Below are 71,004 nucleotides of genomic sequence, written 5' to 3' on the forward strand. Positions count from 1 at the left end.
AAGCAACCAAAAATGATATTTATAGAACCTTTGACCGAGTCAAATTTGTCGGTGAGGCGGCGCCTTTGTCGACGAACCAGCCACTCAGTTCATGGATGAAGCTCTATCTTTGTTGATGAATCCCATCCAAATATTTTCTTTGGTTCACTCGGTATTTCTTCGTCGACAATGCTCTGAATTTCGGCGACAAAGAACTGAATGGACTTCGTCAATGAATATACTGGCTTCATCGATGAGGCCTACTGAAATTCCTTTTTACCTTTTTCTTATTTATTTTCCTTATTTACGGGTTCGGGTCTCTACAATCTATCATCCTTATAAAAATTTCATCCTCAAAATTTGCTCATAGATACTACGCATATTCTACACTTACAGCTTAGTCCTACCGAAGAGTCGGTAGCCACCTACATAGCAGCTCCAACTCAAGTTTATTACATACCCTCTCATATGATGGAGGAATACCGTGGTTACAACATGATGTTTCAGGAGATTACATACACATGCAAATTCTTTCGAAGACCATACTATTTAATCTGAACCACCTATTTTACTATACATACTTACATACTATAAAATAACTGTGGGTACTCTTGGTGTATCTCTGACTTTAGTTCCCATGAAGCTTCCTCCTATGCATAGTTACGCCATAATACCTTCACTAATGGTATTTCTTTGGTCTGTAGCTGTTGAACTTTCTAATCTAATATCTATATTGGTACCTCCTCATATGATAAAGCCTCACTGATCTTTAGAGGTTCGTAACTCAACACGTGTGATGGATCTAACATGTACTTCCTTAGCACTGACACGTGAAACACATCATGGACTCTGGATAGTGTTGGGGGTAAAGCCACTTGATAAGCAATCGAACCTATCCTTTCCATGATCTCAAAAGGCCCAATATACCGAGGACTTAGCTTCCCCTTCTTTCCGAACCTCATCACCCCTTTCATCGGAGCGATCTTCAGAAACACCATATCTCCTACCTCAAATTCCAGCTCTTGTTGACGAGTATCAGCATAACTCTTCTGCCGACTTTGAGCTGCCTTAATTTTATCCCTGATCAACTTGACCTTTGCAGAGGGCTGCTGAATCAGTTCTGGACCCAATATTTGCCGCTCACCTACTTGATCCCAGTACAATGGAGATTGACACCGACGACCATATAATGTTTCGTAAGGTGCCATCTTTATGCTAGCATGGTAACTGTTGTTATACACGAACTCGACAAGCGGTAGATACCGTATCCAACTGCCACCAAAATCCAGTACACAAGCCCGCAACATATCTTCTAGTGTCTGTATAGTCCTCCCAGACTACCCATTCGTCTGTGGGTGGAAAGACGTACTGAACGTGAGCTGCGATCCTAAGAAATCATGTAGACTTTTCCAAAAACGAGACATAAAACATGGATCTTGATTTGAAACAATAGAAACAGGGACACCAGAGAGTCATACAATCTCCTACACATACAACTCTACTGGCCAATTCAGAGAATAGCTGACTTTGATTGGAATGAAATGTGCAGTCTTTGTCAGTCAATCAATTACATCCCATATAGTATTCTGCCCATGCACCGCCACAGGTAATCTCGTCACAAAGTCTATCGAGATGTGCTCCCACTTCCACTTGGGGATGTCAAGTGGCTAAAGTGGTCCTACTGACCTTTGGTGCTCTACTTTGACCTGCTGACATGTTAGGTACTGCTCTACGAAACGAGCGATCTCTGTTTTCATGTTAGACCACCAAAAAGATTCCTTTAGATTCTAGTACATCTTCATACTGCTAGGATGTATGGTGTAGAGTGTATGGTGTGCCTCCTCCAGAATGACCTTTTTAATCCCGACGTCATCTAGTACACATACCCTGACATGGAATCTCATAATCCCATCACCATATACTGAAATCTAGCTTTAACCCACTCTGGACTCCTTCTATAGCCTCAATCAGCTTTGGATCTTCCTTCTACGCTGCTCGGATCCTCTCCTGTAAGGTCGACTATACCACCAAGCTAGCAAGAATAGCTTGATGATTTCCTTCCACTACCTCCAAGCCTAACCTCTCTAGGTCCATACAGATCTGATGCTGAACTTCCAGTTGTGAGATTGACACATCAATTGACTTCCAACTTAAAGCACCAACTACTACATTTGCTTTTCCTAGATGATAGCTAATGGTATAGTCGTAGTCCTTTATCAACTCAAGCCATTTACGCTGCCTCATGTTCAGCTCTTTCTTAGTGAAAATGTACTTAAGAATTTTATGATCGGTAAAAATCTCGCACCTTTCACCATACAGGTAGTGCCTCCATATTTTCAATGCAAACACTACAGCTGCCAATTCCATATCATATGTCTGGTAGTTCTTCACATACTCTTTGAGTTGACAAGAAGCGTATACAACCACCCTGCCCTGCTACATTAGAACATAGCTGAGACCCTTCTTAGAGGCATCACTATAGATAACAAATCCACCATCCCCAAATGGAATGGTCAAAACTGGAGTAGTAACTAGTTGCTGTTTCAGCTCCTAAAAACTCAGCTTACACTCATCAGTCTAATCATACCTCACGTTCTTCTTCGTGAGTAGCGTCAATAGACCTACTAAACTAGAGAAGCCTTTTAAAAAACGACGGTAGTAACCTGCAAGACTTAGAAAACTTTTGACCTCCTGAAAATTCTTTGATTTTGCCCAGTCCACTATTGCCTCTATGTAATAACCCGAGAATTTGAATAATTAGAAAATATGATAAATGAAATGGATTAATGGACAATAAAGGAAAAAGGAAAGAAATTAGAAGGAAAAGTAGGCCTCGTCGATGAATGTCTGTATTCATCGACGAGTATCCTTCAAATCTCGTCGACGAAAAAATCCCGAGAGAGAATTTTGAAAACCCTGAATTTCGTCGACGAAGGTATCTTCTCGTCGATGAAGTCTCTATAGCGCCTCGTCAACGAATCGACGTGTCTCATCGATGAAGCCCTGTCTATAAATAGGCTCTTCCTTCATTTTCATCACAAGACCTTGGGAATTTTCTTCTTCTCTCTCTAGAATACGACTTTTCCTACCTTCTCTCTTCGATTTTGGGCCAATTTTGACTTGGTTTGATGATCTAGAACCACCAAGAGGTTCGTGGGATCATCCTCTTCAAGGCTGTAGGAGCTGATCGTTGGGTTGTGAAGTTTGGGAAACATCCCAAAATCAGGGTAAGTTAGTTATTTTGGGATTTTCTTAAGGAATGTTGTTATTTGGAGCCTAGGAAATAGTAAATAAGTATTTTCTTTAAGATTTAAGTTAATTGAAATTTATTTTAATTATTTAAGATTTTTGGATTCAGGGTCCAGGTGAACGCCGTGTGGGTATCAGTTCGGGGATCCTACAGGCGTAGTTGGAAGTCAGGTAAGGGTGAAATTTATATATTAAATAAGGTTTTTTTTTCATGAATTAAAATGAATTATGTGCTATTTATGTATATATGTTTATATGTGGGTTTAAAATGCCAACCATGAAATTATGTTTTATGAGCTTATGAATGTTTATATAGTTATGCATATATGAAAGTAAACGATTGGAAGTGGAAAGGAATTTTTCTAAGAAATTAAGTAAGAAATGAAATGTATTTTCAGTATATCAATGTTAACTATGGGTTGGCTTATTTTGTAAGAAATGTATATGAATTTTATTGCTAAAACTATGTGGCATGAGATTTTGTGCAAATATATGTTAGATATATGAGATGCATGTTAAGTAAGTAAAGCTTATGAATAAAATATAATATGGACAATATTGCTTGTGTATGTTAAATGCAACTTTATGTAAGACAGCTGAAAGACAACCATGTTAGCAGATCCTAGCGTATTTCTATGTGGACTAACTATAGCAGATTCTAACACATTTCTATGTGGAAACTAATTGATGATGGCTAAAGACCAGCTGCACTACGAAGGAATGAAATGAAAACGTTATGCAATGAAATGACAATGGAATGAAAAGAAAAGTGAAACGTGAACAATACGAATGGGAAAGAGTCACTTAAAGTGAAACGAAATGCAAAGTTAAGTTATGAACATGAATGAATGTGTATGAATGTGTAATGACAGAAAGGAATGATGTATTATGATAATAGAAGTATGTATGTACGTAAAATATGTTACGATTGGGCAAGGCGAACCCTTTGCCTGAGGGCTTGTTGAGAAAGGCGAGTGCACTAGTAGCTTCAGATGTGGCAATAGTTGCATCACGTACTAGGGTAGAGGGAACCTATTTGTATGGGCGGGTAGATTTCTCTATCCTTAAAGCCTTTGCCTGTAAATTATTGTTAAATGCGTGAGTACGAGATTAATCTAACGCTTGAAGGCTTACTGAGTAAGGTAAGTGCCATGATATGCTTTTATTGTGACCTTAGGGTTACTTATGTATAAGAGCAGAGGGGTGCTACTTATATGGGCGGATAATCACCCCTATCCTTAAGTAATCTCGTGGGTTAAATTTCTGCATGTGTTTGATTAGATTCAGAAAACTGTTTCAATGCTATGTAATGATATACAAATGTATTTTAAAATGATAACTATATACCTCATGTTAGCCACATGCTGTTTTAATATGTATGTTTCTTCCTTTACTGAGATATGTCTCACCTGAATATGAATGTTTCTTTTCAGGACATCCTCGAGGTCGGGGTTAGAAGCTCGACGGTATTTAGTGTTTTTGAGGACTAAAGAATCAGGGTATATGTTGATAATATTTTGGGGATGCATATGTTATGTTATAAGTCTTTATGTTTTAAGTCTGTGGAGAAAAGAATGTTTGTGGACATATTGGAATGTTCTGGAATTATGTATTTATGGAAATGCAGGTGATGAATGAGTATTATGGATTCTAGATAGGAAATAGAAAACTCTGGTATTTTACGGTTTTATGGTATTGTGTTATATGGAGATTATATTTATGTTTTCCGCTGCGTATGTATGTTATGGATTATGACTTATCAGGATATTATTAGGCATAACGCACCAGACCTGGGCTTAGGGGTTCAGGGTGTTACATTTTGGTATCAGAGCAATGATTTTGGGATTTTGAGGATTTAGGAAATGATTTATACCCGAGTATAGGAAATAGTTAGGATAAGGAATAGTAGATGAATAGGTTAGATATTGAGAAGTAGGTTTGGTGTAGGGAAGTATAGGGTCTTGTTTTGTGATTTAGAGGTGAAATTATGTCGATGATTTCCTGTGATTTTTCTGAAGTAGTCGACGGCCTCAGAAAAGCCACGGTAAACCTTAGATGTTTTTGTTTCTGAATTGTGAGACTGGTCCTTATATGGAGATTTTGGATTTTAATTTAATGATTATGTTATTTGGAGTTTTAATATGAAATTCTTATCTCTTCTCTGTCCTATTTTTTAGGATGGATTCTGGAGATGAGAATATAGAGGTTGAAGGAAGGGAGGATTCAGTGACCTCTAGCGAGGAAGGAATAGATACCTCTAAGGTATTGTGAGGTATCATCCGTCAAGTCAAAACAGAAATGAAGAAGGAACCCAAGGAACATAACTGTCCACATGCAAGACAAGGTTGCAATATAAAAGAGTTTATGAGGATGAACCCTCCAACTTTTATAGGGGGACCTGATCCCGTGGCAGCAAAGAATTGGGTACAGGAGATAGAGGAGATTATGGCTGTACTCGACTGCACGGATGAGCAAAAGGTCCGTTATGCCACCTTTAAGATGACTGAAGAAGCGAAGAGCTGGTGGCTTTTTGCAAAGCTGTTGGAGGATCAGAGGGTCGTAAAGATAGCTCTTACCTAAAAGAGGTTCAAGGAACTTTTCTTTGACAGGTATTTTTCCTCATCTTTCAGAGAGGAGAAGATTGAAGAGTTCACCAATCTGACCCAGGGAGACATGAAAGTTGCGAAATATGTGGCTAAATTTATAGAATTGTCGCGTTTTGCTCCATTCCTGGTCCCAAATGAAGCAAGGAATGCCAGGAAATTTGAGAAAGGTCTGAGGTGCAGAATCTACGAGCTGGTGGTCGGGTTTTAGGTTCAAAGCTTTTCAGAATTAGTTGATAAGGCCTCAGTGTTAGAAAAAAGTATCCAGGGCAGCATTAAACCTCTAGAGCAGAAGAAGAGACCTGCACCATCTGACTTTCATTCCGAGGCTAGTCAGGGATTAGGGTAGAAAGGGAAAGAAGCAATGGGCTTTGTATGCCCGAAGTGTGATAAGAGGCATAGGGGTGAATGTTGGTATGACACTCTGAATTGCTACAGGTGTAGTAAGCTAGGGCACCATAGGAAAGATTGTCGAGAACCCTTGCCTATGGTAGCTGCTCAGAATTAGGACAAGGGAAAGTAGCAGATGCCACTTGGAAGAGGTGGTCCGCCTCGATTGTACACACTCCGAGCTGAGGAGGATGCCACCAGAGAAGCAGGTATGGGATAATTTAATTTAATGAATGATGATTAAATTATTTATGTGATCACATGCATGTTAAGTTCTTATGATGGTAGTTAGCAAATGAATGTAAAGTAATGTGAAAGGATGATTGGTTGGTAAAATTTCGAGGACGAAATTTCTTAAGGAGGGGAGAATGTAATGACCCAAGAATTTAAATAATTAGAAAATATGATAAATGAAATGGATTAATGGACAATAAAGGAAAAAAAGGAAAGAAATTAGAAGTAAAAGCGGGCCTCGTCGACAAATGTATGTATTCTTTGACGAGTGTCCTTCAAATCTTGTCGATGAAGTCTGCTTCTCATCAGTGAAGAAATCCCGAGAGAGAATTTTGGAAACCCTGAATTTTGTCAACAAAGGTATCTTCTCGTCGACGAAGTCTCTACAGCATCTCGTCGATGAATCGACGTGTCTCGTCGACGAAGCCTTGTCTATAAATAGGCTCTTTCTTCATTTTCAGCGCAAGACCTTAGGAATTTTCTTCTTCTCTCTCTAAAATACAGTTTCCCCACCTTCTCTCCTCGATTTTGGGCCAATTTTGACTCGGTTTGACGATCCGGAACCGTCAGGAGGTTCGTGGGATCATTCTCTTCAGGGCTATAGGAGCTGATTGTTGGATTGTGAGGTTTGGGAAACATCCCAAAATCAGGGTAAGTTAGTTATTTTAGAATTTTCTTAAGGAATGTCGTTATTTGGAGCCTAGGAAATAGTAAATAAGTATTTTCTTTAAAATTTAAGTTAATTGGAATTTATTTTAATTATTTAAGATTTTTGGATTCAGGGTCTAGGTGAACGCCGTGTGGGTATCAGTTTGGGGATCCTACAGGTGTAGTTGCAAGTTAGGTAAGGGGGAAATTTATGTATTAAATTAGGTTTTTTTTTCATGATTTAAAATGAATTATGTGCTATTTATGTATATATATGTTTATATGTGGGTTTAAAATGCCAGCCATGAAATTATGTTTTCTGAGCCTAGGAATGTTTATATAGTTATGCATATGTGAAAGTAAACGATTGGAAGTGGAAAGAATTTTTCTAAGAAATTAAGTAAGAAATGAAATGTATTTTCAGTATATCAATGTTAACTATGGATTGACTTATTTTGTAAGAAATGTATATGAATTTTATTGCTAAAACTGTGTGGCATGAGATTCTGTGCAAATATATGTTAGATATATGAGATGCAAGTTAAGTAAGTAAAGCTTATAAATAAAATATAGTATGGACAATATTGCTTGTGTATGTTAAATGCAACCATGTAAATGTAAGACAGCTGAAAGATAGCCATGTTAGCAGATTCTAGCGCATTTTTATGTGGACTAACTGTAGCAGATTCTAGCGCATTTCTATGTGGAAACTAACTGATGATGGCTAAAGACCAGCTGCACTACGAAGGAATGAAATGAAAATGTTATGCAATGGAATGACAATGAAATGACAATGCAATGAAAAGAAAAGTGAAACATGAACGATACGAATGGGAAAAAGTCACTTAAAGTGAAACGAAATACAAAGTTAAGTTATGAACATGAATGAATGTGTATGAATGTGTAATGACAGAAATGAATGATGTTTTATGATAATAGAAGTATGTATGTACGTAGAACATGTTACGATTGGGCAAGACGAACTCTTTGCCTGAGGGCTTGTTGAGAAAGGCGAGTGCACTAGTAGTTTCAGATGTGGCAATAGCTGCACAACGTACTAGGGCAGAGGGAATCTATTTGTATGGGTGGGTAGATTTTCCTATCCTTAAGGCCTTTGTTGGTAAACTATTGTTGAATGCGTGAGTACGAGATTAATCTAACGTTTGAGGGCTTACTGAGTAAGGTAAGTGCCCTGATATGCTTTTGTTGCCTTAGGATTACCTATGTATCAGAGTAGAGGGCTGCTGCTTGTATGGGCGGGTAATCACCCCTATTCTTAAGTAATCTCATGAGTTAAATTTTTGCATGTGTTTGATTAGGTTCAGAAAACGGTTTCAATGCTATGTAATGATATACAAATGTATTTTAAAATGATATCTATGTACCTCATGTTAGCCACACGCTGTTTTAATATGTATGTTTCTTCCCTTATTGAAATGTGTCTCACCCGAATATGAATGTTTCTTTTTAGGACATCCTCGAGGTCGGGGTTAGGAGCTCAAGGGTATTTAGCATTTTTGAGGACTAAAGAATCAGGGTATATGTTGATAATATTTTGGGGATGCATATGTTATGTTATAAGTCTTTATGTTTTAAGTCTGTGGAGAAAAGAATGTTTGTGGACATACTGGAATGTTCTGGAATTATGTATTTATGGAAATGCAGGTGATGAATGAGTATTATGGATTCTAGATAGGAAATAGAAAACTCTGGTATATTACGGTTTTATGGTATTATGTTATATGGAGATTATATTTATGTTTTCCGCTGCGTATGTATGTTATGGGTTATGACTTATCAGGATATTATTAGGCATAACGCACTGGACCCGGGTTTAGGGGTTCAGGGTGTTACACTCTATCTTACTCGGATTCGCTGATACTCCTTCTTTGGACACTACGTGCCCTAGAAATGCATTCTGTTCTAGCTAGAACTCGCACTTCTTCAGTTTAGCAAATAACTTCTTCTCCCTTAGCATTTGCAGTACTAGTCTTAGATGAACTTCGTGTTTAGCAACACTCCTAGAATATACTAGTATGTCACCAATAAATACCACGACGAACTGGTCTAAGTATTCGTGAAAGACCCGGTTCATCAAATCCATAAATGCTGCAGGTGCATTTGTCAGATCGAATGACATAACCATGAATTCGTAATGGCCATACCGAGTTCGAAAAGATGCTTTCAAAACATCCTCCGTTTTCATTTTTAGCTGGTGATACCTAGACCGTAGATTGATCTTAGAAAAGATGTGCGTGCCCTGTAACTGGTCAAACAAATCATCGATCCTAGGTAACGAGTATTTGTTCTTTATCATTACCTTATTAAGTTCTCTATGGTCAATGCACATCCTCATCGACCCGTCCTTCTTCTTCACAAATAGCACTGGTGCTCCCCAAGGAGAAACACTTGGTCGAATGTACTTCTTATCTAGCAGCTCCTAAAGTTATTCTTTCAACTCTCTCAATTCAGTTAGAGCCATATGTTGGCCTTACAAGGCTTAACATCCTATTTTGATGCTAACAAACAAGTAGAACTTAACATGCTTTGTTTAGTAATGTCTTTTCAGGACTCAATGATGAATGCAAGGTTAAAGAATTTATGAAAGCTTATATTTCAAAGAAGGATGATCAATATAAAGCTTAAAGCATGGATTCAAAAGTAGATTCAAAGATAAAGCTTGAAGATCATGAGAGCATGAGGATTAAATAGAACTTGATGAAAGCTCAAAGAGAGATGAAGCAAGTATAAATACCTGAAGGAATTCAAGAATTGAAAATTTGAAAGAGTCTATAGGAAATTTCATGTAAGTATTTCAAATAATTTCAATATGGATGCATGAAACTCTTAGGTTAGTTTCTTGGAGCTAGATACCTTTTAACATACTTGGAAAATATTTTTATAAGGTAAAAAATTGTTTCAAAAAGGTGAGAATCATTTTTGGAATGAAAAACACCAAAAAGAGGATTTTCCAAATGCTGTTAATTTTTATATATCCGTATTGAGGTGCATTTTTCTCTATCAAAAACTCCTTATTTTAAAATGTGTTCAAAATGAAAGTTGTGGGATTTTCTCTTAGATTTCGTTTGAAACCAAGATCGTCAAATTTGGAGTTACACAGAAAAAGTTATGATAAAAAAACTGAAGGGTGCTCGAAATTGACAGCTTGACAGTCACCTGTCCATGTTCTACAAGTGACTGCTAGTGAAATTTGAGGCGTCTATTCGTGTTCAATTAGGTGACTGACATCCTACTGCCCCTTTAAATTAAATAGACAGACAACTACCCAAAAAGGGACAGTCAACTGTCACGCGACAGTTTTTAAATTTTTATAACGGATAAATTTTTTAAATGAGGTTGCTTGGGGCTCAAATTTTGTGAAAACTTGGGGAATACTCCAAGTCACTTGGGGATCAAGTTACATACTTTTTCAAGTCTATAAAAAAGCCTCAAAGATCATTGAATTAATTACCATGAATCAAATTCAGCTATCAAACTCTCTCAACTACTCTCATCATTGAAAGGCTCTCGTGCTTATATCTTGTGCACGAATTCAATTGAGTATTGCTGACTTTCAATCACCAATCTTGTGCTACAAATTCTTAATCTTTCAATCATTGAAATAATTAATCGGTGATATACTCCCTTTTGCTTCAAGTTAAATTTCATATTATTATTTACTTTGAAGTATATTATAGTGCTGAATTGTTGTACTAATAAGCTCTTTTAGGAGCAAACTCTTTGTACATCTATTTGATTTCTATCTTGTAGATATTGACGGTTCAAGGTTATTTGGATCGTTGGCTGAGCGAGGAGATATCGTTTAGAGAGGCGAGCTCTAGCCTAATTGAAGGAGTGATCGAATGAGGGTACATTGTTTGGAGAGGCGGACTCTAGCCTACTGAAGGAGTGTGTAAACAGTATTGTTCCATTCGGCAAAGGAACTGATTTTAGTAATCCTTTAGTGGTTTGCCAAAGGTGAGGACCTAAGCTGGGTATAAGCCAAACCTCATAAAAATATCGGTCTCATTCTCTCTTTCCCTTACTCTTTATTTTCAGCACATATAAATTGTGTGAATGATTTAAATTCTTAATCATTTATACTACGAAGTTTGGAAATTAAGTAAACTAAAGTATAAATTGTTTTTGGGCTTGCAGAAACCGAAAGGGAGTACGTTGGTTGATCAATACTTTGTGAAAACCACAAGGGAGTACGTTGTTTGGTTAACACCCCAAAGACTCTTTAACTAAAAGTTTATATAAAGTCTAGGCTTTTGGAAAGAGTGTTGGTTTTTTATATTGCACATCATATTGAAGAAGCAAATCCATTAATATAGGGTTTTATATTAGCAAGCATAAATTATCATTCACTACAGGGCTTGGTTCAAATTTATATCCATAGGGCTTATATAAACAAACAACCATCTTAAGTTCTTACATTACCCAAAGTGCTGTATATTTTAATCTTGGTATGGTTGTTTGCTTTCAAATTGTGGTTGATTGGTTTGGTTGATTGATTACTTAAATGATTGAATGTTTGTGTGGTTGTGGATTAAATAAAGAAATAAGTTTTTGTTGAAAGTTTGAAGAATCAACAATAAGTTAAGAATTCTTAAAAAGATTTAAAGGAAAAATTTTAAAACCCAATTCACCCTCCCTCTTGGAACTACACCTTTGTTTTCACCATACGATACGAAGCTTTTGATATCGGCACCGTACTTGGAGCTAACTCTATACCAGACTCCACCTCAAGATCTGGAGGTAATCCCAGCAAGTCCTCTGGGAACACATCTGGAAACTCGCACACAACAGGAATCTTGTCCAGTTCATGTTCCCCTGCCGGCGTATCTATCACAAATGCCATATACCCTTCGCATCCCTCCAAAAGTAATCTCCTAACCTACAAAGCTGAGAGGATTCGTGGTGTGAAGTGCACACACGACCCTAAGAATCTGTATTCTTACTTTCGTGGAGGTCTAAACACCACTTCTCTTCTGTGGCAATCGATACTGGCATAACTAACAGACAACCAGTCCATACCCGGAATGATATCGAAGTTCTGCATATCAAACATAAGACTAACTGGTAGTACTCTCTTCTAAATTTCTACTAGAAATTCATGGATTACCCTACTGCATACGACTACTGACCCTGAAGGCATAGCCACTACCAGTTTATAATCTAACTGTTGAGTCTTAATGCCACACAATTTAACAAATTCTCATGAGATAAAAGAAAATGTTGCCCTTGATTCGAATAGTATAACAACTTTATTGGAAAGCATGTAAATGGTACTTATGACAACATCTCCTACATTCTCTACGGGACTAGGAGTTAGGGAGTATCCTAGCCTGGGTTGAACCCCCCGGTTAACCACCCCGCTGTGCCTGAGCACCTCCTCCATATGGCTGTTGTGGAGCTCCGCTATTCATCGGCATGCGACAATCTTTCTTTTGATGTCCCATCCTACCACAACGAAAACAAGCTCCAGAACCCAACAAACACTTCCCTGAGTGAGGTATCCCACACTTGGAACAAACTAGAGTAGTTGCGGTACTCTGAGAAGTACCACCACTGTTCTTCTTCCAGTTGCCATGCTTTGCCCCTCCATAAGAATTGGAAGGCATAGGTCTCTTCTTTGGAAACTAAACCTCAAGGTCCTCCTACAAACTCTCCTCTACTACAGTGACTTTGTCAACTAGAGTAAAAAAGTCCTGCATCTGCCAAATTGCAGTCTGCTTCATGATCTCCTTCTTTAGGCCCCTCTAAAACTTCTAAGCCTTCTTTGCCTCGTTCAAAATCATGAATAGAGCAAAACGAGATAGCTTGTGGAATATGACAGCATGCTGTTGAACTGACAGCTACCCTTGTTCCAGACTCATGAATTCCTCTATCTTGGCATTTCTAACTGTGGCTGGAAAATACTGTTCAAAGAATAAATCTTTGAATCGAGTCCATGTCAGAACCATAGGAGTAGTTCGATGCTCGTCAAGCATCTTAACTGACTTCCACCACCTCTCTGCTTCGTCCGTCAGTTTGAACATCGCAAAGGCTACCTTCTGCTTCTTAGTGCAGTTTAGGACATTTAGAATCTTCTCAATCTCCCTGATCCAATTCTCAGCTCGAATCGGATCTGTACTCCCCACAAATACAGGAGGTTTCAATTGTGTAAATTGGACAATGGAGCATCCCAACTTAGCAAGGGGACAATCCTGACCCTTATTCATCCATACCACCTTAGCCATAAGTTGCTAAGCGAAGTACCGTAGCACACTAGTAGAGTCACTGCTAGCCTTATGGCCAGCACCCTCACTACTACTGCCTCCAACATTGGTAGTAATATCCCTAGATTCCATCTTGAAAAGAAATTGAAGAAATCAATTAGAAGCTTAACCAACTAATACTACAATACTATAACTCACTTCCCAGTACCAACATACTCTAATGACTCACGTTCTCATTCTAACTTGAGTTCCGCCCTTCCACTTAGAAACAAAAACCACCAATAGATTGCCGTGATTTTCTGAACCCTTTGAACAATCTAGAAAAACATGGAAGTCTGTCAATGGATTTCTGTCCCTAGGTATACTAAGATAAACTCGAAAATCATACTCACATCCTAAACTATGGTATAGTCTAATCTATAAAACCTAGCAACCTAAGCTCTAAGCATATCCATAACCAGGCAGTGCAATTCACATCACACTTTCGGCTAGCTATGGGCTCTGATATGAAACTGTAACGTCTCGAACTTTAATATGGCCCCAAAGTGTCACTATACATACATATCATGTACAAATCATAAGACTTACATAACTACCCGCCCAATACAGGGACATACGGGTATTTCATAATGATCTATACTCACATATATTGTGGAAAACATAAACATTCATATGGATTCTAATAGACATACCAGAGTATCTAAATATTCCTTACATATATTCAGCCATACGTAAAACATAAACTATATTACATTCCCAAAACAACTAGGCTAACAGCCCAGTACTCATACAAAATCTTACGCTAACTAACATGACCCTACGCTCCACAACCTCTCTAGAAGACTAGGACCGATTTCCTGTAACTTCTGAAAACAAGGTTATAAGATTGGGGTGAGACACTTCTCAGTAAGGAGGAAGATATTACATCAGCGTGTGACTGTACAGTTATATTCTTGTTTGAAAACAGTTACATAAATTGCACATTCTCAATACTATAATATATATAGTACATATATAAGTTCCTGATAATGTATAACCCAACATCATTACAAGTGAGAGTTCCTGAGGTTAGGGTAGGGTATAGGCCCATACACTGTATGATCCCTCCACCCGGTACTCAAACCTGTGACTTTGCCCAGTAAAGCTTTGAAATCATGTATATGCATATTTAGAACACCGTCAAACTCGAAACTATCATAACTATGCCAGTAACTCCCAGTGGCAAGGGTTGTGCGATAAGAAAGCACTGATCGAGCCTTGTTCGTGCAGGCATCGTCAGACATCATAACATACTGCAGTTCAACCTGACCATCACCACCCTGATCCCTTTTGACTAGTGACCCTTCTTACCAAGCCTACTACTAGGTACCCACACTGAACAATAACTACGTGTGGTTGCACTGTACCTCTGTTTTGGCAACGGTACCGAGCCTACATAATATAAGCTTTTTAAAGTTTCATATACTATTGAGATAAGCTGCGGTCCCAATATCATATATACAATTTACATTAAAACATAATAACCTGTGCAATTCCAGTATTTTCACAATTTCATTCATCCATACTTTCATTTATACTGTGATAAAAATCGACTCGTAACCTCTCGATTTTACCCTTTTTTCATACTTGGCATGGTATGTAACTGACACCTGTTTTCTGTATTTTTTGATACTCACTTGGAACCTTAGTCACCATAGTTCATATACATACATCTCAAATTAGTATAGATTCAATTCATATCATACGTCACACTTATTTGATCATATATATTCATTTCATATAAACTTGTCCGTAAAATATCATTTCTGCTGCTATTAAGAGTTTCAAGCATCTCCTACTTAGTTTTAGTGCAAATAAAGTAGTTTAAGAAATTTAGAGATCATATGCCAAAAACCCCATTTTTGCCAAAATCGTAGAATAGTGAAAATCGTAAGAATCAACATTTATACCCGGTAAAACTTTGCAAATAAGTAGTCAATAAGTACATATAAACATAAGCTATATATCCTGTGGTTTCTTTTTCTAAAAATACTGATGTAAACAAATCCTTTTATCTTTTAACAAAAAAAACGAAACACGAGCTTATTGATCCAAAACTACGACATGGAACCCAACCTGAAATCCGAAGAACAATACTTTCAATCTACTATAGATCTACCGAAACGAAAACGAATTCAGATCCTTACCTTGATTTTAGGGAAAGACCCTAAAATCTTCAAAACGATGATCTGATCTGCTATAACTGAAGAGATTCTGCTTCTAATTCACGCAGAAACCTCCGATTGTCAAAATGGACGACGAACGACGAAAAATCATAGAGAGAGAGAAGTTGCTAGTTCTAGAGAGAGAGAGAGAGAGAGAGAGAGAGAGAGAGAGAGAGAGAGAGAGCTTTTGGGTTTTCTTCACCCTTAAGCAACCAAAAATGATATTTATAGAGGCTTTGACCGAGTCAAATACGTTGACGAGGTGGCGTGTTTGTCGATGAACTAGCCACTTAGTTCGTGGACGAAGCTCTACCTTCGTCGACGAACCCCATTCAGATATTTTCTTTGGTTCACTCGGTATTTCTTCGTCGATGACGCTTTGAATTTCGCCAATGAAGAATTGAAGGGATTTTGTCGACGAATATACTGGCATCGTCGACGAGCCCTACTGAAATTTCCTTTTTACATTTTTCTTATTTATTTTCCTTATTTATAGGTTTGGGTCTCTACAACTACTGCATTTACCAATTAGGAGTTCTAAGAGACTTGTAGTTATAAGCTTGATTTGAAACTCATTTTAAGTATTTTTAAAAATATATATCTTAAAATTTTTATTTTTTAAACTAATTTTCTCTAGTTGTCAATAAAACTACATATATATATATATACTTCTCTTAAATTTTGTCATTAGTAGTCCTAAACCCTATGTTATTAAGTTTTTTCCCATTTTATCTTTATTTTAAAATAATATATATTAAATAAAATATTTTTCAAAGATTTACAGAGTCAGGACAGTTAGGAAGTTGATACGTGGCAAGCAAATCTCGCTGGACTATCTAGCGAGATTTGCCTGAAAATAGCTACATTGAGGGCACAACCATCATCTCCTCTTCGCCTCGCAGGAAAACAGGGCGAATAGTTCTCTCTCTCTCTCTTTCTCTCTTTAAAAAGTGGAGCCCCCCACCGCCTCCCTCGTTGGTTCATCATCGCAAATACTATTACCTCGCCGCCTCCCTCGCTGGCTTTCTAATAAATAGTGTGTGAAACCCATGTAGAAGGTTGTTGTTGAAATTGAATGTGAAAGCAAATGTGTGAATCCCCCTTGTATCTCCCCTCCTTCTCTTCCTTCTTCCGTCTTCTTCTTCTTCCCCTTCCCTCCCCTCTCTCTCTCTCTCTTAAATTTTTTCATGGTTGTAGATCATTGATTCTGTCCCACATCATTTGGTACTGTTGGGGGTAGATCTATGAGCAACAATCACACATGAAGAAAACAAACATTCACAATGGAACACCAGAAATTACATGGTTTGGTCGAATCAACCTACGTCCATGGAGAACACACTACTTCACTATACTAGGAGAAAAAATACAAGGAGCCTCACTGCTTAACTCTCTCTGTCTCTCTTTCTCTCCCTGTCACCACAACTCTCTCCTCTGCACACACTCTCTCTGCGCATAACACAACACCTCACACAACTTACTCTACTCAACACACATGCACAATCTCCACACACACACACACACACACACACACACACACACACATATAGAAGAGGGAGTAAAATTTAAAGGAGGTGGCTGCAAATTTCAGCATTGTTTGTAGAGGTTGGTGGCCGCCAGTCTCCAATGTCAAAGCAAACAGCTGGGCTGGTGCGGCTGTCGGCGACTCCACACCTCTAATCTTAACAATCTCCCACTTGGAGATGGAGACAACATCTCAACCAGTGTATAGGAAAAAGATGTGCTCATGTTTGTCTTCAAGCATGAAGATCAACTGAAGTTAAGCACAACTTCAGCTTCTCTGTAGTCACCACCTTCATTAACATGTCAACTGGATTTCTGCTACCTTGAATCTTTTCAAGTGCCAGTACTCCATCCTCTAATAGAGATCAGATGAAGTGATAACGCAATTCGATATGTTTGGTTCTGGAATGAAATGCAGAGTTCTTTGCCAAATGTATCGAACTCTGACTATTCCTGTACAAAACATTCTTCTCCTGCTTTAATCCAAGCTCTGTCAACAAACCCTCAAGCCAAATCATCTCTTTGCTGGCTTCTGTCACTACTATGTACTCAGCTTCTGTAGTGGATAGGGCAACAATCTTTTATATCTGCGACATCCAACTAATAGCTGTTATGCCAACAGTGAACACATATCTGGTGGTGCTCCTGCGGTGATCAAATTCACCAGCAAAATTGGCATCTACATACCCTTTAACTTTCAAGTCTCATTTGCCGAAACGTAAGCACTTATCAACAGTTCCTCTGAGGTACCTGAAGATCCACTTCACTGCTTCCCAGTGAGTTTTCCCTAGATTAGACATGAATCTACTGATTGCTCCCACTACTTGGCCAATGTCCGGTCTGGTACAAACCATGGCGTACATGAGACTTCCAATGGCTGAGGTGTAAGGTACCTTAGCCATAAAGTCCTTTTCTTCATCTGTCTGGGGAACCTGGTCCTTGGAGAGGCGAAAATGTCCTGCCAAAGGTGTATTTACTGCTTTGGCGCTGCTCATGTTAAACCTCTATAAAACACGGCTAATGTACTCCAACTAAGATAACTGCAATGTTCCTTGTTGCTTATCTCTGAAAATCCACATCCCAAGTATCTGCTTCTTTGAGCCTAAGTCCTTCATGTCAAACTTCATTGATAATTGCTGCTTCAATTTTCCGATCTCTTCTATATCTGGTCCTGTGATCAGCATGTTATTCACATATAACAACAAAATGATATAACTATATTGATACCTCTTGAAGTAGTAACAGTGGTTGGCGTTACACTTTAGAAAATCATTACTGTGCATAAAGCTGTCAAATTTCCGGTACCTTTGTCTGGGAGCTTGTTTGAGACCGTACAAGCTTTTTTTCAACCCGCATATTAAATTCTCTTTACCTTTCTCTGAGAATCCTTTTAGTTGATGCATGTAAATTTCTTCATCAAGATCACCGTGAAGAAACGTTGTCTTCACATCTAACTGCTCAAGATATAGGCCCTCTGAGGCAACAATGCTCAAGACTAATCTGATGGTTGTAAGCTTTACAACTGGTGCAAAGATGTCGGTGTAGTCAATTCATTCCTTCTGCTCGAAGCCTTTAACTACCAACTGAGCTTTGTACCTCCTGGAGCCATCATGCTCCTCTTTGATTCTGTACACCCACTTGTTGTGAATGACCTTCTTACCTTTGGGCAACTCAGCTAGTTCCCATGTTCTGTTGGAGGTGAGGGATTTCATCTCGTCTTTCATCGCAAGCTCCCACTTGCTTGTATCTGCCACTTGATATGCTTCATCATAGCATTCAGACACTCCTCAATCTGTAAGAAGTAAGTAATCTATATACCTTCTGTTTGGTATATGAGGTCGAGTAGATCTCCTAAGCTCCGGATCTGGAGTAAGAGGCGGTGGTGCGACGATATGCTCCACTGGTTCCTTCGCCTGAGGATTTTTGGCATTTTGCTATTGTGTCCTAACACATATTGGGATATCATCCATATCTACATATGTTGACTCTATCTAAATTGGTTCGATGGATTCTGCTGTGTGCCTATTGGCTTTGTACATCACCTTTTCGTTGAAAATCACGTCTCTGCTTCTGAACAACTTCTTGTTTTCATCATCCCAAATGCGATACCCATATTCTTCGTCACCGTAACTGACGAAGGTGCATTTCCGAGACTTTGGATCAAACTTGTTTCTGATATGATCACTGATATGTACATATGCAACACAATAAAAAACTTTCAAATGTGAAAGTCTTACCTCTTTTCCACTCCATACCTCTTCTGGTATATGGTGGACCAAAGGTACTCATGAACCGCTGTTAATCAAGTATGATGTTGTGCTGACTATTTCTGCCCAGAACTGCAATGGTAAGTCTGACTGTATACACATGCTTCTGGCTCTTTCAGTCAATGTTCAGTTCATCCACTCTGCTACGCCGTTGTGCTGAGGCATACCTGACACAATTCTTTCCATCCTGATACCGTGCTCGTAGCAGAATTTCTTGAACCCGGTGTCTTGATACTCACCACCATTATCTGTTCCCAGCTTCTTGATTCTCAAACCAGTTTCTTTTTCAACTATAGCTTTCCATACCCTGAAAGCATCAAATACTTTCGACTTATACCTCAAAAAATAAACTCATACCTTCCGAGAGTGATCGTCAATGAATGTGACGAAGTAATTCCTTCCACCTATAGATGAGACGGACATCAGTCCCCACACATATGAGTGGACTAGTTTTAGTTTCTTCTTCTTTGGGGCACGAGTGTTTGTCTGAAAACTGACCCTCTTCTGTTTCCCAAATATGCAATCCTCACACATGTTAATCTACACTGACTGTAGACCACTCAATTTTCCCTTTGAGTGCATCACCTTGAGTCGTTTCTTGCTCATGTGACCGAGTCGTTGGTGCCATATGTTGCTGTTGTTATTTCCTGCAGCAACTGAAATAGACATGGAGGCATTGGAGGTTAGATAAAGTGTTCCACTTTTCTTACCCCTGACAATCATTAGTACACCATTTGAAACCTTCCATTCATTGCCAATGAATGTTGTCGTGTATCCCTCATCTGCCAGCTGATCAACTGAGATCAAATTCTTTCTCAGGTCTGGCATATGTCTGACATTCTTCAGCTTCCATACTGACCCATTTATATTGATCTTCACAACTCTCTTGCCAGTTATGTCACAAGGTTGATCGTTACCAAGGTATACCTTACCAAAATTACCTGGTGTGCAATCCTCTAGGCAATCTCTGCAGCAAGTGGCATGAAATGAGGTCCTGGAGTCTAAGACCCAAGACTCCTGCTTGCTCTCTAGAGAGCATATCAATGCATCTTTTTCTCCTGAGGAAGAGACGAGATTTGCTCCTGTCTTTGTCTCAGATTCCTTTCTCGGACCTTTGCACTGGTTTCTGAAATACCCGATCTTTCCACAGTTCCAGCACTCAACGTTCTTTGTGCCCTGGGAACCTCTGGGATTTGTAGATTTAGAACGCTTGGTCCTAGATCTACCGCGATTGTTTGATCTTCCATGGCAGCTTCTTTTTCCTCGGCTTTCCACGTTTAAGGCTGAACTTGAAGTGGAGGCATTGTTCGACTGCATTCTGATCTTTTCCATCAAAATCATACTGATAACCTCGTTTTACTTTAGTTTCGATTTTCGTGCGGAGTTATTGATTGCAGTAACAATACATTTCCAACTCTCAGGCAGCTGACTGAGAATTAGTAGGGCATGAATCTCACTGTCAAATGTAATTCCAACCGAGGTGAGTTGATCCGACAGCTCGTTGAAATTATTCAGGTGTTTGCTGAACTTGCAGACATGTTCATGGTAAACAACCTTTTCATTAGATGTACCATATTCGCGGTTGATGACTACTCGTACATATTAGATAGTACATCCATAAGGGACTTGGTGGTTGTCAAGTGCTTGATGTTGAAGGCAACAGACTTTGCCAACGTCATTCTGATAGTTTCGAGAGTCTTTCGGTCAAGCAACTCTCACTCGCTCTCCTTCATAAATTCTGGCTTCTCCTTCAATGGTAAGTGCAACTCCTTACTAAACAAATAGTCTTCAATATACATTTTTCAGAAACTGAAGTTCGTGCCGTCAAATATCTCGATTTGAGAGCTCTTTTTGTTCAATATCTCGATTCGCTGATCTAGAAACGCAATTAGCTCAAACAGACAACACAGTTGGATCCGGAATGGCTGAAAATCCTAGATATGGCTTAAGTCATTTGAAAACGGACCCGAAATGGCTTCGAAAAGCCTGATCAAACTCTCGGTCAAAACTGGTCAACTTTGATGGAATATTTCTCACTGGCGGAATATTCCTAACGGTGTTAATGACGCTGTTAACTGACGTTGTTAGATGACGTGGCAGCATGGGGCCCACCTACTGGTGAGTGAATATGGGGCCCACTGTGGGTCCTAGTTGTTGAAGTGGCATGGGCTCGGGCTGACGTGGCTACTAACTCGGTTATTGACATGGTGACTAATGCGGCTGCTGACTGGGCGGCTTACTCGGCGCCACATGGCGCTGACTGGGCGCTGACGCAGCAAGCTGAGAGGGCACGAGTCTCAACTGACGTGTCCGATGACGTGAACCATCTTCTTCCTCACGTTGATTCGCCAGCCGTTTGCCGGCGTGTGGCTATGCATAGAGTGAGCCGCCGACTATATGTTGGTGCGTGAAGGCACATGGAACATCCCTCGGACATTGGCGGCGGGTGTAGGCGCCTACGGCATTGTCTGAGGTCATTTGGAGCTTTGGTTGCCACCATTAGCTTCGTCTTGACAAGAGGAATGCGGTGGTGGCCTCAAAATTGAATTTTGAGCTACTGGACAGAGACTCAAATTCGAGAATTTTTCTTCGATCCGACAATTTTACTCCAATTACGCTTTGATACCAATTGTTGAGAGTAGATTTATGAGCAACAATCACACACGATGAAAAAAAACATTCACAATGGAACATCGAAAATTACTTGGTTCGATCGAATCGACCTACATCTATGGAGCACACACTACTTTGCTACACTGAGAGAAAAAATACAAGGAGCCTCACTGCTCAACTCTCTTTATCTCTCTTTCTTTCCCTGTCACCACAACTCTCTCCTCTACACTCACTTTCTCTGCACACAACACAACACCTCACACAGCTTACTCTACTCAACACACATGCACAATCTCCACACACACACACACACACACACACACACACACACATATATATATATATATATATATATAGAAGAGGGAGTAAAATTCAAAGGAGGTAGTTGTAGATTTCAACATTGTCTGCAGAGGTTGATGGCCGCCAGTCTCCAATGTCAAAGCAAACGGTTAGGCTGGTGCAGCTTTCGGCGACTTCACACCTCTAATCTCAACAAGTACCGGAACCAATCATGATCACAACATTCTTCCATTTCAATCCTCCAATATTCCCCTTCCCCTCTTCTTCTTCCCCTCTTCTTCTCTTCTTCATTCTCTCTATTTGTTTCTGCCACCGATTTCTGTTCGTTCTCTCTTCTCTACTCTGTTCTATTCTCAGTGCTGTTCTGCAAATCACTTTCCTTCTTCCTTCTTCTTTCTTATTCTTCTCCTCAACTTCTCTCTCTCTCTTCTTTACTTCTTCTCTCCCTATTTCTGATCTCTTGTAGTTGTCCTATTCTCACCTCTTCTCTCGGACGGCAAAGTCTCAGACTGGCGATCTGTTATTTCCACAAAAATTACAGTTGTGCCCTGAATTTCAAAACCCAAATCCAGCAATAATTTTACAACACCTGTCACCTTCAGGGATGGGAACCAACCAGTAATCCATCTCCTAAAATTTCATCACTCCTCTGTTGTTGTTTTATCCCATGGTTACGTTGCACTTACGTGGCATTCCAAAGTCTCTCCCTCGCCGCAGTGCCTGGACAGCCCCCGCGACGCCTCGCCAGCACTCACCAGTCGTCACCGCCTCCCTCGCTGGTTAATGATCGGCTACCGTATCACCGTTACCTCGCCGCCTCCCTCGCCGGCTTATGTGAGAGTGAAAAATATTTCCCCAAACTGGTATTATTTAATATATTATTTTAAAATAAAAATAAAACCGGGAAACGCTCGTATGCTATTTCATACTCTGAATATTTCCCAGAAATTCAAAATTTTCAGATCAGCTACCACACATAAATAAAATATATAGAATTGAATTTGAGGGGCTTCTGAACTGAGTTCCGAGCAAATGTACCAAAACATTTCGTAAGATACCCTTGTATTTTCACACACACACGCACGCACGCACGCACATTTGTATCACTGTGTGCGTGCAGCATTTATTGGGTGATTATTGAAGATGGAGGGAAGACAAAGAGAAGAAAAAAACAGAGAAAATGGAGAGCATAGATTAGCCGACGGCTGAAATTACATCCATGAATATCATACATACTAACCATCTTCCCAGATTAAAAGGAAGAAAAGAAATTCAGGAGCACTTGATGGATCCATACCCAGTCAACAGAAGGCTGCTGCTCTCCTTCAATATCTACGGCGCCGGCTGCCCTGCTCCGTCAACATTTCCGGCTCCACCTGCTTTGCCGGAAATGTTGACATTTCCGGCCGCCCATTGTTGAATTTTTTGCTCCCGCTTGTGTGTATATATACATGTGTGTGTGGTGTTGTAAATCAGAGTGCAGAGTGTGCAGAGTGCAGTGCAGTAAGAGATAAGAGAGAGTTGAGTGAGTGCTGAGGGAATCCTCCTCCTCCTCTCTGTTTATTTTTCCCAGCAAATAATAATCCCTCGCTCCCGTGGACGTAGGCCGGAATTTGGCCGAACCACGTAACTCCTGTGTCAATTTTGTGTGTGTGCTTGTTTACTCATCTTATTCATCAATTGATTGATCGGTAAAACCCAACAAAGTGGTATCAGAGAGTCCAGGTTCGCCGGAGTTCACCAAACAGAGGTGAACAGAGGAGAAATTCTATTTTCTCCCAGTTTTTGAAGTTGCTCAAAATCCCAAATTGAGCCTTCCATTGTGCAATTCAGCTCGAGACGATTCCAACGGTGTAAACCAAGCCTCAAACGGACACCAGGGTAAGCCCCACGCGCCCCCACGCGCCGGCGAAGACTTCGGGACGGCGACACGCGCCTGCACGCGTCTTCCTCGCCCGATTGGCGAGATCCGACCCGCGTGACCGACCCGTAACCCGGCACAGTGAACCGCGACCCGGATCCACGACCGCGACCCGGATCCGTGCTCGAGATCCGACCCGCCTCCAACCCTCTCCCAGACGCCGCGTCAGCGTCCACGTCAGCGGCCGCGTCAACGCCCAGTCAGCAACCGGTCAAACGCCACGTCAGCACCCGTTGACCAATTTTGACCAAAGTTTGACCAGGCCTTTCAAGGCCATTTCAGGTCCGTTTTTCGAACAACTTAAGTCATTTCCAGGGTTTTTGACCGTTCCGGACGCAACCGTATATTCGGTTTCTTGAGATTCTACCCCAATTTTTCTGTACAAGCAAGTTAGTGCTTAAAATCAATGGAGGAATCAGACTCGGGTACTATGATCAAGCTCACAGCCTCCAATTACACTCTGTGGAGGTCTCGGATGGAGGATCTCCTTAATTGTAAGGATCTGGCAGACCCTTTGGATTATAAAGGTATGAAACCAGATTCCATCAAAGATGACGATTGGAGAAGAATGAATAGAAAGACCATTGGTCAAATCAGACAATGGATTGACCACAAGGTATATCATCATGTCGCACAAGAGACTGATGCTTATAGCCTTTGGGAGAAGCTGGAAAACATGTACCAGGCCAAGACTGCCCGCAACAAAGCCATGTTAATGAGACGGCTTGTTAATCTGAAGTTAAAAGGCGGGACCTCTATAGCTGAACATACTAGTGAGTTCCAAAATTTAGTAAATCAGCTTTCATCAGTAAAGATGGATCTTGGCGATGAAGCAGAAGCATTGTTGCTTCTTAGCTCCTTACCAGATAGCTGGGAGACATTGGTCATCACTCTCAGCAATTCAGCTCCTGACGGCAAACTTACCATGGCGATGGTAAAAGATGCTTTATTCAACGAAGAAGCCAGGAGAAAAGAAACAGGTGCAGAACAGTCACAGGCCTTTGTTACTGAAACCAGAGGCCGACCTCAAGAAAGTACCAGTACCAGAAGTCGAGGTAGAGGTAGAGGCAGAAGCAAATCTAGAGGAAGATCCCAGGATCGCAGCAGATTCAATGATGGTAAAAGTTGGCAGAGAGGGAAAATCTCGTGCTACTATTGTGGCATTGAAGGCCATATGAAGAAAGATTGTCGAAAATTTCGACGGGATCATGGTCAAAGCCACCAGCAACAAAAGAAGGAGGAAGGTGAGAACTCGGTCACCTTAACTCAAGATATATCAGTTTTCTCTATTGATGAAGATGCATGCTGTCATATTGGGAACCACGACACTGAATGGGTGGTAGACACAGCAGCCTCCTACCATGCCACTCCTCACAAAGAATTCTTCACGATGTATAAATCTGGAGATTTTGGTACAGTAAAGATGGGGAACACTAGTTCTTCTCAGATCGTGGGAATCGGAGATGTGCAGATTGTAACCAATATTGGTTGCACCATAACATTAAAGGATGTGCGACATGTCCCAGACCTTCGGCTAAACCTTATTTCTGGGGCAGCCCTTGATAAACAGGGCTATGAAAGCTACTTCGGGAAAGGTACTTGGAAATTATCAAAAGGTAATTTGACAATAGCACGAGGACGCATTTGCTGCACATTGTACAAAACGCAGGTGAAGATTTGTACTGATGCCATCAATGCAGTGGAAGATGAAGCATCACCAAACCTATGGCACAAGAGACTCGGACACGTAGGAGAAAAAGGACTCCTTACACTGGCGAAGAAGGCATTTATAAAAATCACAAAAGGTATTGCCTTAAACCCATGTGATCACTGCTTATTTGGGAAACAGCATAGAGTTTCATTTAGTTCCTCTATGAAGAGAAGGTCAAAGCCATTGAGTTTGGTACATTCTGATGTATGCGGACCCATTGAAGTAGAATCAATCGGCGGCAATAGGTATTTTGTTACCTTTATTGACGACGCTTCAAAGAAAGTGTGGGTATATTTTCTGAAAACAAAGGACCAGGTTTTTAAATATTTCAAGGAATTTCATGCTATGGTGGAGAGGCAAACAGGGAAGAAATTGAAGTGCCTCCGGACAGACAATGGAGGCGAATATACTTCCAACGAGTTCAAAGCATACTGTACTGAACGTGGTATTAGGCATGAAAAGACGGTCCCACGTACCCCACAACATAATGGTGTAGCTGAGAGAATGAATCGGACCATTATGGAAAGAGTTAGAAGCATGCTCAGTATGGCTAAATTACCTAAGCCATTCTGGGGGGAAGCTGTTCGTGCCGCATGTTACCTTATTAACAGATCACCGTCAGCACCACTTAACTTTGGAATTCCAGAGAAAGAATGGACCAGAAGAAAAGTTTCTTACACTCATCTAAGAGTGTTTGGGTGCAAAGCTTTTGCATATATATCTAATGAGCAGAGGCAAAAGCTCGACGCGAAGTCCATTCCATGTATCTTTATTGGCTATGGAGATGGTGAATTCGGCTACAGATTATGGGATCCAGAGAGGAAGCAGGTCATCAAATCGAGAGATGTGGTTTTCCATGAAAACCAGGTGTTTGAGGACTTTGAACCACAAACAAAGTCTAACCAGCCTAGTTACGGTGCTCCTGTCATTGTAACAGATCCTACACTATCATATTCTCCCACAAACCATGGAGAATTGCAGGATGATCCTTTGGAAACAGATGTAGAAGGTGTTGAGCAGGGGGAGCAACAACCCCCTTCACCAGAAATTGCAGAATCATCACAGCAGTCAGATGATGAGGTATATCCTCCTCCAGAAGAAGCTGAGCCCAGAAGATCTGAAAGAGGTCGTATTCTGATTCCGTCGAGAAGATATCCAGAATCAGAATATCTTTTACTCACTGATGAGGGGGAGCCAGAAAGTTTCCAAGAGGTCCAATCTCATACCGACAAAGCCAAATGGATAGAAGCTATGAAAGCAGAGGTGAATTCTTTACATAAGAATCAAACGTATGAGCTGGTAAGACTTCCCAAAGGGAAGAGAGCACTAAGGAACAAATGGGTGTTCAAGCTTAAGAAAGATGGCAGTGGAAAAATTGTGACGCATAAAGCCAGATTGGTCGTCAAAGGTTTCGAACAGAAGAAAGGTGTTGACTTTGACGAGATATTTTCGCCAGTAGTGAAAATGACAACAATTCGAGTCATACTCGGATTAGTAGCCAAGATGAATCTAGAGCTTGAACAAATGGATGTGAAGACAGCCTTCTTACATGGTGACTTGGAAGAAGACATCTACATGGAGCAACCAGAAGGATTTGAAGTTCCAGGGAAAGAACATCAAGTCTGCAGGTTGAAGAAAAGTCTCTACGGTCTTAAGCAAGCACCGAGACAGTGGTATAGAAAATTTGATTCTTTCATGGTGAGTCACGGATACAAGAGGACTGCAGCAGATCAGTGTGCATATGTTCAGATATTTCCTGATGGTAATCTTGTCATCCTACTACTCTATGTTGATGATATGTTGATCATTGGTCAGGATACAAGAAAGATCAACAAGCTAAAGATGGAGTTGTCTAAATCTTTTGAAATGAAGGACTTAGGCCCAGCTCAGCAGATCCTAGGCATCAGGATCAGTCGCGACAGGAAAGCCAGAAAGCTATGGTTATCACAGGAGAAGTATATTGAACGGGTAATTAAAAAGTTCAACATGGAAAGTGCCAAGCCAGTAAATACTCCACTGGCTAATCATTTCAAGCTAAGCAAGAAGTTGTCTCACTCATCAAGGGAAGAAATGTCAATAGTCCCATACTCATCAGCAGTTGGAAGCTTGATGTACGCAATGGTATGTACGAGACCAGACATTGCCCACGCTGTAGGTGTTGTGAGCAGGTTTCTTTCCAATCCAGGGAAAGACCATTGGGAAGCTGTGAAATGGGTTCTCAAGTACTTGAAAGGTACATCGGGATTGTGCTTATGTTTCGGGGAAGCTGAACCAATCTTGGAGGGTTACACTGATGCAGACATGGCTGGTGATCTTGATGGAAGAAAGTCCACATCAGGTTTTTTGTTCACCTTTGCAGGGGGAGCTGTATCATGGCAGTCAAAATTGCAAAAGTGTGTTGCCCTATCCACAACAGAAGCAGAATATATTGCCGCAGCGGAAGCTGGGAAGGAGATGTTGTGGTTAAAGAGGTTTCTTCAAGAGTTAGGTGTCAAACAGGAAGAATACAAGGTACATTGTGATAGTCAGAGTGCACTGGACTTGAGCAAGAATTCAATGTACCATTCCCGAACAAAACACATTGACATTCGCTATCACTGGATACGCGAAGTGATGGAACAACAACTGTTGAAGTTAGTCAAAATTCATACTAAAGAAAATCCGGCAGATATGTTAACAAAGGGAGTAACCTATGAGAAGCTCCAGCTATGTAGGGATATAGCTGGGATGGATGTCAATTGAAGATTAACATATTATTCTCCTCCTATGGGTATGGAGGGGGAGAATTGATGGATCCATACCCAGTCAACAGAAGGCTGCTGCTCTCCTTCAATATCTACGGCGCCGGCTGCCCTGCTCCGTCAACATTTCCGGCTCCACCTGCTTTGCCGGAAATGTTGACATTTCCGGCCGCCCATTGTTGAATTTTTTGCTCCCGCTTGTGTGTATATATACATGTGTGTGTGGTGTTGTAAATCAGAGTGCAGAGTGTGCAGAGTGCAGTGCAGTAAGAGATAAGAGAGAGTTGAGTGAGTGCTGAGGGAATCCTCCTCCTCCTCTCTGTTTATTTTTCCCAGCAAATAATAATCCCTCGCTCCCGTGGACGTAGGCCGGAATTTGGCCGAACCACGTAACTCCTGTGTCAATTTTGTGTGTGTGCTTGTTTACTCATCTTATTCATCAATTGATTGATCGGTAAAACCCAACAGCACTAATATGCCCTGAGAAAACAGGGATGAATTGATTGAACAGTTAGCTAAACCTCCTGAAAAATGATTCATTTCACATCCTCCTCCTCATCATCGTCGTCGTCAAATTCACCGTCATCGTCGTCTTCGTCGTCATCCATAAAGTCCTCGCCTGGGTCGTCAGAATCGGAGTACACGTCCCTACTTTCAATTTCGAAGCTGTCATCCGTCCAAGGACGTCGGGCACCTGCAAGTGCTTTTCCCCCAAACGGCGATCCAGTAATTCGGAAACGGAGGGCGTCGTCGTCGCTAAAGAGGTCAGGTTCAGTGTTTGACGCCGGATTCGGCCTCCAGATAGAGTGAAGAAAGCGATCAGCATCCCTACAGCGATCTTGGTACAAGAGTTCCCGAATAGGTGGGGAAGAGATTAGATTGATGGGGCAACGAGGAGTCATTGGGCGATGGAGAAGCAACTGCTGAATCAGAGGCTTTCCGTTCTTCATCATCGCCATCCTCGACGCCGTCGTTGCAGGGGGAGCTTCGAGTGTCTCTGCCGCTCTCTGGAGGCGACTGAGGACAAAGGGTTTTATATAAGCGAGGGTTTAGGGTTTTAGGATGCGACTTGTTTCGCATAAACCCACTGATTTTTTCGTTTTTACAATTTAACCCGCTAAATTTAATCCAACACAAATAAATCTAATAAACACCCAAATAAAGTAATTTTTATTGTAAAACATATATATTTATGTAAATAACTATCTACATAATAGATTATATAACCTTTAGTATGCTCACATAATGGTTCATTATATAATTAACCTTTAAGATGCCAATACATTTGCCTATATAAGGACATACTTTATAACAAAATGAAATAATAAGATGATTATCAACATTTAGTTCCTAAAAAATTAGATTGTTGAATTTTTATAATTTTAAATTTTTTTTTTATTCCTCTTTTTATTTACAATACATTATCAGTATCATCAAGTCTCAAATGGTATAGTAAATTTCGTTGGTATTATTCTAATATAAGAATCTTATTTCCTTTAATATTTTTTATTTATATAATTTTAAGTTTTTGTCAAACTATATTTATATATTAACTATATCACTTATCTTGAGTACGTGTTTTTAAATACTTTTATGTTGGGATATATGTGAGAATAATATTTTTATTTAATATTCATCTAACTTTGAATTTTTATTTGTTTTCAAAGTGACTTTATGATGTCAAACCTCACAAAGTTTGAATTCGTTACTCTTGATATTTTTGGAAGAAATTATCTATCATGGGTACTTATGCTGAGATTCACCTTAATGTTATGAATCTTGGAAGTACTATTGAAGAAGGAAATCAAGCATCCCTACAGGATCGCTCAAAGACAATGATTTTTTTTCGATACCATTTACACGAAAAATTAAAAATTGAGTACCTTATTATTAAGGACCCATTAGTCCTTTGGAACAACTTGAGGGAAAGATGAATGTCAAAAAACAGTAATTCTTCCAAAAGTTCGATATGATCGGATACACTTGCGACTACAAGATTTTAAAATTGTAAGTGAATATAATTCAGTTTTATTTAAAATTAGCTTTTAATTGAAGTTATGTGGAGAAAAAAGTACTGATGATGATATGTTAGAAAAAACATATTCGACTTTTCATGCCTCGAATGTGCTCCTACAGTAATATCGAGAGCATAGATTTACAAAATATTCTGAACTAATTTCTTATTTACTTGTGGCTGAACAAAATAATAAGTTTTTGTTGAAAAATCACCAATTTCGTCCAACTAGCTCAACACCATTCTCTGAAGTGAATGTGGCTTTTTCTCAAGGCCGTGGACAAGGTCGTAGTGGTAAAAGGGATCGTGGTAGGAAAAATTGTTGGACCCGTGATGATCATCATTCAAAATTTGAAAGCAAAGATGCTGAAAAAAACTCAAAGGAAATGGGTAAAGAATAAAGAAAGTTCTGAACAAAATAATAAAGTGCAAAATAATGACAATATTTGTTATAGGTGTGGAACAAAAGGTCATTGGTCTCGAATATGTCACACTCCTAAACACCTTATTGATCTTTACAATGCATAGTCAAAAGGAAAAAGGAAAAATGCTGAAGTGAATTTGTCTGAACCTATTGATGCTAAGTGTGAGTCTCCTTTGGATGTTAATTTTGATGTTTCTGATTTTTTTTTTTTTAGGATCCTAGTGGTAAAATTGATCATTTTGTTGACTCTATGAGTTCTTCCCATTTTGATTATGACAAATCTAATGGTTCTTACCTGTGCACTGAGCTCTGGAAACATGATCATCCTTTGCATGCATTGAGGGTAGGAACACAAGGAAGTCATAAGGAACGTAAAGATCACATCACATATGAAATTTGAAGAGCAGAGAGATTGTGTAACGACCTGCTCATTTTTTCACATATTTTTTTTTATATAATATTAATATCACATATCCCATATTCCAGCTCAGCAAGTCACAATCCACCTGGACCCATGGGTACTAGAGATATATCAGAACATAAAGTAGAAGCCCTAGCAGTAGAAAATATACAATCATGTACATCTCAACACCATATACCAGAGTTACTACAATCACTGTATTTTCATATATACATCCCAAAAATAAAACCTAGGGACATTTCCCACAAAATCTAACTGTCCCTACAAAACTTACCCTTCAAAAAGGGCAGATAGTTCGTACTATATCAGCGGGACTTTTCCCACTCTCCTATCCAAGGCTCCTGAAAAGTTAATAAGATTTAGGGGTGAGACACCTCTGAATAAAGGAAATAAATTAATACTAGTATGTGGTAACATGAGTAATATGTGTTCTACATGTACCATACATAACATATTCAGTATTGTTTATCAAATCTAGGAAAACTTATATATAAATCAAAACATGGCAGAACATACTGCATTTTCATAACATATCTCATCTCGTATCATAATAATAATAACATAAAACAATCTTGGTAGATTAGTTGGCTGTTGTCATGTATTACCCCCACATGATAGGGTTGTGTGGCTCGAAGGCGAGACCTGACAATGGTTGGCCGACCACTGCCAAGTCAAACAGTAGTCTGTAGGTACGATGGGTCTGCCAGACCTGGTCCATACACCAGGGGCGATAACAACACACTTCTTGAAAATAACCACATTGACCATCCAATCTCGCACCACTCCGTACAGCGGTGTTAACACAGATATCATGATCACAAAGACCATGGACACAAAGTAACGGTACCGTGCAAGTGTTAGCCTAAACCAAGCAAACTAGGTTCTGATATCATATACATATACTGAAACTGTGATATAGGGATATATTTCATATCATTCATTTTCAAATACATCATATCATTTTACATATATACGTACATCATAAAATCATCGGCCCGTACGCCGATATTACGCATTTTATCATAGTTCAGCCCGAACGCCAGCAAATCATAGCACAGCCCGTACGCTGGCAAATCACATCCATATAGCACGGCCCGTACACCGGCAAAACATAGCACAACCCGTATGCTGGCAAATCACAGTCACATAGCACGGCCCGTATGTCGGCAAACACATCATAACACAGCCCGTACGTTGGCAAATCACATCCACATTGCACAGCCTGTACGCCGGCAATTCATATGAAATCTCGGCCCGTACGCCGGTTTTCCATCATAAAATTCCATGTCATCCACATTCCCAGAAAACAGTATTTCACAACATTTTTAGTCATGCCACACAAACGAATTTTCACATATTCAATCATACGATCATTTTCACAGTATTTTGCAAATATAACACATAGATATAAATATATTTATTTTTCCTGAAACTAGATGCTAAATATACATATACATGCATTTTCTCAAAACGAAACTAGCTTAGTTTATCCCCTTACCTGATTCCTGAAAAAGCCACTAAGAAAATCTTCCCCGTACCCACAGGGTTCTCAACTCACACCCTGAAAATGAAAACTCGCAGAATTAAAATTCAGTATTTTTATGCGCATATCACTTTCTTCAACTGTCAAAAATCCGAACATTGAATATAAAGCCTTACCTAAACTTAGGGATGATTTCCAACTTTATTTTCCTGACGATCCACTCTGACAAACTTGTAGAGAACTTTGTCAGAAGCATCGTGGTAGCCTCAAATCTTCGATCCGGTGATTGACGGGGCCAAAATCGGAGAGAGAGAGAGAGAGAGAACCGAAGAGGAAAGAGAGAGAGAAGAGTTGGCTTCCTTCATAAGTTAAAAATTCGGATTTTCCATATTTATAGAACAGGATTCGTCGACGAGTCATGTCCTTCGTCGACGAATTCTCATTAATTTCGTCAATGAAATTCAGTCCTTCGTCGATGAAATTCAGTCGGATCAAGCCCCCCTCTTGGTAATTCTTTGTCGACAAGGCCCTTGTATTCGTCGACGAATTTCCTTAAGCCTTCGTCGACGAATCCCCTGTATTCATCGACGAAGCCCTGCTGATCCCCTTCTTTTAAACCTTCCAAAGTTCAATGTCATCGACGAACGCTTGTCGACGAATCCGCTGTATTCGTCGACGAAGCCCTGCTGATCCCCTTCTTTTAAACCTTCCAAAGTTCAATGTCGTCAACAAACGCTTGTCAACGAATCCCCTGTATTCATCGACGAAGCCCTATTGATCCCCTTCTTTTAAACCTTCCAAAGTTCAATGTCGTCAATGAACGCTCTTCGACGAATCCCCTGTATTCATCGACGAAGCCCTACTGATCCCCTTCTTTTAAACCTTCCAAAGTTCAATGTCGTCGACGAAGTCAACTGCTTCCTTCTGTTTTTGGCTGCCATTTCCCTTTTCTTTTATTATTTAAATACCATTTTTATTCGGGTCGTTACAGATTGAGGATAGAAAAGAATGAAGACCATTTGATTATTGTATTTGCAGTTATTCTTTTGGGTTTGTAATATTTAATATGGTCTGTAATAATGCATCTACGCGCATGATAGGGTTTAAATGCTCAAGACCATAGACTGACCTTAGTGGTCTCCCTTCAGTCGATTGATGTGACGCCCCGATTTTCATACAATTTTTTTTATAATAAATAAATAAATTAATTAAATATTCACACATCATCCATAACATTCACAAATCGGCCACGTCAACAACCCTACTAACATTTGTACGACTCGGCCCACATTGGGTGCCGAGTAAAAAGTCATTTTATTCATAAAACCTAACAGTGGAAGACAGTGTATTTATATAATTCAGAATATAATACCCAGAGTATCTATATACACACATATATATCATTATCACAAACTCAAAAACTACTCAACACTAGGAGAATTACACCTCCCCTAGTCCAGAAACTCACCCTGTGTGTCAGGGTCTCAGCTCCCAATGGTCATGGAGCTTTATTGCTTAACCTATCTCTATCCCCTAAAAAATATAGATAATTTGGGTGAGACACATCTGAGTAAGAAAGAACAAGTTATTCATAGTGTGTGGAAATATGAGTTCAATTATAATACAATTTACTTTTCAAATCATCATTTCACCCGAGAAAATACACTGGCAAATATATTCTCATAGTCATATAGATATACAACACAAGCTTTTATAAGCTTTAAAACCATTTCTTAAATTCAATAATTTCAACACATAAATATCCGTGAAGTTCCCGTGAATAGGGAAGATTAGTCACCCATACAGGTAGCTTCCCTCTGCCCTAACACGTTATGCATCCAGGTATGACCACATCTGATTCCTATTAGGGCACTCACCTTACTCAGTAAGTCCTCAGGCGGAGAGTTTCACTTCGCCTTAATTATTTATGTCATTAATTCACACAGTTCATTTCTCATATTTAACATTCTTTCTTTCTAAATTTCCATTCTTTCTTTCATTTCTCATTTTAACCAAATTTTATCATTCTTTCACTTTTCATTTTCATTTTACTTTCCGGCTCATGAGTATCCTTGGTATCAAATACCAACATCGCATCTGTAACTCATGACCACCCTGAGGATCTTTCTATCCACGCCATGCTTCCCCCCATGGTCAAGGTTATGCAGCTTGAAGGCTAGATCTAACCGTGGTTGGCCAACACGGTTATATCAAATATCATACCGTATATCGCGTCTGTAGTACGACTAGCCGGCCTATAACCCTGATTCGGACTCAGGGGGCCCAACAACCCTACAAAATGGCTCAGTCGACTGTCACGCCACGCGCTCTGAGAGTCCGTGTGGTTGCACTAAAACCACTAACAACGGTACCGTGCTCAATATCATAACCATCCAATAGGGTTTACTACCACATACCCGCAATCATTATGCGGTATTGACATTTCATCAATCATATTCCAGTATATCACAATTCAGTTCAATTTAAATATTCTCATCATTTTATGTGCACATTTCATCATCTCGTAATAACATATATCATATTTCACGTATTTTTCACATTTTTCTAAAATACTCATATCAATAATTTGTACAAACTCATTTCTTATGCAAATCATTTCCACTCACAAATAAATGCCACATTTCATTATTTTCCACTAATCATATCAATCATTCTCATTTCAATATTTTCTCAAAAAATACCCAACGTTATATTTCACATTTTTCAACACATGTCATGTGCCACACAATTTTCATCTAATATTCATAACATATTATTTTCACACTCCAAAATATCACAATTTAAAATCACTCAAATGCCACACAATTTATTTGATATTTTATATCGTAATAATTTCCAGACAAAATACCATAAGCACATTTTCATATATTAATTTAAACAGTAATTCTAAAAATACTGCTATAATTTATTCTCCTTACCTGATTTACTAAGACACTCGTTAACACCTAAATTCTACGCCCTTGGCGCTCGAAACTCAACTCCAGCAATTTGCATTTTTCCCTAAATTAATTAACCTATTTCCCCAAAATAATAGCCATCTAACCTTCCCTAAGCTCCATATACCTCAAATTATCATTTAAACTAACATTTAATAGCCCCACTTAATTTTCTGAATTTTGCCTACGGGTCCCAAAATTACACCCACAGCGCTCACCTGGGTCCTAAATTTTAGAAATCCTACTTCAATTCCAGATGCTCAACATTTTAGCATTTCTAAATTAATCCTAATTAATTAAAAATAAGTCCCTTAATAACCCCCGTACGCCAAATTTGGGATTTTGCCCACGACGACCCCATGAGAATTCCGTCCCGCTAGACTTGTAGAGAATCATCCCCAGATTCTCGTGGTGGTGTCCGTTCGTCAATCAGGCTTATAATTTGCAAGAAATTAAAGAAAAAAGGGAAATTGACTTACTCGAGGAGATACGTCTACGTCACTCCTACCACCGATCCGCTCCGGTAGAAATGACGGTAGCGGAGAATGGAGTCCAGCGGTATCTTTCGATTTTCAATCAGGCGAAAATCCGCCACGTAACTAAGGAGAGAGGGAGGGAGAATGAGAGGAAAGAGAGAGAGAGAGAGAGAGAAGACAGAGAATCTGGGCGGGGGGGGGGTTTGTTGCGCAGGGAAGAAGAAGAAAGTAAAAAAAAAAATTCATCGTGAAGCTTCAAATAATAATAATAATAATAATAATAATAATAATAATAATAATATTTAATTAGTATTAATAATAATATATTTTATTAATAAAAATAAAAATAAATGTTAATTATTTTTTAAAAAAATCTAATTAATTAATTAATTAATTTTTTTTTTTTTTGGGAATCACCCCACTAATCTTGTATAGCCCTTTTGGGGTTATTACAACTGACACCGGATTTTTTAGGGTTAGCTAAAAAAAGCCTTAGAAAATACCTTAGATCCTTACACAAGCACTTAGGATGGTCCCCATAATCACTTATATTATCAGGGGAAACAATTGAATTAAAATAGGACATAAAGGGCCAACATTGTGAGGTTTCGGGTGATCGAACCCCTGGTGTTCAAAACACCTCGATCGACCAAACTGTTGAATAGTCAGCGCGTTGACTTGATTTCAGTTGATGGTGACCGAACCCTTGGTGTTCAAAACACCTCGGTCGACCGAATCGTTGAATAGTAAACGCGTTGACCTGATTTTGGGTGACTGAACTCGAAATGAATTGAGTGTCCACGGCCGACCGAACACCTACACTGACTACTTCCAACAACTCGGGCGCCCAAATGATCATGTTCATTTCACCCTCAGGCGACTGAATATGTAAGTTTGGTAAATCGAACATAGGTTTAGTCGACCGAACCTCGGACATTTTGAAAATCGCCTTGACCTTAACCACCTGAACTTAACCCCGGGCACCCAAACTTCAAAAGTAGCTTTTTTGTATGTGAGTGTTCGGGCGACCGAACCCATAGCTCGGTCGACCGAAACTCTCGGATCGCTTTATTTTTACTGCAGTAATTAAGGGTAATTGGGGTTAAAACTCAAATTAAATATTTTTAATATTCCCCATTGTGTCCCAACGGTCACTTTTTGAGTCCCACCTCTATATACCGTTTCATTTGTCTCAATTAGTGATGATTAGCAAAAAGTGATTAAGGAATTCTCTCTCAAAATTTTCATTCCCCTTTTTGCTACATCTTTCACATTCTAAGCATATATTTCAAAATCTCTCTTAGATACTCACTAGCAAATATCCTTTTGAAAATAGCGAGTTGGTATTATTCATTTCCCTCTCTTGCAAATCAATTGCAAGATTGAAGGGAGTTTGTTTGTGCCTAATATATACATTTTTACACATTATTTTCTTGGCAAACACTTTTTCATATTTATACATTTTTGAAAACCTTTTTTGAGAGTTCTTGCTTGGTTGATCTTTCCCATAATATTTCACATATAAATATTTGTTTGGGATGATCTTATTTTTAGCTTGCTAGTCTTGGCATTCAAGTTGCAAGACTTGAAAGCTTGCATATAAACTTTGATATTGTTTTTGCAAGCTTCAATTCAACACCTCTATTGTGCTTAATTTGTGAAAAATATTATTGAGGTATTAGCTTTAGGTTATTTAGATTCCAAGATTGCTTATATTGTGAATAACATATTCTAAAATCAAAGACCTTACTCACTCACACGTATACACATTGATATATATATATATATATATATATATATATATATATCTTACTCTGAGTAGATACCCAGTTTAGAACAAATCTCACTTGAGCATTAATTCTCTATCATATGTGAGTGCATTGTTTACTGTGTTATATTGTGGTACATATTAGCTTGTGTTAGAAGCCTTTAAATTGTATGCAAAGTTTATATTGATTATTGTATTATAGGCATGAACCTAAAGAGGGAGACCAGCCCTATTGAAGAGTCCCGGATTGGCTTAGACCCGGTTAGAAAAGTTAAGTGCACAATCCTGGTAAGGTGTAGGTTGAGGTTAACCCCGTTAATTGACTTGGTTGTAACCGGTACTACTTCACCTGTGAAGTGAGCTTATAGTTGAATCCTTGTGCTGGTGAGCCAAGTCGGTGATGTAGGCACAGTTGGCTGAACCCCGATAACATATCGTGTGTGCACTATTTATATTTTCGTAATTTACATTTCTACACATGTAGGCTATTCTGTGAATGTTGCACATGATTTAATTTCCACATATTTTATTTATCTGTGCATTTGGGGTTTATGAGTATATAGACATACCCTAGGTTGAGTTTTACTGCTGCTTATTTGAACATACCTAGAAAGAAATTTTAAATACCCAATTCACCCCCTCTTGGGAATACACCAAAGTCAACACATTTGATTGGGGATGGAAATGTCTATTATTAAATTATCTTCATGTTTATGTTATTTTTAAAAAATTAACTTATGTACTTTTTTTATTAAATGTTTTACATATAATATGCTTGGTAATATTTTTTTTATCTTTCCTAATTCTTAAATTTGACTTTTCATTTACTAGATCATACAAAATAAATTTGATAAAATAGAGGATGACATGTGTTTGGTGGACAGTGGTTCGACTTACACAATTTTTCGTGTTAAAAAATATTTCTTGCAATTAACATTAGTTGAAATTAATGTTAATACAATATCTGGTTCAGTAAATGTAATAGAGGGCTCTGGAAGAGTTCATATTATGTTTCCAAATGGGACAAAATTGTATATTGATGATACTTTGTATTCAAATAGATCCCAAAGAAATCTACTAAGTTTTAAAGATATATGTCACAATGGATATCATGTTGGAACCAAAAATGAAGGAGATATGGAATATTTTTTTTTATTACATCTACAGTTTCAAACTAGAAAATCATATTATAAAAATTGTTGAGTTTTTCATCTGGCCTATATTTCACAAAAATAAGGATAGTTGAATCAAATTTTATGCACCGGAAGTGCTCCAAGCCTAGAAGTTTTATACTTCAGCATGCTCGTCTTGGCCATCCTGGTTCAACTATGATGCGGCGAATCACTGAAAATACACATGGACATCCATTAAAGGATTAGAAAGTTCTTTTACCTGGTGATTATTTTTGTACTTCTTGTGCTCAAGGAAAACTACTTGTTAGACCTTCTCAATCTAAATTATCTTTAGAGTCTCCATCTTTTCTGCAAAGAATACAAGGAGATATTTGTGGCCCAATCCATCCATCTTGCGGACCATTTCGATATTTCATGGTTTCAATTGACGCTTCCACTCGATGGTCTCATGTTTGTCTACTTTCAACTCGTAATGTTGTGTTTTCTAAATTTTTTGCTCAAATAATAAAGTTAAGATCAAGTTTTCCTTATCATCCCATTCAGATTGTCCGTTTAGATAATGCAGGTGAATTTTCTTCAAAAACATTTTATGACTATTGTATGTCAATAGAAATAACTGTTGAACATTCTATTTCACATGTTCATACACAAAATGGTTTATCGGAATCCTTCATTAAGCGTTTACAATTTATTGCTAGACCTATGCTTATGCGATCAAAGTTTCCTGCATTCGCTTGGTGTCATGCTATAGTGCATGCTGCGTCTTTGATTAGAATTAGACCAACTGCATATCACAAGTTTTCACCTTCACAGCTTGTATTTAACCACAAACCTGATATATCTCATCTTATAATTTTTGGTTACACTGTATATATTCCTATTGCACCTGCACATTGAAGTAAGATGGGACCACAAAGTCGTCTTGGTATTTATGTTGGTTTTGATTCTCCTTCTATCATAAGATATATTGAACCATTAGTAGGTGATCTTTTTGGAGCAAGATTTCTAAATTGTCAATTTGATGAATTAGTTTTCCTGTCATTAGGAGAAGGAAAAGGTAAAGGATTAAAAATACAAGAAATTTGTTGGAAAACACCAACTTTGTTTAATCTTGATATATGCACAAATCAATGTGAACTTGAAGTTCAAAGAATAATTCATTTGTAGAATGCTGCAAATTAATTTCCAGATATTTTTATAGATACCAAAAAGTTTACTTAATAACATGTTCTAGCTGCAAATATTCCTGCCAGATTGATTGTTCCTGAAGAACACCCAATAGGAATAGCAGCTAATGAATCTAAAGTGCGCCAGAAGTGTGGCATATGAATTGTGTTGGGAAATGTTTAAACTGTGATAAATGAATTACCATATAAAATATGTGATATTGAAATGTGTTATGGTATGAGAATTGAATTATGGGGAAATGATAAAAGTAAAATATGCAGGAAAAATGTTTTATGAGAAAATAAGGAAATGTGAAATATGTGAATGCGTTTTGAGAAATACTGAATATTTGTAAAAAGAGATGTTTATATGATAAAATGTGTTGAGAATACTAATTTTGAAATGTGTATATTGCAATGTAAAATTCTGCAAAATGAATATGAAGAATGTGAACATGTTAACCCTTAAACCCGGGTTCGATGCGTTATGCCTAATAAAATCTTGATAGTCCATAATTCATAATATACGCAGCGGAAAACATAAACATAATCTCCATAAAACATAATACTATAATACCAGAGTTTCCTAGTTCTAACCATAAACCATCATTTCCATCCATCACATGTATTTCCATAAATACACACATCTCCAAAACATACCAATATTTTCACAATTATCCCTTTCTCTATAGACTTAACATAAAACATAAAATATAAAATATTTACATCCCAGAATATTATCAAAATTATACCCTTTTCCTCAAAGGTGCTATAACAGATCGAGCTCTTACAAATGTTAATTATTATGTGCTATACAAACCTTATGTTGGCCACACACTGTTTTAATATTTTGTTTCTTCCCTTACTAAGATGTGTTTCACCCGAATATAAATATATTTTTTTTCAGGACCTCCTCGAGATCTACCTTAGAGAGCTCGAGATTTTATAGTACTTTTGGAGGAAAAAGGGTATAATTTTGATAATATTTTGGGATGTAGATATCTTATGTTTTATGTTTTATATTTTAAGTCTTTTGAATAATGGATGGTTGTGAAACATACTGGTGTTTGTGAATACTGGAGGTGTAGGTTATGTTTTGGATATATATATTTATGTGAATACAGGTGGATGTATGATGTATGTTAGAATGTAGATGGATGTAGAAAACTTTGGTGTTATATTTTTTGAAAGATTTTAGTTATGTTTTTCGCTGCATAAATGATATTAGAATGTGGAGTATTAGGTAAATGAATGGATTAGTATCACTACGGGCCCACTTAGGGGGGTCGGGGTGTTGTAACACCCCGAACCCTTAAACCCGGGTCCGGCGCGTTATACCTAATAAAATCCTAATAGTTTATAATTCATAATATACGCAGCCGAAAATATAAACATAATCTCCATAAAACAAAATTCTATCATACTAGAGTTTCCTAGTTCTAACCATAAACCATCATTGTGACAACCTGCTTAATTTTTAATTTTTTTTTTGTAATACAACCAATATCACAAAACTCAGCAAATCATAATCCACCTGGACCCGCGGGTACCAAGGGATGCATCAGAAACACAATACGGAAGCCTAAGCAGCAGGAAACATACAATCACACACATCTCATTATACTATATATTACAATACTAGAATTACTACAACTACTGTATTTATATACACACAGTACACAACCCAAAAGATATCTTAGGGCCATCCCACAAAATACATCAGACCCTATAAAAACACTTACCCTACTGGTAAGGCAGATCAATCGTATTAGATCAGCGGGGCTTTACCTGCTCTCTTATCAGGGGCTCCTGAAATGTTTATAAAATTCGGGATGAGACACCTCTCAGTAAGGAAAATCAACTAACACTAGTGTGTGGCAACATGAGCATTTATGTGATATACATATAATCATAAACGTAACCAGTAAAATTGTATATACATTATTTCTGGGAAAAACATATATAATCAAACATGGTAGAACATAATGGTTTTTGTAGAATTATTTATCTCATATAAATAATAATACGAAAACAATCCTATTAGGTTAGCTGGCTATTGTCATGTATTACCCCCACCTGACTGGGTTGTGTTGCCCAAAGGCGGGACCTGACAATGGTTGACCGACCACTGCCAAGTCAATAGTACAGTCTGTAAGTCTGATGGGTCTGCCAGACTTAGTTCATACACCAGGGGCACTCACACACTTCTTAAAAACCACATCGACCTTCCAATCTCACACCACTCCGTACAGCGGCGTTAACACAAATTTCATGATCATGATGACCATGGACACATAGCAGCGGTATCGTGCAAGGGCTAGCCTAGACCAAGCCAACCAAGTTCTGATATCATATAACATATACTAAAACTATGATACATGGATATTTCATATAATTACTTATCAAATCAATCATATCATTTTGCATATATACGTATATCATGAAAATCATCGGCCCGTACGCCGGTATTTCACATTTTACCATAGCTTGGCCTATACACCGACAAATCATATCCATAGCATAGCCCGTACCCTAGCAAATCATTTCCAGAGCTCGTCCCGTACGCCGACAAATCATATCCATAGCACAGTCCGTACGTTGACAAATCATTTCCATAGGTCGGCTCGTATGCCGACAAATCATATACATAGCTCAGCCCATATGCTGGAAAATCACATCCATAGCATAACCTGTAAGCTAGCAAAATATATCCATAGCTCAGCTCGTGCAAATATATCAAAATTTCAGCCCATACGCCGGTTTTCCTTTATAAAAATCCGTATCATTAACATATTCCCAAAAAACAGTTTTTCATTATAATTTCTACTCATGCCACACGAAATGGGTTTTTTGTATAATCAGAACATAGTATCGTTTTCAACAGTATTTCCCAACATAATGCATATATATACATATACATATATATATATATATATATATATTTCTGAAATCAAATGTTATAAAATCATACTTATAATTTTCATAAAAACATCTAACTTAGTTTATCCCCTTACGTGAGTCCTGAAAAGCCCCTAAAAGAAATACTCCTGCACCCGCAAGGTTCCCTACTCAACACCCTGGAAACAACATTCCTCATAACTAAAGTTCAGTATTTCTACGCGTATTACATTTTCTACAACTGTCAAATAACCAAATACTAAGTAGAAAGCCTTACCCTGGATTTGGGATGGTTTCCAACTCAGCCCCACCGACGATCCGCTTCGGCAGACTTGCAGAGAACTTTCCCAAGAGCATCGCGGTGGCTTCAGATCTTTGAATCGGCGAGAATCCGGCCCGAGATCGTAGAGAGAAGGTAGGAGGGGCGTAGAGGAGAGAGAAGGAGGAATATTTGCGCATGTTTTTTTGCCAAAAACATGAATTTTAGGCCTATTTATACTGTGGCCTTCATCGACGAGCCACGTCATCTCGTCGAGGAGGTCATGAAGAAGACTCGTTGACAAAATCTCTCCTCGTTGACGAAATTCAGATTCCCTCAAACCCTTGCTCGATATTTTCTCATCGACGAATCCCTTGTGTTTGTCAATGAGGCCTAGAGAATTTCTTGGGATTATCTCATCCAAAATGCAATGTCGTCGATGAACGCGAAGCATTCGTCGACAAAGTCGGCTGCCTACTTCTATTCTCTTTTCCATTTCCCTTTTCTTTTTATTATTTAAATATCATTATTCTTCAGGTCGTTACATTCTCCCCTCCTTATAAAATTTCGTCCTCGAAGTTTACAGTTTACGTAACTTATCATCCCCTAACAGGAAAAATGGTCTGCTTATTTTATTACTTACCCTCACTTATGGCGAAAGAATACCGTGGTTACATTCCGAGTCCTAGGAGATTATATATACAAGAGAAAAATTATCCCAAAACTAAAATGCTACACTAATTAAATCATTACATGTACCTGCAAAAGAAATATTGCCTAACTACTTAAGTTTCTTAAAATAGTTGTAGGTACTTCTGCTTCATCTGCTCCTCGGACTCCTAAGAAGCCTCTTCTACCGCATGATTCCTCCACAAAACTTTTTCCTGAGGAATCTTCTTGTTACGTAGCTCTTGTATTTTCCTATCCAAAATTTGTATTGATACCTCCTCATACACCAGTGAATCACTGAGCTCTAATTCATCATAACTGATGATATAAGAAGGATCTGAGACATATTTTCTTAACATAGCAACATGGAATACAGCGTGGATCCTGGACAACACAGGTGGCAAAGCTAGCCTGTAGGCTACCGGTCCCACTTTCTCTAGAATCTCAAATGGACCGATAAACATAGGACTAAGTTTACCCTTCTTCTCGAACCTCATAACCCCTTTCAACGGAGCTATCTTCAAAAACACATGATTACCCACATCAAATTCCAGATACCTGTGGCGATTATCAGCATAACTTTTCTATCAGTTTTGAGTTGCACTGATCCTGTATTTGATAAGACGAACCTTATCACACGCTTGCTAAACAAGCTTTGGCCCCACTACTCTTTGCTCCCCCTCTTCATCCCAAAATAAAGGAGAATGACATCTTCTACCGTATAAAGCCTCAAACGGTGTCATGCCAATACTGGTCTGATAACTGTTATTATACGCAAATTCCACCAGCGGCATGAATTGAGTCCAACTACCCCCAAAATCCAATACACACACTCAGAGCATATCCTCTAATGTCAGTATCGTCCTTTTAGTCTACCCATCTGACTGAGGATGAAATGCCGTGCTAAATGATAACTGAGACCCTCGTGCTTCCTACAAGCTCCTCCAAAAATGTGACGTAAATCATGGGTCTCGATATGATACAATCGATACTGGCACCTCATGAGAACGAACTATCTCCTGAATGTAAATCTCCACCAAATGGTTAAGGGAGCAACTGATCTTGATAGGTAAAAAGTGGGCAGTCTTAGTCAAATGGTCAACAATCACCCAGATGGCATTCTGGCCATGTAACGCCGTCGGCAGTCCTGACACGAAGTCCATGGATATATGATCCCACTTCCATTCTAGGATAAATAACGGTTGCAACTGCCCTACCAGCCTCTGGTGCTTAGCTTTTACTTGCTGGCACGTCAGACACTAGGCTACATACTCGGCAATCTCTCTCTTCATACCACTCCACCAGTACGACTCTCGCAGATCTCTGTACATCTTCGTATTGCCGGGATGAACTGTATACAAAGATCTGTGAGTTTCCTCTAAAATAGTCTTTCTGATGTCAGTATTGGCTGGAATACATAACCTGGAACAAAACCGCGAAGCTCCGTCATCTGCAACACTGAATTCCTCCCCTTGACCATTCTGCACTCTATCCATCACCTCTGCTAATTTAGGGTCTTCTTTCTAAGCAGCTTTAATTCATTCCTGCAGAGTAGGCTACACCACTAAATCGGCAATGTGAGCCCAAGAATCATTTCCAACTAATTCAATGTCGAGTCTCTCCAGATCCATCATGATCGGATAATGGATCTCCATAGCTGCCAACACAGGTTCCTTGGATTTTCTGCTCAATGCATCAGTTACTACATTTGCTTCCCTGGGTGAGAACTGATGGTACAATCGAAATCCTTAATTAGCTCCAACTACCTTCTCTACCTCATATTCAATTCCTTTTGCATGAAAAAGTATTTCAAACTCTTATGGTCGGAAAAATCTCACATCGCGCGCCATACAGGTAATGCTTCCAAATCTTCAATGTGTATACAATTGCAGCCAACTCAAGATCATGGGTAGGGTAGTTCTTTTCATATTCTTTTAACTGCCTAGAAGCAAACGCGACCACCCTGTCATGCTACATCAATACATAGCCAAGTCCCCTCGAGGACGCATCACTGTAGATTGTATATATAACGTCTTTCTATTTAACCTGGGGTTTTTTTTTATACTATAACATTTATAATACTCTGATACCAAGCTGAATTAAACCCAACCATCAACCTAGCAGCGAGAAACGGAAATCAAATAAACATAACCATATATAATTATATACAATACCAGAGTGCTAAAATGTTTCCCAAAATATACATGTACGACTGTTTCCAAAAATACCCTCAACTGGGCTAGGGTTATACAAAAATACTCCAAAAACATACTCGCTATCTACTGACAGGGCAGTACTGAAACCCTTCTATCTGCGAGCTTGGTTTGCTCACCTACCTAGGTCACTTGAAAAATATTAAAGTAATGGGATGAGCCAACGCTCAGTAAGACGAAATATACTATTGCTAGTGTGTGGCAATTGAGTTACAATACTGTGAAATATAATCATGTATCACAGAATCTGTAAAAACAATACCAGTAATATAAACCATCACCTTTTCTAGATTGCTTATCATATCTGTACTTTAGGTTTCTACTCAAAATACTTTATATATATATATATATATATTTTCTGTCTATGTAAATCTGTATAAACATAGTAATAACTGAAAACTTCCCTGTGGATAACTGTGTATCATGATTTAACCTCTCATGATAGGGTTGTGCGACCCATAGGCGGGATCTATCCTGACTGGCCGTCCAGGATAAATCACTATACTCCATAGGTCTGATCAGCCCTCCTCAACCCATATCTGATGGGGAGCCTATCCACTCGTGGGCTCTATACAATCGACCTTTATACCACGTATTATCTGAATAGGTGGTTGCACTTAATATACTGTATGTAGCTACGGTACCGTGCTCTGTAAATTGTAACAGTCCAACAGGGTCTGATACTACATAATACATATCTATATACAACTATCTGTTTTACCATGCTTTAGTAATAACTGTATAAACCATGACGCTATGATAAACTGTATCTGTATCAATTGTGTTTTCTGAAATAAATTGTAAAACTGTATGTCATGGTACTGTAAACTGTATCTGTATCAACTTATATAATCATGGTATTCTGTAATTACTATAAATATTTCCTCTGTTTATATTTTCTGTAAAATATAGCTCTGAAAATACTGTAAAGCATGTCTCTGTACTATACTTATATTCTCAAGCCACACAGTACTTTAAAACATATTAAACATAATGAATAAACTGTAAAACTGTATTAATTTCTACTGTGAATAATAATCTGATATAAATATATATACTATATTGAAAATCATACTAAATTTGCCTAGCATAGCATATTTCCCTTACCCGTTTCCTACTAAAAATCCCCTACTATATCGCGTCCAACACCCGTAGGGTTCTCTACTCAATACCCTGAAAATCGAATATCCTAGAATGAAACATCATTATTTCTATGTCTACAGAATTTCCTACAACTGCTGGAAAGTCAAATTCCAAATAAAAGACCTTACCCTGGATTTGGGATGAATTCCAATTTCGTCCCACCGACGATCCGCTCTGGTAGACTTGTAGAGAACTCTGCCAGGAACGTCGTGGTAGCCTCAGATTGTCGATCCGGTGACTATCAAAGCCAAAATCAATGAAAATTGAAAGGGAAACCGTAGGGGAGGAAGAGAGGGTTTCTTGGCTGAAATTTTCTACGTAAAATCCAAGTTTAGCACTATTTGTACTGCGAGCTTCATCAACGAGTCACGTCATCTTGTCGGCGAGTCCTACAATAATTTTGTCGACGAACCCTACCTCCTCATCGATGAATTTTAGACTACCTAAAACCCTCCCTCGGTATCTTCTCGTCGACGAAGCTAGAATTTTTCCCAAAGTGCGATGTCTTTGACTGCCTCCTGCTGTTACTGTTTCCATTTCTCTCCCTATTTATTATTTAAATACCATTATTCTTTGGGTCGTTACATTCTTCCCTCCTTATAAAATTTCGTCCTCGAAATTTGCTATCTATATAGCTCATCATCCCCTTAAAGGAAAAACGGTCTACTTATTTTATTACTTGCCCTCACTTATAGCAGAGGATACCGTGATTACATGGGTAGTTCTGGGAGATTACAAGTATAAAAGAAAATTTCCCCCAAAACCAAAATACTACCTATCCTATACTCTAAATTACATTTACATTGTACAAAACAAAACTATCACTACTTTAATTACACATCATTGCTATGACCCACCAAACAAGTGGGCGTATTTCTGTCTAATTTCAATTTCAAGCTCCCACGACACTTCTTCTATTGCGTGATTCCTCCATAGGACTTTTACTAGCAGTATATTCTTATTACATAATTCCTGTTCCTTTCTATCTAAGATCTGTACTAGAGCTTCCTCGTATGCTAGATCACCAATGAGTTCCAATTTTGCATAACTAATGATATGGGAAGGATCTGGGATGTACTTCTTTAACATAGAGACATGAAACACGTCATGAATCCTAAATAAATATGGTGGTAGAGCTAGCCAATAAGACACTGACCCAATCTTCTCGAATATCTCAAATGGGCTAATGAACCTAGGGCTCAACTTATCCTTCTTCCCAAACCTCATGATTCCCTTCAGCGGTGCTATTTTCAGAAATACATGATCACCCACTTCAAATTCTAGTTTTCGGCGGTGAGTATCCGCGTAACTCTTCTGCCGACTCTGTGCTGCTCTAATTCTATCTCAAATGAGTCAAACTTTGTCACACGCTTGTTGAACCATCCCTGGACCCAAAACTTGCCTCTCACCGACTTCCCATAAAAGAGGAGATCAGCATCTTCTGCCATACAAAGCCTCGTATGGTGTCATGCCGATGCTAGCCTGATAACTGTTATTATAAGCAAATTCAATTAGCAACAAAAATTAAGTCCATCTACCCCCAAAATCCAGTACACACGCTCGCAACATATCCTTAAGTATTTGAATCGTTCTCTCTGGCCATCTATCTGAGGATGGAAAGCAATGCTGAATGCTAACTAAGTCCCTAGTGCCTCCTACGAACTCTTCCAGAACTGTGATGTAAAACGTGGATCATGGTTCGAGACTATGGATACCGGCACTCCATGGGGTCGAACAATCTCTTAAATGTAAATCTCTGCTAATCTACTCATAGGGTAGCTAACTTTAATAGGCAGAAAATGCGCTATCTTTGTCAACCTATCAACAATTACCTAGATGACATTCTGACCATGCGGCGCCGGCGGTAGCCTAGTAACAAAATTCATGGATACGTGGTCCCACTTCCATTCAGGAATGAAAAGTGGCTGCAATTGACCAACCAACCTCTAGTGCTTAGCCTTAACCTGCTGGCACGTCAAACACTACCGCACAAACTCTGCTATTTCCTTCTTTATGCCACTCCACCAAAAATACTCCTGCAGATCCCTATACATTTTCGTACTGCCAGGACGAACAGTGTATAAAGATCTGTGTGCCTCCTCTAAAATCGTCCTCCTGATACTGTCATTTGCAGGCACACACAATCTGGTGCGAAATATCAGAGTCCCATCGTCAGAAATGCTGAATTCTTCTCCCTGAGCATCCTATATTCTGGATATCACTTCTGCCAATTCCAGATTATCCCTCTGAGCAGCTTTAATTCTCTCACAAAGTGTAGGTTATACAACCAAACTGGTAATAAGCACCTGAGGATCATCTTCCACTAACTCCACGTCGAGTCTTTCCAAGTCCATATGAATTGGGTGCTGAACTACCTGCTGCTAGTTGTGCTGTATTTTATGATTTATGGCTCAAAGCATCAGCCACCACATTTGTTTTACCTGGGTGGTAGCTGATGGTGCAGTCGTAATCCTTGATGAGTTCTAACCACCTTCTATGGCACATATTCAACTTTTTCTAGGCGAAGATGTACTTTAGGTTCTTGTAATCCGATAATATATTGCATTTCTCACCATATAAGTAATGTCTCCAGATTTTTAGTGCATATACAACCACAGCTAATTCTAGATCGTGAGTAGGGTAATTTTTTTCATACTCATTCAACTGTCTGGACGCATACATCACCACCCTAACATGTTGCATCAATACACAACCAAGTCCTTTCAAAGACGCATCACTGTAAATCACATAACCACCACGTCCTGATGGAATTGTCAATATAGCTGCCCTGATGAGTCGCTGCTTTAGTTCCTGAAAACTTTGCTCGCATTCTTCATCCCACACAAATCTGGCATTCTTTGTGGTCAAACGCACGAGTGGTCCTGACAAAGCCAAAAATCCCTCCACAAATCGACGGTAATAACTTGCCAGTCCCAAGAAACTTCTGAATTCCTGCATGTTCTTCGGCCTGCCCAATTCACTACCGCATTGATCTTGCTAGAATCCACTGATATATCGTCTCCTGAAATTACGTGGCCTAAAAATGCAACTTTCTTAAGCCAGAACTCACACTTGCAAAACTTGGCATAGAGCTTTTCTTCCCTGAGAGTCTACAGTACCCATCTCAAATGTATCTCATGATCCTCAAAACTCCTTGAGTACACTAGTACATCATCAATAAAAACCACCATAAACTGGTCCAGATACTGGTGAAAAACTCTATTCATTAAATCCATAAACACAACTGGGGCATTCGTCAAACAAAATGGCATAACGAGGAAATTGTAGTGCCCATACCTGATCCTGAAAGCTGTCTTTGCAACATCCTCTGCCTTTACCCTCACCTGATGATAACCTGATCTGAGGTTGATCTTGGAATATACCCGTGTATCGTGGAGCTGATCAAAAAAATCATCAATACGGGGCAGAGGATATTTATTCTTAATAATAACCTTGTTGATTTCTTTGTAATCAATACACATACTCAGAGACCCGTCTTTCTTCTTTATAAACAACATCGAAGCTCCCCATGGCGATACATTGGGTCATATAAATCCCCTATTCAGCAAGTCTTGCAACTGATTCTTCAATTCTCCCAACTCAGCTAGAGCCATACGATAAGGAACCTTAGAAATCGATGCTGTCCCTGGAGATAGATCTATGGGAAAATCCACCTCGCGTTCGGGAGGCAACCCTGGTAGTTCCTCTAGGGAAACATCTGGAAATTCTCGTACGACTGGGGTGCTGTCAAGCTTCACTTAATTTTCTGACACTTCCTTTACAAAAGCCCCAAACCTTTGACTTCCATCTCGGAGTAATCTACTTACTTGTACAGCTAATACTATTTGCAACGGAGCATGTACACGCGAACCGGTAAACCTAAATTCTTTCTCACCAGGGGGTTTGAAAACTACTTCTTTCTAATGGAAATCAATATTGGCATGATCAGTTGCCAACCAATCCATACCCAATATAACATCAAACCCACACATCTCAAACACAATCAAGTCTGCTGGTAGCACTCTCTCCTGAATTTCTATTGGATAGCCTCTGAGTACCCTTTTATACCTCAACACCAACCCTGATAGTGTAGCTACAGGCAACAGATAGTTCTCTATCTAATAACTGAGTCTCACTTCTAGATAATTTAACGTACGATGCAGAGACAAAGGGATGAGTAGCACCTGAATCAAATAAAACAATAACGAAATGTGATAAAACAGTAAAGGTACCTGTCACCACATCTGTAGCAGTCTCAACATCACCCAGCATCAACATGTAAACCCTCGCCGGGGCCACATTCATCTGCTATCATCCACGAGGTTCCTGATATCCTCCTTGATAGGGCCTGGGAGCTTGGACTTGGTCTGGCGGTCCTAGCCATGCAAGTGTCATGTGGCTGGGTCTCCCACAACGATAGCATACATCGCTCCCAACTCGGCACTCCCCCAGATGATGTCTCCCGCACATCTGACATACCGAGACAATCAGTGCACCCTAATTTCCCCGAGGTCCCGCCATCTGCCTCTGATCTCCCCTATCACGACTTCCTCTCCATGGACCCTTACTAGAGCCAGCCTGAAAGCCTTGAGGCGCAAGTCTCTTCCTCTGACTCTGATCCGCTATAGCCCTCTACATACCACTCTCAATGATCGCAACTCTATTTACAATCTCCGTAAATGTCTAAGCTCTGAAACCAATCACCTAATCAAACAAGTTTTGCCATAGACCCTCTTCAAACTTCCTTGCCTTTTTATCTTCATCAGGTGGTAGATGTGGAGCAAAACGTGACAACTCGATAAACCGAGCCGCATACTGGAACACAGTTGTCTAGCCCTGTACCAGATGCATAAACTCTACTGCCTTCACACTCTGAACAATAGCAAGGAAATACTGCTCGAAGAATAGCTCCTTGAATCAGTCCCACGTCATTGGTACTGGAACCGGCCTCTGCTCCTCTATTAATCGCGCTGATCTCCACCAGTGCTTCACCTCCCCTGTTAACTTAAATACTGCAAATACTACCTTCTTCTCACCTGTACAAGGAAGCACTGCCAACGTTCTTCGATGTCCTGGACCCAATTCTCAGCTACAATCGGGTCATCTCCTCTAGCAAAAGATGGGGCTTCATCCGCATAAACTGCTTAATCGAACAACCATGCTCCACAGAGCTCCTGGCCATCTCAGCCATCACCTGCTGAATGATGCTGTGCAGCACAGCATCCGTATCTTCTCCAAATATATTGGAAGGTCCTGGCCTAACATTTGTACCACAACTTCTCGGGTCCATCTTAAAACAAGGAACACACTTAAGCACCTTATCTCCTATACAGACCTATTCTATGCTAATTCAAAATTAACTACCTTTCCTGTCCTTAACTTAATATCCAGTTCTATCACCTAGACACACGACCCGATAAAAGTTTACTATGGTTTTCCTGAAATCGTTACCCTAGGAAAAACACAGAAACAACCACAGTAACCCTATACCCAGACCACAGAACAAACCCCAAATCCTTTCCTATACTCTGGTATTGCTTCCACTGCACTATAAAGTCTACAGAATCTAGCAACCTAGGCTCTGATACCAAAGTGTAACGTCCTTCTATTTTACTTGGTTTTTTTTTTATACTATAACATTTATAATACTCTGATACCAAGCTAAATTAAACCCAACCATTAACCTAGCAGCGAGAAGTGGAAATCAAATAAACATGACCATATATAATTGTATACAATACCAGAGTGCTAAAATGTTTCCCAAAATAAAAAATGTACGAATGTTCCCCAAAATACCCTAAACTAGGCTAGGGCTATACAAAAATATTCCAAAAACATACTCACTGTTTATTGATAGGGTAGTAGTGAGTCCCCTTTATCCGTGAGCCTAGTTTGCTCACCTACCCGGGTCACCTGAAAAATGTTAAAGTAATGGGATGAGCTAACACTCAGTAAGACGAAATATGCTATTGCTAGTATGTAGCAATTGAGTTACAATACTGTGAAAATCTATTACTATATAATCATGTATCACAGAATCTGTAAAAACAATACTAGTAATATAAACCATCACCTTTTCTCAATTGCTTATTATATCTGTACTTTAGGTTTCTACTCAAAATACTTTATATATATGTATGTATATATATATATTTGTCTCTGTAAATCTGTATAAACTTAGTAATAACTGAAAACTTCCCTGTGGATAACTGTGTATCATGATTTAACCCCTTATGATAGGGTTGTGCGGCCTGTAGGCGGGATCTATCCTCGCTGGCTGTCCAAGATAAATCACTATACTCCACAGGTTAGATCAGCCCTTCTCAACCCATATCTGATGGGGAGCCTATCCATTCGTGGGCTCTATACGATCGACCTTTATACCAAGTATTATTGGAATAAGTGGTTGCACTCAATATACTGTATGTAACTACGGTACCGTGCTCTGTAAACTGTAACGGTCCAATAGGGTCTGATACTATATAATACATATCTATATACAACTATCTGTTTTACCATGCTTTAGTAATAACTGTATAAACCATGACGCTATGATAAACTGTATCTGTATCAATTGTGTTTTCTGAAATAAATTGTAAAACTGTATGTCATGGTACTGTAAACTGTATCTGTATCAACTTATATAATCATGGTATTCTGTAATTACTATAAATATTTCCTCTGTTTATATTTTCTGTAAAATATAGCTCTGAAAATACTGTAAAGCATGTCTCTGTACTATACTTATATTCTCAAGCCACACAGTACTTTAAAACATATTAAACATAATGAATAAACTGTAAAACTGTATTAATTTCTACTGTGAATAATAATCTGATATAAATATATATACTACACTGAAAATCATACTAAATTTGCCTAGCATAGCATATTTCCCTTACCCGTTTCCTACTAAAAATCCCCTACTATAACGGGCCAACACCTGTAGGGTTCTCCACTCAACACCCTGAAAATCAAATATCCCAGAACGAAACATCATTATTTCTACGTCTACAACATTTCCTACAACTGCTGGAAAGTCAAATTTCGAATAAAAGACTTTACCCTGGATTTGGGATGAATTCCAATTTCATCCCACCGATAAACTGCTCAGGCAAACTTGCAGAGAACTCTGCCAGGAATGTCGTGGTAGCCTCAGATCATTGATCCGGTGACTTCTGTTGCCGAAATCGAAGAAAATTGAAAGGAAAATCATAGGGGAGGAAGAGAGGGTTTCTCGGCTGAAATTTTCTGTGTAAAATCTAAGTTTAGCACTATTTATACTGCGAGCTTCGTCAACGAACCCTACCTCCTCGTCGACAAATTTCAGACTACCTAAAACCCCCCTTGGTATCTTCTCGTTGATGAAGCTCGCCCTCGTCGATGAGGTCCTGCTGTACCATCATCGACGAGGTCCTGCTGTACCCTCGTCGACGAATCCCTTGTATTCGTTGACGAGGCCCTGATAAATTTATTGGGGTATTTTTCCCAAAGTGCGATGTCGTTGACAGCCTCCTTCTGTTACTATCCCTATATTCGTCGAAGAGGGCCTGATAAATTTATTGGGGTATTTTTCCCAAAGTGCGATGTCGTCGACTACCTCCTTCTGTTACTGTTTCCATTTCTCCCCCTATTTATTATTTAAATACCATTATTCTTTGGGTCGTTACAGTATAACCCTCACCCTCTGACGGGATGATCAGCACCGGCTCTGTGACTAGCCTTTGCTTTAACTCTTGAAAACTCTATTCACAACTGTCGTCTCATTCAAATTTGGAATTCTTCCTAGTCAGTCGTGTCAAAAGCCTTGACAAAGCTGAGAATCCTTCAATGAAATGACGGTAATACCCAACTAGTCCCATGAAATTCCTGATCTCTTGGACATTCCTTGGTCTAGCCCAATTCACTACATTCTCAACTTTACTAGGATCCAAAGAAATACCATCTCCAGACACAACACGCCCCAAAAACACGATCTTCTTAAGCCAGAATTCACATTTATTGAACTTGGCGTACAACTTCTTTTCCCAAAGCGTCTGCAGAACCTGCCTTAAGTGCATCTCATGCTCCTCATAGCTCCTTAAATAGACTGGTACATCATCAATAAAAACAACAAAAAACTGGTCTAGGTATTGGTGGAAGACTCTATTTATCAAGTCCATAAATACCGCAAGAGCATTCATCAAACTAAACGGCATAACAGGAAACTCGTAATGCCCGTACCTGGTCCTGAGGGCTGTCTTCGAGACGTCTTCTGCTTTCACTTTCACTTGATGATAGCTGGATCTAAGGTCAATTTTCAAATACACCTGTGTATCCTGGAGTTGGTCAAACAAATTATCGATACGGGGTAGAGGATACTTGTTCTTGATTGTCACTTTATTAATCTCCCTATAGTCTATACACATCCTTATAGTCCTGCATTTCTTCTTTACAAATAGAACTGGAGCTCCCCATGGTGATACACTGGGTCGTATGAAGCCTTTATCAAACAGATCTTGCAACTGATTCTTCAATTCTACCAACTCCGCTGGCGCCATCCGGTAAGGTACTTTAAAAATCGGCGCTGTACCTGGAAGTAGATCAATAGGGAAATCTACCTCACAATCGGGTGGCAAGCCTAGTAACTCATCTGGGAAACATTTGTAAATTCCTTTACTACAGGCATGCTATCAAGTTTCAATTCATTCTCTGACATCTCCTTCACCACTGCCACAAACCCCCAACAACTACTCAACAGTAGTCTCTTGGCTTGGATAGCTGAAACTAGCTGAGGCGGGAATTGCACCTGCAATCCTACAAACCTGAATTCCGCTTTCCCCGAAGGTCTGAATATCACTTCTCGTGCTCAGCAATCTATGCTGGAAAAATTAGCTGCTAGCCAATTTATGTCAAATATAACATCAAACTCATGCATGTCCAGCACTATCAGATCAACAGACAGAATTTCCCCTTGCCTATCAACTGAACAACCCCGAAGTACTTTACTACATCTTATTACAGATCCAGTTGGTGTAGATACTAATAATTCAACATCTAATGGTTGTGTTTTAGTCCCACATAATTTAACACACCCCGAAGACACGAATGAGTGTGTAGCTCTTGAGTTAAACAATACAATAACTCTAAAAGAAAGCATAATAACCATACCTGTCACCACGTCACCTGCCGTCTTAGCCTCACCCGGCGTCAGAGTAAACACCCTGGCTAGAGCCATATTCCTCTGTTGGCCCCTACGTGTTGCATGAAAACCTCCCTGGTATGGTCTGGGAGCTAGAACTGCATTGGGTGGGGTAGGGCAGTCTCGCACCATATGCCTCGGTCTACCATAGTGATAGCAGACCACATCACCAACTTGACACTCTTCCCAGTGCCTCCTACCACAACTCTGATAAACTGGAGGAACCTGCACTGCCCGAACCTCAACCTCCAGTATCCTGCCTTTGCCCTTTACCATGATTACCTTTCCTCCACTGACCCAGTCTATGACCCTGCTGATAACCTATGGATGCAGATCTCTTCCTCTGACTCTACTCCTCTGCATCCGAACGTTCACCAATCTCTGCCAAGGCTGCCCTGTCGACTAACTCAGCAAAGTCCTGGATCCGCCGCACCACCACCTGCCTGAATATATTCCGCCTCAAGCCTCTCTCAAACTGCCTTGCCTTCTTTACTTCATCAAGAACAATATAGGGGCGAAACAAGAGAGATCGATAGAACACGCCGCATACTGTTGGACGGATAAGTGTCCCTGCTTCGGACTTAGGAACTCTTCTACTTTAACCTCTTTGACAGTAGCTGGAAAATATCTATCAAAAAATGACTCTTTAAATCGATCCCATGTCATGGCTATCGGTGTCGCCCTCTGCTACTCTAGTAGTCTCACTACAGTCCACCACCTCTCGGCCTCTTGCGTCAGTCTATAGGTGGCAAAGAGGACTCTCTGTTCCTCAGTACACTGCAATACAACCAAGACTTTCTTGGTCTCCTGCATCCAGTTCTCAGCGGCTGCAGGATTGACTCCCCTTAAGAATGCTAAAGGATTCATCTTCATAAACTTCTCGATAGTGTACCCATGGCCAACTGATGGACTACCCTACTCCCTTGAGCTCCTAGCAATCTCAGCCATAACCTACTGAGCCACGCTACGTAATACTGCGTCAGAGTTGGTCCCAACTGCAGCTGATTGCCCTGCTCCATCACTGCCACTCGCATGGGCACTATTTCCTCTTGGATCCATCCTAAAAACAACAAACGCATCTTAGAAATTTTATCCTTATAACTTACCCACCTAACCTCACCACTTATCTTAATATTCCAAACTTATTTTTAATCCCCAGTCCTACATTTTAGGAATACAACCCGACAATAGCTTACTATGGTTTTCCTGAAATCGTCACCCCAAGAAAAAACACATACACTACCACGGAAGTCCTGTCTCCAAACTATAGAACAAAATCTCAATTCATTTCCTATACTCTGGTATTGTTTCCGCTGCATTTTAAAGTTTACAAAACATAATAACCTAGGCTCTAATACCAAACTGTGATGACCTGCTTAATTTTCACATTTTTTTTTTTTTTGTAATACAACCAATATCACAAAACTCAGTAGATCATAATCCACCTGGACCCGTGGGTACTAAGGATACATCAGAAATACAATGTGGAAGCCTAAGCAGCAGGAAACATACAATCATACACATCTCATTATACCATATATTACAATACCAGAGTTACTACAACCACTGTATTTATATACACACAGTACATAACCCAAAATATATCTTAGGGCCACCCAAAAAATACATCCGACCCTATCAAAACAGTTACCCTTTTGGAAGGGCAGATCAATTGTACTAGATCAGCGGGGCTTTACTCACTCTCCCATTAGGGGCTCCTGAAATATTTATAAAATTCGAGGTGAGACACATCTCAGTAAGGGAAATAAACTAACACTAGTGTGTGGCAACATAAGCATTTCTGTGATATACATATAATCATAAATGTAACCAGTAAAACTATATATACATCATTTCTGGGAAAAACATGTATAATCAAACATGGTAGAACATAATGGTTTCTGTATCATGATTTATCTCATATAAATAATAATACGAAAACAATCTTGGAAGGTTAGTTGGTTGTTGTCATGTATTACCCCCACATGACTGGGTTGTGTGGCCCGAAGGCGGGACCTGACAATGGTTGGCCGACCATTGTCAAGTCAATAGTACAGTCTGTAAGTCTGATAGATCTGCCAAACCTGGTCCGTACACCTGGGGCGCTCACACACTTCTTAAAAACCACATCGACCATCCAATCTCACACCACTTCGTATAGCGGCGTTAAAATAAATTTCATGATCATGATGACCATGGACACATAGCAACGGTACAGTGCAAGTGCTAGCCTAGACCAAGCCAACCAAGTTCTGATATCATATAACATATACTAAAACTGTGATACATGGATATTTCATATCATTACTTATCAAATCAATCATATCATTTTGCATATATACGTATATTATGAAAATCATCGGCCCGTACTGCGGTATTTCACATTTTACCATAACTTGGCCCGTACGCTGACAAATCATATCCATAGCACAGCCCGTACGCTAGCAAATCATTTCCAAAGCTCATCCCATACACCAGCAAATCATATACATAGCTCAACCCGTACGCTGACAAATCATATCCATAGCACGGCCCGTACGCTGAGAAAATATATCCATAACTCGACTCGTACGCCGACAAATTTATCAAAATCTCAACCCATACATCGGTTTTCCTTTATAAAAATCCGCATCATCAACACATTCCCAGAAAATAGTTTTTCATTATAATTTCTACTTATGCCACACGAAATGTGTTTATTTTGTATAATCAGAACATAGTATCGTTTTCAACAGTATTTCCCAAATAATGCATACATATATATACATATATATACGTTTCTCTGAAATCAAATGTTATAAAATCATACTTATAATTTTCATAAAAAAATATCTAGCTTAGTTTATCCTCTTACCTGAGTCCTAAAAAGCCCCTAAAAGAAATACTTCTGCACCCGCAGGGTCCCCTACTCAACACCCTGGAAACAACATTCCTCAGAACTAAAGTTCAGTATTTCTACGTGTATTACACTTTCTACAACTATCAAATAATCAAATACTGAGTAAAAAGCCTTATCTTGAATTTGGGATGGTTTCCAACTCAACTCCACCAACGATCCGCTCCAGCAGACTTGCAGAGAACTTTCCCAGGAGCATTGCGGTGGCTTCAGATCATCGAATCGGCAAAAATCTAGTCCGAGATTGTAGAGAGAAGGTAGAAGGGGCGTAGAGGAGAGAGAAGGAGGAATATTTGCGTAGGTTTTTGGCCAAAAATGAATTTTAGACCTATTTATACTGTAGCCTTCGTCAATAAGCCACGTCATCTCGTCGACGAGGTCATGAAGAAGACTCGTCGATGAAATCTCTCCTCGTTGATGAAATTCAGAATCCCTTAAACCTTTGCTCGGTATTTTCTCAAAGACGAATCCCCTGTGTTCGTTGATGAGGCTTGGAGAATTTCTTAGGATTATCTCATCCAAAATGCAACGTCGTCGACGAACGAAAAGCGTTGGTCGACAAAGTCGGCTGCCTACTTCTGTTCTTATTTCCATTTCCATTTCCCTTTTATTTTTTATTATTTCAATACCATTATTCTTCTGGTTGTTACAATCATTTTCATCGAACAACTGTATTTCCATATATACACACATCTCCAAAATATACCAGTATTTTCAAAATCATCCTTTTCTCTACTAACTTAACACAAAACATAAAACATAAAATATTTACATCCCAAAATATTATCAAAATTATACCCTTTTCCTCAAAGGTGTTATAACAGCTCGAGCTCTCTAAGCTTGATCTCGTGGAGGTCCTGAAAAAGATAAGTTCATATTCGAGTGAGAAACATCTCAGTAAGGGAAGAAATAATATCCTAAAATAGTGTGTGACCGACATGAGTTTATATAACACATAATAATTAACATTTGAAAACCGTTGATATAATTTTCTGAAATCATTTTCTGATCCTATTCAAACACATGTAAGGTGTTTTACCCACAAGATTACCTAAGGATAGAGGTGACTACCTGCCTATACAAGTAACACCCCTCTGCTCTGATACATTAGGCAACCCAAAGGTCATAGCTAAAGCATACTAAGGGACTCACCTTACTCAGTAAGCCCTTAAGTAATAAATTAATCTCGTACTCACACAGTTCATACAAAAGTTTATCAATGAAGGCTCCCAAGAATAGAGAAATCTACCTCCCCATACAAGTAGTTTCCCTTTGCCCTAGCACGTTATACAGCCTACTGCTACACCTGATACAACCAGGGCACTCGGCTTTCTCAGCAAACCCTAGGGCGAAGAGTTTGTCTCGCCCAAACGTAACATGTGCTATTAGCATAAATACTGATAATACCATAATACATTATTTTATTTGCCATTATTCTACATTTCTCAACTGTTCATGTTTCCATCTTTTACTTTTCATTTTATTTCACTTTACGTGGCTCTTTCCCATTTTATATTGTTCACATTTCACATTTCATTCATTTCCATTTTCATTTCATACCCAGCATCTCTCGGCTATTTTACCAACATTTTTTAGCTGTCATACATTTACTCAACATATTTCAGTTGTCATACATTTACTCAACATATTTCACCTGTTTTACCCAGTATATTTCGGCTATTTTACCCAGCATTTTCAGTTGTTATACATTTACCCAACATCTTTCAACTATTTTACCCAACATTTTTCAGTTGTTATACATTTACCCAGCATCTTTCAGCTATTTACACGATTGCATTAACACACATAACATTTTCATACTCAATTTATTTCTTGAATATCATACATCTTATACATATATCATATTTTCACACAATATTCCTATTTACTCATGCCATACTATTTAGCAATAAAATTCCTACATTGCCTGTAAAATAAGCCAACCCACATTTAACATTCACATACTAGAAAATACGTTTAATTTCTTACATAATTATTCTTAAAAATATTTCACTTTTATCAGTTCAATTTCACATATACGTATATAATAAACAGCCCTAAACTCAAAAAAACATAATTTAAATGGTTGACATTTTAAATCCATACCGAAATATATATACATATTTATAACATAATTCATTTTTCATTAAATTCATAAAAATTTTGGTTTAATATATATTTTTTTCCTTGATTTCTTGCACTACGCCAATAGGGACCCCGAAAAATGTCTGCAGCGCTCACCCAGACCTTGGTTCAAAAACCTTAGTTCCATTAAATTATTCCTAAATAAAATATTATTTAAATATTTTCTAGGGTCATAATTTCCAAATAAATAGTTTTACCTGCAAATATAAACAATTTGCCAAAATTTCCAAATCTCACTCTCGCTTTGAAGTGGAGCCTAGAAAACCCCAATTGAAAATTTACCCACGTCAAAATGATGACAATTGCGACTAAAACCATGTGGTGGTGCCCGATCGTCGATTTAATGACAAATTTAAAGAGAAATTGAGAAATTAGGGAAAAATTGCCTTACCCTAGGAATAGTGTCCAAGCTACTTTCATGACAAATTCGCTCTAGTAGAAATGTCGACTGCAGAATTAGGAATCTAACGACACCTTCCGTTTCTTGATCCGCCGCAAATCCGTGAAGAAATTGAGAGAGAGAGAGAGAGAGAGAGAGAGAGAGAGAGAGAGAGAGAGAGAGAGAGAGACGCAGACGGAGGCGCTGGCCACATAGGAGGATTTCAGGGGTGGGGTTGGCGTGAGTCTCTGTGAAAAAAAAAAAAAAAGACAGAACGCTCCTTCTTCATCTTTAAACATATATATATATATATATATATATATATATGTGTGTGTGTGTGTGTATATATATATATATATATATCTTATTTCAATAATTTTTTGTTATTATTTCTTTCGTACTATTTCTTTTCATTTATTTATTTAATACATCAATTTAATAATGTTTAACTAATTAATTAATTAATAATTTTAATTAATTAATTAATTATATTTATTACTTTTTCTAATTATTTTAATTTTTCGGGTCTCCATATTCTCCCCTCCTTAAGAAATTTCGTCCTCAAAATTTGTTACCCGATCATTTTTCACATTTCTAAAGTTTATCAACTAGCTATATTTCATACAATCAGTATATATAACTTCATATATACTTCTACATCATCTAAAATTAAATAAAATCATTATTTATTTTAAATATAAACTCGTACCTACACCTTGACCTGACAAACTATATCTCTTAGCATCGTGAGGGAATCAAAATTCTCCTCACTTGAAGCCTCCAAGTCATAAATTCCTCCTCCAGTAACTACATTTTACCCCTATGATCCATCCCGAAAATAGGACAGAAAAGAATTTAGAATCCCATTATCATAACCTAATCAATACAATCATTAAATTTAAATCCAATAAACATCCAAGTTCTCCATATAAGGACCAGTATCACGGCTAAGAAACATCACCGTCGATGGATTTGCCGTGATTTTCTAAGACCGTTGACTGTATCAGAAAATCACAAAAGTTCGCCAAGGGATTTCTATCTCCAAGCTATAAGACCAAATCCTATACTTTCCTACACCAAACCTATTCCTCAATACCTAACTTATTCATCTCTTATTTTTTATCCTAAGTAATTCCTATACTCTGGTATAAATCATTTCCTAAATTCTAAAAAGCCCAAAATCACTGCTCTGATACCATAATGTAACACCCCGAACCCTTAAACCCGGGCTGGTGCGTTATACCTAATAGAATCCTGATAGTCCATAATTCATAATATACACAGCGGAAATCATAAACATAATCTCCATAAAACTTAATACTATAATACTAGAGTTTCCTAGTTCTAACCATAAACCATCATTTCCATCAATCACCTGTATTTCCATAAATACACATATCTTCAAAACATACCAGTATTTTCACAATCATTCCTTTCTTTACAGACTTAACATAAAATATAAAACATAAAACATAAAATATTTACAGCCCAAAATATTATCAAAGTTATACCCTTTTCCTCAAAGGTGCTATAACAGCTCGAGCTCTCTAAGCTCAATCTCGTGGAGGTCTTGAAAAAGATAAGCTCATGTTCGGGTGAGACACATCTCAGTAAGGGAAGAAACAATATATTAAAATAGTGTGTGGCTAACATGAGTTTATATAACATATAATAATTAACATTTGAAAATCGTTGATATAATTTTTGAAATCATTTTCTGATCCTATTCAAACACATGTAAGGTATTTTACCGATGAGATTACCTAAGGATAGGGGTGATTATCCGCCCATACAAGTAGCACCCCTATACTCTAATACATTAGGTAACCCAAATGTCATAGCTAAAGCATACTAAGACACTCACCTTACTCAATAAGTCCTTAAGTAATAAATTAATCTCGTACTCACACAGTTCATACAAAAGTTTACCGGTGAACGCTTTCAAGAATAGGGAAATCTACCCGCCCATACAAGCAGTTTCCCTTTGCCCTGGCACGTTATGTAGCTTACTGCTACACCTGATACAACTAGGGCACTCACCTTTCTTAGCAAGCCCTCAAGCGAAGAGTTTGTCTCGCCCAAACGTAACATGTGCTACTAGTATAAATACTGATAATACCATAATACATTATTTTGTTTGCCATTATTTTACATTTCTCAACTATTCATGTTTCCATATTTTACTTTTCATTTCATTTCACTTTAGGTGGCTCTTTCCCATTTTACATTGTTTACATTTCACATTTCATTTCCATTTCATTCATTTCCATTTTCATTTCATACCTAGCATCTCTTAGCTGTTTTACCCAGCATTTTTCAACTGTCATACGTTTACCCAACATCTTTCAGCTGTTTTACCCAACATATTTCAGCTGTTTTACCCAATATTTTCAATTGTTATACATTTACTCAACATCTTTCAGCTGTTTTACTCAACATCTTTCAGCTATTTTACCTAACATTTTTCAGCTGTCATACATTTACCCAACATCTTTTAGGTGTTTACACGGTTGCATTAACACACACAAGCAACATATTTCACATAACATTTTCATACTCAGTTATTTCTTGATTATCATACATCTCATACATATATCATATTTCCACACAATATTCCTATTTATTCATGTCACACTATTTAGCAATAAAATTCCTACTTTCTGTAAAATAAGTCAACCCATATTTAACATTCATATACTAGAAAATACGTTTAATTTCTTACATAATTATTCTAAAAAATATTTCACTTTCATTAGTTCAATTTCACATATACGTATCTAATGAACAGCCCTAAACTTGGAAAAACATAATTTAAATGGTTGGCATTTTAAATCTATATCGAAATATATACACGTATTTATAACACAATTCATTTTTCATTAAATTCATAAAAATTCTGGTTTAATATATATTTTTCCCTTTACTTAATTTCTTACACTACGCCAACAGGGATCTCGAAAGGATGCCTGTGGCGCTCACCTAGACCCTAGTTCAAAAACCCTAGTTCTATTAAATTATCCCTAAGTAAAATATTATTTAAATATTTCATAGGGCCATAATTTCCAAATAAATAGTTATACCTGCAAATATAACCAATTTGCCAAATTTTTCAAATCTCACTCTTGCTTTGGAGTGGGGCCTAGAAAACCCTAATTAAAAATTTACCCACGTCAAAATGACGACAATCGCGACTAGAAGCACGTAGTGGTACTCAATTGTCAATTTAATGAAAGATTGAAAGAGAAATTAAGAAATTAGGGAAACAATGTCTTACCCTAAGAATAGTGCCTAAACTGCTTCCACATGAAATCCGCTCTAATAGAAATGTTGGCGGTAGAACTAAGAATCTAACGGTACCTTTCATTTCCCAATCTGCTACAAATCTATCGAGAAATTGAGTGAGAGAGAGAGAGAGACGCAGATAGAGGCGCTGTGTAAAAACCCCAAAAAGAGATATAAAAGATTAATAGAATGATTTCAAAAATAAATAAATAAATAAATAAAAATTAAAATTAAAATTAAAAAAAAATAAATAAAAATATTAATTAAACGAATTTAAAAAGAAAAAGAAAAAAAATTAATTAATTAAAATTAATTTTTTTATTAAAAAAATATATTATTATTATTATTAATTAAATATTATTATTATTATTATTATTATTATTATTATTATTATTATTATTATTATTATAATATTTATCCTCCTGAAGCTTCAACAAGCTTCAGGAGATTCAAGTATATCTATTATTATTATTATTATTATTATTATAATTATTATTATTATTCTTCTTCTTCTTCTTTTCTTTTTTTTTCTCTGTAACTCTCTGCAATCTCTCTCTCTCTCTCTCTCCTCATGTTCTTTCTCCCTCTCTCCTCAATTTCGTGACGGATTTTCGCCTGATCGAAAATCCGAAGATACCACTGGACTCCATTTGCCGCTACCGTCATTTCTACCGGAGCAGATCGGTGGTAGGAGCGGCGTAAGCGTATTCCTTGGGGTAAGCTATTTTTCTATTTTTCTTTAATTTCTTGCAAAATATAAGCCCAATTAATGAACGGACACCACTACGAGAATCTAGGGATGATTCTCTACAAGTCTAGTAGGACAAAATTCTCATGGGGGTGTCAGGCCAAAACCCCAAATTTGGGGTGCGGGGGTTATTAAGGGACTTATTTTTAATTAGTTAGTATTAATTTAGAAATGCTAAATAATTAAGCATTTGGAACTGAAGTAAGATTTCTGAAATTTAGAGCCCGGGTGAGCGCCGCGGGTGTAATTTTGGGACCCGCAGGTAAAATTCAGAAAATTAAGTGGGGATATTAAATAATAGTTTGAATATTAATTTGAGGTATATGGGGTCTAAGGAAGCCTAGATGGGTATAATTTTAGAGAAATAGATTAATTAATCTGGGAAAAATGTAAATTGCAGGAGTTAAATTTCGGGCGCCAAGGGCGTGAAATTTTGGATTCTAGCGAGACTCTTAGTAAGCCAGGTAAGAGAAATAAATTATAGCAGTATTTTTAGAATTATTATTTGAATGAATATGTGAAATTGAGCATATGATATTTTTTCTGAAAATTATTATGATATAAATATCAGATAAATTGTGTGGCATTTGAGTAATTGTAAATTGTGATATTGTGGAGTGTAAATTATAATAATGTGTAAATTCTGAGAAAATATTGAAATGAGAATTACTGATCTGATTAGTGAAAAATAATGTAATATGATATTATTATATGAGTAGAAATGTTTTGCCTGGAAAATGGGATTTTGTGAATTATTGATATTGGAAAATAATGAAATGTGGTATTTATTTGTGAGTGTAAATTATTTGCATGAGAAATGAGTATTTTGGGAAAATGTGAAAAATATATGAAATGCGATATATGATATTACGAGATGATGAAATGTGCACAGAAAATGATGAGAATATTTATATTGAACTGAATTGTGATATACTGGAATATAATTGATGAAATGCCAATATCGCATAATGATTGCGGGTATGTGGTGGTAAACCATGTTGGATGGTTATGATATTCAGCACGATACCGTTGCGAGTGGTGTTAGTGCAACCACACGGACTCTTGGAGCGTGTGGCGTGACAGTCGACTGTGCCATTGTGTAGGGTTGTTGGGCACCCTGAGTCCGGATCAGGGTATTAGGCCGGCCAGTCGTACTACAGACGCGATATGTGATATGATATTTGATCTAACCGGGTCGGCTAACCACAGTTAGATCCAGCCTTCGGGCCGCACAACCTTGACCATGGGGGGAAGCATGGCGTGTATAGAAAGATCCTCATGGTGGCCATGAGTTACAGACGCGATGTTGGTATTTGATACCGAGGATACTCATGAGCCGGAAAGTAAAGTGGAAATGAAAAGTGAAAGAATGATAAAATTGGCTAAAATGAGAAATGAAAGAAAGAATGGAAATTAAGAAATAAAGAATGATAAAATTGAGAAATGGAACAGTGTGAGTTAATAATATAAATAATTAAGGTGAAGTGAAACTCTCCGTCTGAGGGCTTACTAAGTAAGGTGAGTGCCATAATGGGTATTAGATGTGGCCATACCCGGCTGCATAACGTGTTAGGGCAGAGGGAAGCTACCTGTATGAGCAGGTAATCTTCCCTATTCTCAGGAACTTCGCGGGTAAATATGTATTGGAAATCATTGAATTTGATAAATGATTTTAAAGCTTATAAAAACTTGTGTTGTATATCTATATGTTTATGTGTATGTGAATATCAGTGTATTTTCTCAGATGAAATGGTGATTTGAAAAATAAAGTGTATTATAATTGTACTCATTTGGCCACACACTGTAAATAATCTATTCCTTCTTATTGAGATGTGTCTCACCCAAATTATCTAAATTTTCCAGGGAACAGAGATAGGCCAGGTGGTAGAGCTCCGTGATCATAGGGAGCTGGGACCCTGAGATACAGGGTGAGTTTTGACTAGGGAGGTGTGGTTTCCTAGGGTTGTATTATTTTTGGGTATGAGATAGTGTTGTGTATTTATGTACATTGATACTCTGGGTATTGTATTCTGACTGATGTGTATATACTATCTTCCGCTGTTAGGTTGTTTAATAAAATACTTTTTACCCGGTACCCAATGCGGGTCGGGTCGTATGAATGGTACTAGGATTGTTGACGTGACCGATTTGTGGATGTTGTGGATTTATGACGTGATTATTTATTTATTAAAAAAAAATTGTATGAAAATCGGGGCGTCACACGCTGGCCGCACAGGAGGATTTCAGGGGTGGGGTTGGCGTGAGTCTCTGTGAAAAAAAAAAAAAAAAAACAGAACCTTCCTTCTTCATCTTTAAACATATATATATTATAATAACTTACCTATATATGTGTATATATCTCTTATTTCAATAATTTATTATTATTATTTCTTTTATACTTTTTATTTATTTATTTATTTAATACATCAATTTAATAATATTTAACTAATCAATTGATTAATAATTTTAATTAATTAATTTATTTTATTTATTATTTTTCCTAATTATTTTAATTTTTCGGGTCTCTACATGAAACATGATGATAAGAAATGTGAATATGCGAAATGAAAATATTACAATGTTAATTTTGTAATATGAAAATGTGAAATATGATTATGGAAAATGTAAAAATGTGAAATGTAAATATTGCACATTAATTCTGCAATATGTATACTAAATTGTGAGAAATGAAATGTGGAATTCCGCATGGAGAATGCAGACATGTGATGGATGAAATGCAAATACCAAATAATGATTGTTGGTATGTGGCAGTGGAAACCTTGATGGATGGATATGGAAATTGTAAAGACCCGAGAAAAAAATAGATATTATTAATTAATTAATTAATTAAAAAAATAAAATAAATAGTACAAAAAAACTAAAAATAAACAAATTAGAATAAAGATATATATATATATAAGATTAGCAATCCAATGTTGATTTCTGAAATTCAATTTCACCAATTCCTTTCTCTTAGCTTGTGGATCCATCCCACCCCCTCGCCTCTCCAATGGTTTTCTCTCTCCACGACCATCTCTCTCTCTCTCTAAAAATTTCTCCGTGAATATTTGGCTGATCGTAAAACGGAAGATACCACTGGATTCCTAACTCCGCTACCGACATTTCTATTGGAGCTAATTTGTCATGGGAGCGGCCTAAACACCATTCCTGGAGTAAGGCAATATTTCCCTATTTTCTCAATTTCTCCTTAAATCTGCCACTAAATCGATGATTGGGCACCACCACGGGGTCTTAGTCACGATCGTTGTCATTTTGACATGAGTAAATTTTCAATTTGGGTTTCCTAGGCACCACTCCAAAGTGAGAGTGAGATTTGAAAAATTAAGTAAATTGGTTATATTTGAGGGTATAATTATTTATTTGGAATTTACAAGCCTATGAAATATTAAAATAGTATTTTATTTAGGATTGATTTAATTGAACTAGAGTTTTTGAATTAGGGTCCGGGTGAGTGCTGCGGGCATCTGTGTGGGATTCCTGTTGGTGTAGTTCAAGGGTTCAAGTAAAGGAAAATTTTATATATTAAATCAGGTTTTTATGAATTAAATAAAAATGGACTATGTTATATATGTATATGAGTTTTCGTGTGGGTATAAAATGTCAATCATATAAATTATGTTTTCTGAGCTTAGGGCTGCTTATTTAGCTACGTACATGTAAAACTGAACCAATGAAAGTGAATAATATTTTTAGGATAATTATGTAAGAAATGAAAGGTATATTTTCAGTATATGAACATTAAAAGTTGATTGGCCTATTTTATAGGGAATGTATGAATTTTACTGCTAAATTGTGTGGCATGAGTAAATATAAATTCTATGAAAATATATGTTATACGTATGAAGGTTATGTAAGGAATGTATTGAGGATAAAAATGTGATATGAATTATGTTGTTTGTTTTTGTTAATGAAACCATGTATACAATAACAGCTAAAAGGAGTTATAGACTAATTAATGACAGCTAAAAGGAGCTGTGTTAGTAGATTTGAGCGCATATCTATGTGGACTAACTGATGTACAACTAAAAGGAGCTGTAGAACGAATGAATGAAATGAAATGGGAATGTAAATGAAATAGATATGAAATATGAAATGTGAATGATGTAAAATGTGAAAGGTTACGTAAAGTGAAATGTTATGAAATGTTAAAGTTATGAACATGAACAGTTATGGATGGTGGAATAATGACAGACATAATAATGTATTATGGTATTATCAAGTATTTATGTTAGTAGAACAAATTATGTTAGGGCGGGGCAAACTCTTCGCCTGAGAACTTGCTGAGAAAGGTGAGTGCCCTAGTAGTATCAGATATAACAGTAGACTGCATAACGCACTAGGCAGAGGGAAACAATTTGTATGGGCGAGTAGATTTCCCTATTCTTAGGGGCTTTTGCCGGTAAACTTTTGTATGAACTGTGTGAGTATAAGATTAATCTATCACTTGAGGGCCTACTAAGTAAGGTGAGTGCCTTGGTATGTTTCAGTGGTGATTGTTGGGTTACCTTATGTATCAGAGCAGAGGGGTGCTACTTGTATGGACGGGTAATCACCCCTATCCTTGGGTAGTCTCGTGGGTAAATATTTTGCATGTGTTTGATTAGATTTAGAAAATGATTTCAGAATTATGTTAATGGTTTTACAAATGATATTAAAATATTATTTATGATTCTCATGTTGACCACACATTGTTTTAATATATATTGTTTCTTCTCTTACT

General features: G+C 38.2%; 2 protein-coding genes across 2 annotated transcripts; both read right to left on the reverse strand.

The window, feature by feature from the left end:
* Window positions 1-11,769: 11,769 nt before the first annotated feature.
* Window positions 11,770-12,730, reverse strand: LOC131149195 (uncharacterized). The gene is made up of 2 exons (XM_058099428.1): window positions 12,491-12,730; window positions 11,770-12,003 (listed from the first exon to the last, which is right to left on the reverse strand). Exons 1-2 carry the CDS (start codon window positions 12,728-12,730, stop codon window positions 11,770-11,772), a joined length of 474 nt encoding a protein of 157 aa, XP_057955411.1.
* A 10,675-nt stretch (window positions 12,731-23,405) lies between these two features.
* LOC131143723 (uncharacterized) lies at window positions 23,406-29,638 on the reverse strand. The gene is made up of 2 exons (XM_058091993.1): window positions 29,080-29,638; window positions 23,406-23,516 (listed from the first exon to the last, which is right to left on the reverse strand). The coding sequence occupies exon 1, from the start codon at window positions 29,565-29,567 to the stop codon at window positions 29,145-29,147; it is 423 nt and encodes a 140-aa protein (XP_057947976.1). The 5' UTR covers window positions 29,568-29,638; the 3' UTR covers window positions 23,406-23,516; window positions 29,080-29,144.
* Between the last annotated feature and the right edge of the window lie 41,366 nt (window positions 29,639-71,004).

This window comes from Malania oleifera, chromosome 1 (assembly GCF_029873635.1).
Source record: "Malania oleifera isolate guangnan ecotype guangnan chromosome 1, ASM2987363v1, whole genome shotgun sequence".
NCBI classification, from domain to species: domain Eukaryota; kingdom Viridiplantae; phylum Streptophyta; class Magnoliopsida; order Santalales; family Ximeniaceae; genus Malania; species Malania oleifera.

Bases quoted from the DNA above. Each gene is read 5' to 3' on its own strand.
- LOC131149195 (XM_058099428.1), bottom strand. From the start codon at position 12,730: ATGCCTTCCAATTCTTATGGAGGGGCAAAGCATGGCAACTGGAAGAAG. The intron at 12,004-12,490 runs GCACAGCGGGGT...TCAGCTTTGTAG, and splicing joins CATATGGAGGAGGTGCTCAG to GTTAGGAGATTACTTTTGGA.
- LOC131143723 (XM_058091993.1), bottom strand. From the start codon at position 29,567: ATGGCGATGATGAAGAACGGAAAGCCTCTGATTCAGCAGTTGCTTCTC.